Consider the following 69,418-nt stretch of genomic DNA (forward strand, 5'->3'; position numbering starts at 1 on the left):
CAGTGCCTTGGGAAGGGGTCCAAGCAGAGAGTGATGGCAAATTGCAGACTCTAGGGGGATGTAAATGGACTAGTCGGTGTGTGTGTGTGTGTGTGTGTGTGTGTGTGTGTGTGTGTGTGTGTGTGTGTGTGCGCGCTGGGGAGAGACAGTGGCAGTAATCAGTATGAGATGGGGTGGGGAAGGGATTGTTCTCAGACTGCCCTCCCGGGAAATCACATGCCAGCAGCTTCATCCACTACCAGCTGGCATGCAGGCATTGGACCACCAAGAAGCTTCCCATACAGCTTTCAGCTTGATAACTGAAAATTCCCAGCTACATTCTCTGACCAGTGTGCTGGTGCTAGGATAAGGAAGTTGGTCTGATGGGGTAACCATTCTCTCCCTCAAACACACACACACACTCCTTCTCATTAGATGCCATAACACTATCAGAATAAACTTACCCTCTACCTCCACAGACTCAACTATCTCCGGCCACCCTGCCTCCTGCTACTTTCTCTCCTTTATGCCAATCCCTTCAAAACTCCTTTTCTCCCCTTTCTAAAGTGCAGACTGTTATCAATAAAACCTGTGGACAGAAGAAGTCTTCTGAGACAGCAGAAAGGAGATAACTCAACTCTAATTCTTTCTTCAGCTTGAGATGGAAATTTTTAATAACTAAACAGCACCCCAAACAAGGACCCCCCAGTTATAGTGACCATACTCTGAGCGTTCTAGCTGCCACAAGACTCTATAGTCTAAAGAATGGAGACGGATGCAGTGGGTTACCTACCCTCTCTAAGCAAGGGCAGAAGCAGAGTTGTGTGGGCAATTTAGGGGGAGCAGGGGGCCAAGCAGTGAGGAGACCGGGAGGCAGGCTCCTTTCAGAACTGCCTGTGGGCACAGCCTGGAGAGGAGCTGGACTTGGAAAGGGGCAGGGAGGGGAAGGCAGAAGAGGACTGAAGAAGAGCGGGAAGGTATGACCCCTGCTGCGCCTTTCCTGCCCACTCTGTCCGCTCTGCCCTCTCCTTACGGGGTCCACAGCTCTAGGAACATAGGGTGGGGGGAAAGGAAGGTAAGCTATGGGTGGGAAGTATTTATTTTCCATCACACCCCAGTTGAGTGCTTCACCTTCTTTTGGCATTAGGTCTGAGTTGGTTTAAAGAGAGCATTCTAAGGATACAGGGAAGTACAAAGAAAAAAAAAAGAGCAGAGAGAAACTACAATAAAAGTGGGGAGAGAAAAGAGTATGGAGAAGGTGTGTGGTGGGGAAGAGGAATAAGAGATTTGGGCCAGGAGAGTCCTGGAAAGGACAGTGACTCCACCATTTGTCTTGCCTCCAAACTCAGATGGTGATCAGGAAGCAGCCTTGCCCAGGGGCTGAGCCACAGCCTCCATTCAGGGAACCCTGAGCAAATACTCCCTGATCCCCACATAAAAGGCCAATTAACTGCGACGTCTCTGTGAACAAATCCGCTAACAGGGTGACAAGCCCCTAGACACAGGCAGGTCTTGTGTTTGCTGAGAGGCTGACGGGGAGCAAATCAGGGGATTAGGATGGGGCAAAAGCCAAATGGCAGGGTGCAGTTTCCTGTCTGCCACAGCCGTCGCTGTCCTGCAGGACCCGGATTTCTGTCCTGATTCAGACTCTGGTGTGACCCAGGTCAGCAGGAATAGAGGGCCCCAGACTGAGAATCTGAAGCCTCCTAGCAGAGCAACTGAGGTTCGGTGACATCTTCTAGTTGGCAAATACAGGATTGGAATCTGCTTCTGGGCTGATCATTCCAAATCTATTGCTTCCTATCCCTCTTACCTGAATGCAGTACATCCTATCCCTAGAGCAAGGGGTAGAATCAAATACCATCTCTTAGTACACTGGTGCTTTCAAAAGAAGAGGGGTGCCACTAGCCTCCTTCCCACCTACCCCAACTCTCAACCCCAAGGTCTGCGGTGATGGAAGTCCTCTGAGGGGTGCCAGGCTCCCAGCCCAGCGCCTGCAGGGAAGGGCTGAAAGAGCTGCTGCTGGGGTGCTGCCTCCCTCCAGGGGGCTCCTCCGGTCTCCAGGCCCCCAGCACTTTGTGTTTTGGCACTGCGGGGTCTCCAGCAGAGCTGAGGCAAGGGGATAGGAAGACATCTAAAGCCCAGTTAGTTTGAGGTCTCAAAGGCTAGTGTATGGATTGAGAGAGGATAAGTCCCTCATCCCTTGAGAAAGTCCCCCATCACTTGAGGGCTGCCTGAGATACTCCAACCTTTGACTCCACTTAGTCTGGAGCCTACAGCTGTGAAGCATCCACTTCTCTGGGTCTAGACCTGTTCACCTGTCCACTCACCCATCAGCAGGGCCTTACACCAGATAGGAAGGCGGGCCTCTCTCTTCCCCTGACTCCCAAATGCTACCCCAGTTTAGGAAAGTGTGTGTGTGTGTGTGTGTGTCTGTGTGTGGTGTGTGGGGTGTGGGACTGGGAGATATTCAGGTAAAAAGATGTGTGTGTGTGTGTGTGTGTGTGTGTGTGTGGTGTGGGGTGTGGGACTGGGAGATATTCAGGTAAAAAGATGTGTGTGTGTGTGTGTGTGTGTGTGTGTGTGTGGTGTGTGGGGTGTGGGACTGGGAGATATTCAGGTAAAAAGATGTGTGTGTGTGTGTGTGTGTGTGTGTGGTGTGGGGTGTGGGACTGGGAGATATTCAGGTAAAAAGATGTGTGTGTGTGTGTGTGTGTGTGTGTGTGTGTGTGTGTGTGTGTGGTGTGGGGTGTGGGACTGGGAGATATTCAGGTAAAAAGAACTCCGGAAAAGTCAGGAGCAGGTTGAGACTGGGTCGTGTCCTCCCCTATCCACCCCCCATCCCCAGAACGTTATCAGGTTTGGGCAGATTGGCACAAGTTTTGCATCACCCCATCTCTTCTTTTGCACTTGCCTCGACAGAAGCAGTATTGCTCTTTGTGTTTGTCTCACACTCCCTGGCTCCCCTTCAGTCTCTTCAAAAAGGTGAAACAACTTAATTTTAAAAAATGACACAGCAAAGTAATGTAAAAGTCTGCAAATCGATGCGAGATGCCTCTGTGTCCCGGGGCTTTCCCTCTGCAGTTTAATGCCTGTTCTGGGTCTTCTGCAGGGACTACTAGATTAGGGGCAAGACGCCCCACTTCATCCCCTGTGGAACTGTTTTCCACCACCCCTAATTCATGCCCCAAACCACCCCAGTCTCCCTCACTTCCGCGGATAAATTCTGGGACCCGGGAGGAAATGGAGATTTTGCCTCAGTTTCCTTAAAAACCAGGAAAAGGGATTTCTGTTATTACGTCGGGCAGGACAGAGTCCGGCAGAGCCTCCTCTCTCATCTCGAGTTCTTTCAGAAAGGAGGGAAATTCTCCTGCGCTGTCCGGAACCCGACTCCGGGATCGGGGCGGGGCCTCCAACTCGCGACTCTCGTCTCTCGTCCCGCTAGTGGCCGTCGGGGCGGGGATGGGAGGGTGGAGGTTGGCGGATTAATCCCTTAATTACGCTGTGATCGGCCTGGCACCTGCTTTCCGTCAGTTAACTCCCACGGGACCGCCGCTCTGAGGGGTGGAGAGAAGGACGAGCGAAGGAGGAGGGCGCGCGGAGGCACGCGGCACCCAGGCGCCGGCCGGCGGGACAGCGGCACCGTGGCTGGAGCGGAGCGCAGAGGCGGCAGAGGGGCTTGCGGCTCCCGGCCCGCGGGTCTCAGACCCAGGGGCTGGGCCCCGAGCCCCCCGCCCCGGTCCCGGTCCCAGTCGAGTCGCGCCATGCTGCGCTACCTGCTCAAAACGCTGCTGCAGATGAACTTGTTCGCGGACTCTCTGGCCGAGGACATGTCCAACTCCAGCGACCTGCTCCTCGGCTTCAACTCCTCCGGGGCGGCGCTCAACCACAGCCTGCTGTCCCCTGGCGAGCCTCTTCTCAACGGTAAGCGCCTGTCCCGTGGGCAAAGTGGGAGGGCGACGTGGAGGGAGTGACCAGGAGCTCCTGTCCCACGTCGGGACCGAGGGACACCTCCCAGTGCCTTCCTAGGCGGTGGGGACAAAGGGGTAATCTGGCCTTTAAGCATCTGAGTGAGGGTACCGGCGGAGATTAGGGTTTGGTAGGAGATGGCTGCCGAGTCCATTACTCCCTCCCTCCCCAGCCGACCCCTGGCCGTCCCAGGCGAGGAGAGCCGTGGCTGGGGGTGGACAAGCTCGGGCTAGGAGAGACCAGGACCCACTGCGGGGAGGGCAGCGGAGGGGCGCGGTGGCCGAAGGTCCTGGGTCGAGCCGGGCCACTTAGCGAACCACTAATGTAGCAGGTATTTTTCCGGGAACCTAAGTTTGCCACGAACCCACTTAGGACGAGGGTGAGGAAGGTAAGTGTTGGATGTGTTTGCTACAGAGCTCCACAGAGGCGGCGACCATTTCAGGGAACTTAGCAGTTTGCCCCACAGAGGTGCACTCGCAGCTGGCCCACCCAGCAGAGCTGCGGCGGGCAGGCAGCGCGGGCGGCGAGGTCATCAACTCTAATTACGGTGATTAATAAATGACTGAAACCACTCGGGAGACCGGGAGGGGTCCGAGCTCGCCTCCTGCCGGCCGCGCCGGGAACTCCCGCGTTCCCTGGCATCTTGGCCCCGGTTCCCTCTGGTTCTTCCCTGGGCGGGATCAATTGGCCTCCGCCAACTCGAATCTAGGGCGAGCGCTGTGCCAGAGACGCCAAGGCAGCGAGAAAGGGGACCTGGGCAATCTGCGCGCGCGCGCGCGCGCGTACTCCAGGTGCTGGGGAGGAGCCCCAGAGCTCCATTTGCATGACCGTTAGCTATTCATTAGCTTCTGTCGAAGCGTCTCCTGAGACCCGGAATGACAGGGAGAAAATTCCAGGGAAAGAGATCCTGAAGCTGTGTTTATAGCAATTAGAGAAAAATGGGCTCATCAGCAAGGTGTGCTATGCAAGGAGGGGACGGGGAGGAAGATGGGGTATGAGCTGGGATTCTCCAATTTCCTGACCTCCCAGATTCCCAGGGGGTTAAGCACAGAGCCCTTCTCACAGACGCCTCAGACACCTCTGCTTACCTCGTGCTCTTACAGAGTGTCCTCATTCTATACTGGCTCAGTGAGGTTTGTAGGGAAGGAATTGATGGTAACATTTGTGGCAGAGGAAACACATTTAGAGAGGTTAGATAGTACCTTGATGGTCACAAAAGCAGCGCATATCTTGGCAATAGCAGACCCGTCTATTTTCATTACACCGAATGATTATGTGAAGAGCAAAGAGAAATATTGGGGCCTGGTAGAATCTGATTCAGGTAGAGAGACTGTAGGAGCCCAGATAAGGTCAGGTGGGCAGGGAGGAAGAACTCTTAAGTAATCTTGGAACAACCATATTTACTGAGCCTTCCCCCAAGTGCTTCGTATACATTATGGCCTTATGACAACTCTATACTCCCACATAAAGAAACAGAGACTCAGATAAGTTAAATAATTTGCTCAATGTCTTACAGTAGTTGGTGTCGAAGTGTGAGATTCCCACCTTATTTGCCCCAGTCAACCCCTGAGCTCTTAACTATTCCAATGCTGTTCACCATGGGGTTTACCTAGACTGGGCCTGGGATGGGATGGAGGGGAATTGGGTGAGAATTGGAAGTTTCTATCCAGAAGGGAAATCGAGAACATTACTCCCTTCCCTAAATGGGATGGAAACTGATCTTGTCCCTTATCCATTAAGTACTTTTCCTAGAACAGCACCATTGCGGGCATCCATCAGTTTCCGCTCCATGGGAACTTCTAAGAGTACGGGTAGGAAGTGAAATCCCACACCGAGGCTGGGAGCAGAGGTCCCAGCGGTTTCTGGAACAGGATGGGAGAAGCGGAGTGGGGATGGGGATGTGGAGAACAGAAGCGGGTTAGATCCTGATTAGTGAAGATTCCGTGAGGCGGCAGAGGCGCCTCCTAGCCACTAGGGGTCACAATATCACTTTCGATGAAGCTGTGATATCTGAGCGTGTCAGACTGCAGGCTCCAGGATCCCAAACTCCTGCAGAAGGCAAAGCGAGCAGAAGCCTGTAGCCCCAGTGAGGGGCAGGAGCAGAATAAGCGGTGAGCAGATTAGAGAGAACCAGGAAAGGAGAGGAATTCCTTTCTTAATGGTTCTTAACCTTTCTTGGCTACATCAACCTGGAGAAAAATATGCTGAAACCTGTGACCTTTCACTATCAGTTGCATTGGTTCAATTCTTGTGACTTCACAGGACGCCGAAACATGAGTCTGGGGTGTCAATAGAAGGGCTCTGTGCCTGTTCACGGGCTCTCAGTCCCGCCCACTACTCATGCCTTTCCTGTCCTACGGGACGCAGACCTGGCCACATTCTACATGTTGCTGCCTGGGACTGCGCTACGGCGAGGAATCCAGTGTTGGCCTTGGTGTCCTGCTTAGAGTTTTTAATTGAGCAAGAACATCTGCTAACGAATGCGGATGGGGGAAGAAACCAGTCAGCTAGAGGTGTGGGTGGCCTTTTAGTCCCCACTAGATCTGGCAGGAGAGGAGACGGGTGTCCTGATTCCTTGGTTTATCTGCCCACTTGTAGACAGACACCTCCTTTCCAGCCTAAGAACGCGGAGCGTCTTCCCAGAAGGGGAAACCGGACCCTACACACACAGAGAGAGGGTGGACAAGGGTGGCAGGCGCGGTCTTTTTCTCTCCAGAGCCTCCGTCTTTCCCCAAGTTCCCGGTCTGAATGCTCTGCGTCCCTCACATCCCCCAGGGTCAAGGGTCGGGCTAGAGGACGCGATGCCGCGCATCGTGGAGCAGCCGCCGGATCTGCTGGTGTCCCGAGGTGAACCGGCCACGCTGCCCTGCCGTGCGGAGGGCCGGCCCCGGCCCAACATCGAGTGGTACAAAAATGGGGCTCGCGTGGCCACCGCACGCGAGGACCCGCGCGCGCACCGCCTGCTGCTGCCCAGCGGTGCCCTCTTCTTTCCGCGTATCGTGCATGGGCGCCGCGCGCGGCCGGACGAAGGTGTCTACACGTGCGTAGCGCGGAACTACCTGGGGGTAGCGGCAAGCAGGAATGCCTCTCTGGAAGTGGCAGGTGAGAGAGCCCAGTCATCAGCTGGTGGACACAGGGCAATCCCATCCAGAACCAGCCTTGATCTCAGCCGATTCGTCGTCTTCCTTTGGGACCATGCATTTGGTCTCTAATGCCCACTCCCGGTCCTGATATTTTCACACCTGTGGCGGGGGAGGGGGGGTCATATTTATATACTATTCATACATCCTCATGCTTTCTCTCTTTCTCTCTCCAGTGCTCCGCGATGATTTCCGGCAGTCTCCTGGGAACGTGGTGGTGGCAGTGGGGGAACCAGCTGTAATGGAATGTGTGCCCCCCCGCGGCCACCCTGAGCCAGCGGTATCCTGGAAGAAGGGCGATGCCCCAGTCAGGGAGGAGGAGGGGAGGATCACGGTGAGGGCTGGGCCAGGCTGGGAATCCCACAGGGGCCAGGACCTGCAGTCATGAGGGGCGGGGCCATACCTAGGGGTCTGGAACGTGCCTCCAAGGATGAAGGCCTGAATCTAAGGGTCTTGGAAGGCCGAAAATAATGCTTGGGGTGATAAGATAGGAGATTTGAGATCAGGGCATTAGCTGACTAGAGGTCGAGAGGCAGCTGCTGACTGAGAGATAAATGAGGATGGGTAGGATGGACTTGGTATAAGACAGGTGGGAGCATGATGCCCTAGGGCCCGTGGGAGAACTGAGTCTTGCCTTGGGCAAAACACTTAACAATTCCTATCTAAAATGGGTCAAATTCACTGGTTTTCTTTATGGGTTTGTTATGAGGATCAAATAAATAAATATGCTTTGATGGCAATAAAGGACCAAAGTTACTGTTATTACTCTGCAGATCCGTGGAGGGAAGCTGATGATGTCACATACACACAAGAGCGATGCAGGGCTGTATGTGTGTGTGGCCTCCAACATGGCGGGAGAACGGGAGAGCGGGGCAGCCAAACTCCTGGTACTGGGTAGGCACACAGTTTTGCAGTTATGGGAGCATGGAGTCTGGGGGATATGCAGCTGTGCATACCCTTGACTGTTCACTCATTCCCACTCCACAGAGCGTCCCTCATTCCTGCGGAGACCAGTGAATCAGGTGGTCCTGGCTGATGCCCCTGCGGACTTCCCATGTGAGGTGCAGGGGGATCCCCCACCTCGTCTACACTGGCACAAGGAGGATGGAGAACTGCCCACAGGCAGGTGAGAATCCCCTTCCTCCTGCCTGTGAGGAGACCCAAGCAGCCCAAGAGTGTACCCTGCCCTAGAAAACTGGAAGGCAGATACCCCAGAGAAGTCTGTTCCCAGAGCCTGTGGCCCTGCCCTATTCAATCCCCCCCTCCATTCACAGAGCCTCTGTCCCTGTTGAGGCCAGCCTTGTCTATCTGCCCTGCCCTGGTGTCTGTTTTGGGGCAGACTGCGGGGCCTGTAGCTGTGGCCAACCCAGGCTGGGGGTGGGGAGTGGACAGGTATGAGATCCGGAGTGACCATAGCCTTCGGATTGGGCGTGTGAGTGCTGAAGATGAGGGGACATACACCTGTGTGGCGGAGAACAGCGTGGGCCGAGCGGAAGCATCTGGCTCCCTCAGTGTTCATGGTGAGGCTCCACCTGGGACTGCCTGCAGCAGGGATGAAATGAGGGAAGATAGAGGGTGGGCCAAAGTAGAAAATGAGAGAGAAAGAACAGTGGGAGATGTAGGGTCACCTGAGACTTGTAGGAAAGAGAGAAGGAGATAGCTAAGCAGGCTTCAGCAAGAGATGGGTGAATATCTGCTCCTACTTAAGCCAAGGTTGGGCTTCTCTCTCTTGTTCCTCAGTCTCCCTTCTTACCCCTGACTCCCTGTTGCATTATCTCCCCTCCCCTTGGCAGTCCCACCTCAGCTGGTGACCCAGCCCCAGGACCAGATGGCAGCTACTGGAGAGAGCGTGACTTTCCAATGCGAGACTAAAGGAAATCCCCCGCCTGCCATCTTCTGGCAGAAGGAGGGAAGTCAAGTAGGTGCCAGATCCAAGGGTCTTCCCACCAGCTTCTCCTCCGGGTCTTAGCCTCCCTCTTCTACATTCTGCAAACATCTCTCGGGGTTCTACTTTACTTTGGTCCTCTCAGGAACACTTGTAGGTTATTTAGAAGGATTAAATAAGATAATGAACATATACAACATTTTTAAAAATCCATGATAATATATTTACGTGGTATGGAACATTCCTGTATAGTAATTCCTTGGAATCTTTCTCTTTGGGTCAAGGCTGTTTTGAGGATACAACAAATCCAATTAGATCCCTCCTTATCCAGACCCTTGGGGCCTTGGGCTTAATACACTGCTCTGGAAAGCTAGTAGCACTTGACCAAAGCTGCTCAGGGTAGAACATGACTTGCTCTTCTATTTATAAGAGGCCTCCACCAGGGGGCACTCACAGTCATCCTCTTCAAGATTAGCAAACAAATCCCTGAATATACATACAACTGGAATGAACATTAAAGAAAGTTACAACATAATTAACATCCTGTAAGGGAAGGGTGGGAATCTTGCTACTAGGAAACAAGATCAGTATAATAAAATAAGTCTGATTAACCCTACCCCACTGAGAAAGCAGGCTACCTATTACCTCATTCCAAATCCATTGCCATGATTTTCCCGTCTTCTCTAGCCTCAGATTCTGCTGCATCTTCATTAGTTTCTGTAATGAATAAAAATTCTGATGGTAGCAGTAGTAGAGGATGGGAGTAGGTATCAGTCAGGGCGCAGCATGGTGCCATTTATCCTGGGACCCAAACCTACTTCATTGCCTTCTGTATATGTAGCTAATGTAAAATGTTAGAACTAGAAAGAAGGGGAAAGTGTCTAACATTCCTCACAAAACATATTAAAAGAGCTTCATATGATTACTTCATTTAATCTTCATAACTATCCTCTAAGGGTTACCATTTGGGGAAATTAGGGCTCAGGAAGTTTAAATAGCTTGCACAGATTTGGGAAGTACATCCCAAAATCACCTAATAAAATTGCTCATTTTTGTGAATAGGTTTAACTAGTTTGTCCAAGGGCACATAACTTGCTGGGGACAGAGTATGAATTAAAACCTTAAGAATGCTCTGGATTCTGGTGTTGATGGGAACGGGAAGTGCTCTCTGCCAGCTGCCTTCTCATTCCCTACCTCGGTTCCTTACTCTGTCCCCAGGTCCTGCTTTTCCCTAATCAGTCTCTTCAGCCCACAGGGCGCTTCTCAGTCTCTCCCAGAGGCCAGCTCAACATTACTGAAGTGCAGAGTGGGGATGCTGGCTACTATGTGTGCCAGGCTGTCAGCGTGGCTGGCAGCATCCTGGCCAAGGCTCTGTTGGAGGTAAAAGAAGGTATGTGCCTATGGAGATGAGACAGGACCCATGGCCTGGGAGGAGGTAATGGCTTAAAGAGATCTGTTTTTCTTGGATTCTCTACAATATGTCTGTAAGGGGAAGTGCATGTTCCTGAGATATGTCCTTGAAGTTTGGAAATTAGGCACAGACGCCACTAATAGATGGCTCATTCCAGGCAGAGACTACATCTGGTTATGGAAATCCCTCCAATCTCTGGGGGAGGGGGAAATGTGAAGGAGCAGAGAATGAGGACAAGGGGTTGGTTGCCTGAACCTAGGACCCTTCTCTGAGTTACCCAAGTTCTTCCTCTCTCAGCCTCGATGAATGGGCTGCCTCCCATCATCCTCCAGGGACCAGCAAATCAGACACTGACACTTGGCTCCTCTGTGTGGCTGCCATGCAGAGTGACTGGGAACCCTCAGCCTAGTGTTCAATGGAAGAAAGATGGGCAGTGGCTGCTGGGAGATGACCTTCAGTTCAACCTGATGGCTAATGGTACTCTGTACATTGCCAACGTACAGGTGAGTCTCACCCTGGGGCCCAAGTAACTGAGAAGGTCCAATTCCAGTAAGTACTTACTGGGGCTCTCACTCCATTCTACCTAGAGTAAGGTGGTCTGAGACAGCATCCTCCCCATCCTTCTGAAAACCCACCTCCACCCTCTCACTCTACTTTGTCTCACTCCCGGTTTGCTAGTCCTCTCCCCTCTCCTGTAGGAGATGGACATGGGTTTCTACAGCTGTGTGGCCAAGAGTTCCACAGGAGAGGCCACATGGAGTGCCTGGCTTAGGAGGCGGGGTGAGTTTTTCCATTGTTCCCTTCTTTGCTAGCATTTTTTCTCCAAGCATTCTTCAAAGGCAGTCAATATTGATCAAATCCCAGGACTGATTTTATCTTCCCAATGCCATGACCATGGTAGGGGGAGGAGGAGACAGAAGTGGTGCCTGGGAGGCAGATGTGAGTAGGGGTTAGTGTACCATGCCCCCTCACCATTGTCACAACTCATCTCTGAAGGAGGCAGGTTACTTCCTTCCCCATTCTTCTACTTAAAGATTATCTCCTCACCACAGAAGATTGGGGAGAATTGCCGGACCTGACTACAGAACCCAGTAACCTTCCGGGGCCTCCCTCTCAGCCAGTGGTCACGGAGATCACCAAGAATAGCATTACCCTGACCTGGAAGCCCAACCCACAGGCTGGGGCCATGGTTACCTCTTATGTGATAGAGGCTTTCAGGTACAGAGAAAGTTTTGAGTGCAAATATGGAGAGTTAAAAGGAGGTGACCTTATATCTTTTGGGTTTTTGCTATCATGGGGAGAGATTTGCCAGTTTCGTCTCCCAGGGTGAGGAGGCAGTAGGGGGCCATTGAGAAGGGATGAGATGGAGTAGGCAGAGTGGGGGTCTCTGGCTCGGATAACTCTATCACCTCCTTCTTGTTGCAGCCAAGCAGCTGGCAACACATGGCGGACAGTGGCAGATGGTGTGCAGCTGGAGACACACACCGTCAGCGGTCTGCAGCCCAATACCATCTATCTGTTCCTGGTGCGAGCTGTGGGAGCCTGGGGCCTCAGTGAGCCCAGCCCTGTCTCTGAGCCTGTCCGCACCCAGGGTAAGGTCAGCGTCCCTGGCTCATAGTTACGATGTATAATACTGCATAGCACCCCTCCCACAAAACCATGGCAGCTCTTTCCTGCTGTGCCAGTTCTATACTGGTGACTGACCTGAAACAGGAGGTCATGCTTCCCTCTCATTGAGGGAACAAGAGAAAAAGAAGGAGGAAGAGGAGGAAGAGGAGGAGGGAGGGGGAGGAAAAAAGGAAGGGGTGGGGGTAAGCAGGGGAAAGAATGTTTAGTTACCTTGGTAATTTCTCACTTCTGAGTCCCTTACCCACAATGTGTGTAGATTATCAGGACTAGAAGGCTCACCTTTGGAAACTTTCCCCTGACCAGCCCCTCTTGACCCTGGGATGTGCTCTGGAGTACTAAGTAGTACAGTTTGGGGGCAGGGCAGAGGCAGGACATAGTGCACTGTCAGTCCTGACTCCCTGTCCCTGCTGGTCCCTGTTGAATGGGCTTTTTGGTCAATAGATAGCAACCTATCCAGGCCAGTGGAGGACTCATGGAGAGGCCAGCCTGGGCTGACTGAAGTTATTGTGCGTATGCAGGAGCCCATAGTCCTTGGGCCCCGGACCCTGCAGGTGTCCTGGACTGTGAGTGTGGCATAGGGTTGAGGTGAAGGGCAGAAATACTGATGGGGGACATGGGGGCCTCCAAGAATGGGTACAGAAGAGTGGGGAGTGCATGGCTGGGGAAGGTGGGTGAATGGAGGAGGGGCGGGGCCTGGAGGACTTGTGTGGCCCAAGCCTCTCCTCCTGGTATGCTTACTCTTGTCTCATACAGGTAGATGGCCCAGTTCAGCTGGTGCAAGGTTTCCGGGTGTCTTGGAGGGTAGCAGGTCCTGGTGGCGGAAGCTGGACAGTGCTGGACCTAAAGTCCCCAAGCCAGCAAAGTACTGTGCTAAGAGGACTCCCTCCAGGGGCCCAAATTCAGATCAAGGTGCAAGCCCAAGGCCAGGAGGGGCTGGGTGTTGACAGTCTCCTGGTGACCAGGAGCACTCCTGAGGAGGGTAAGAGAGCAGGGTGTGAAGATGCTGGATGTAGAAGAGGGAAGTGGGAGTGAGGGAGGATGAAAGATTGCAAGGGGAGAGAAAGGCAAGTGGGTGAGAAGGGGGTGACTAAGTTCCCTAAGATGTTAGAGCTGGGATTGGGGAGGTTGGTGCCTGAGGGGCAGTTTGCAATGACTTTCCTTCTCACCTTGTTCCACCCTGGCCAGCCCCCAGTGGTCCCCCCCAGGGAGTGGCAGTAGCCTTGGGGGGTGAAGGCAACAGCAGTATCACTGTGTCCTGGGAACCTCCACTCCCTTCCCAGCAAAACGGAGTCATCAAGGAATACCAGGTACAGGGTGTGAGAAGGGTCTGGGTGGAGGAAGAGGAGGATTCAGGGCTAGGATTAGGAAAGAAACCTAAGAGTGGTTGGGGATGAGGTTCTGGGAGAGGAGAGAGGTTTCAGAGTGTTCTCTCTAAGCTGAATTACGCTTAGCTAAGCCCCCCCCCCCCCCCGTGCCATTCAGAGCGTCAAGTTTCCACATGAGGCCAGAATCCCAATTCTGACTCTAAACCTGGGTCTCGGACTCCCCAGATCTGGTGCCTGGGGAACGAGAGCCGCTTCCACCTCAATCGGTCTGCGTCAGGCTGGGCGCGATCTGCGGTGCTCCATGGCCTGCTGCCAGGTCTCTCCTACCGGATCCAGGTCGCAGCGGCCACCAGTGCCGGCGTGGGCGTGGCCAGTGCCCTGGTGTGGGTGCAGCTGCGTGAGTCCGGAGGAGAGGGTGGTGGGAGGTCGAGGCTGGGAAAGTACGGGGGTCTCGGAATGGCTCCTGGGTTTCCAGGCCCCTACTCGACTCTTGGCTCTGACCCCCACAGCGACCCCACCGGAACTGGAGCCCACGCTCGAGGTGGGCCAGGGGCTGGCGGAGCGGCTGGCAAGGGTGTTGCGAGAGCCGGCCTTTCTGGCGGGCGGTGGCGCGGCCTGCGGGGCACTACTCCTCGGGCTCGGCGGCGCCTTCTGCCGGCGCCGCAGGCAGCGCAAGGAGCTCAGCCATTACACAGGTGAGACCCGGCCGTGGGGCGGCGGACCGGGGGTCTGCGGGCCAATGGCGCCCTCGGACACGGGGAGACTGCACCGAGGGCCTGAGAGCGGACGGAGCCTGGAGCCAAGTTCCACAGAGGAAGGCGGGCGGGACCGAGAGAGGGAGTAGGAGGCGGGGGCTGGGGTGCGCCAGAGCTCAGCCCCTTGGAGAGGGGCAGGGCACGCACCGCACATCGAGAAGGCGGCGGGACTGAGCGGGAGGAGAGGGGCTCGGAGGGGCGGCACAGGAGTCTGGGCATGGGTAAGACGTGCCCTTAAGCTGCCTCGGGAAGAGAAAGCAGGCTCTGCAGTCAGGGTCAGTAAGGGGGGCCAAGTCCGGAGAAGAAACGCACTCGTGGAGGCGGGCCTGGTTGGAGGGGTGTGGCCAGGAGCCCAGGTATTAGCTGTGTGAGGCGAGGTTTGGGTTCAGTCTCCACTGAAAGGCGGAGACTGGGGTTCTGCTATACCCGGTAAGGGGCGCGTCTGGAGAGTTCTGAGAGCACCTATATCTGTGGTTCCCAACTTGGCTACACAGGGGAATCACTTGAGAACTATATTGATACCCGAGTTCATCTCGCTCTAATGAAACTGGTCCAGGGCCTGTCCAGGCGGTGGCGCAGTGGATAGAGCGTTGGACTGGGATGCGGAAGGACCGAGGTTGGAGACCCCGAGGTTGCCAGCTTGAGCGCGGGCTCATCTGGCTTGAGCAAAAAGCTCACCTGCGCTTGGACCCAAGGTCGCTGGCTCCAGCAAGGAGTTACTCGGTCTGCTGAAGGCCCCCAGTCAAGGCACATATGAGAAACTGGTCCAGGGTACTGCCTGAGTGGTGGAATTGGGACGGGGTTAGGGAGTGGATAAGAGTGTGGATATTTCTGATCCTTTTTCCATTTTCCCTCTCTTTCTCCCATGGGATCCTTTTCGGAAGCGTCCTTTGCTTACACATCTGCAGGTAAGCCACCACTGACTGCCCTGTGGTGTTTAGACCCCAATACCAGCTCTTCTCTCATCCAGTCTCCCCTCCTTTTCCCAGTGTCCTTCCCACACTCAGAGGGCCTCTCCGGAGCCAGTTCCAGGTAATTCTCTCAGTTTATCTCCTAAGGAATAGTCTCCTCCACCAACAGACCACGCCCCATCCTCTCCAGGCCTCCTTGTCTTCTCACTGGGACCTGCCCCCACCTGAGACAGCGCCACCACTGTCCTATATCCTCTGATTGCCCCTGCCTCTACTACTTTCCCTGGCCTCTGATTCAGGCTCTGTGCCCCAACGTTCACATGCTCTCTCTCAGGCCGCCAGTGGGCCTTGGCCCTGCTCCCTACCCTTGGCTAGCAGACTCCTGGCCCCACCCATCTCGAAGCCCCTCAGCCCAGGAACCCAGGGAAAGCTGCTGCCCCAGCAATCCTGACCCAGACGACAGATATTACAATGGTGAGGAGTTCTGATTCCGTCAAGGGCCCACCTGGCCACAGTACCTTTCTTCCTCTCAATCTGCCGGGGCACACTGAGGGGACCACTTGAGGTTGGTCAGTTCTCAGGAGGATGTGAGTTGGAGGAGTGTCCCTCATGCCTCACCTATACCCTGGTTGGGAAGGAAGGTTTGGAGTAGCGGAAGAATTGATTTGGTGGGATTTCCTTTTGCCCTCCATTCTCCTGTTGTCCTCTGTTTTCTGTGTCTGCCCCTGCCTCCTCCCCTGGGTCTCCCTTTTTCTCCTCAGAAGCTGGAATCTCCCTTTACCTGGCTCAGACGGCCCGAGGCACTACTGTCTCTCCCGAGGGTCCTGTCTATAACACCATTGACCCAGCTGGGGAGGAACTGCAGACTTTCCATGGGGGCTTCCCCTCAAACTCCTCAGGGGACCTGGGCACTTGGAGCCAGTATGCTCCCCCGGAATGGAGCCAGGGGGACAGTGGTATGACTCCAGTTTCTCATACCCCACTCTTCCCTTCTGGGACCTAGCCCAGCACTTCCTCTGACATGTCTCATCTCTGCCTCTCTCCTGCCCATATCTTGGTATGCCTCCCCTACGCTCCTCAGAACCCCAGGGAGGGAAAGTGAAGCTTCTGGGGAAACCTGTGCAGATGCCCTCCCTCAACTGGCCAGAAGCCCTGCCACCACCTCCTCCTTCCTGTGAACTGAGCTGCCTCGCGGGGCCTGAGGAGGAACTTGAGGACAGGTGAGGATGCATCTTGCTGCAGATACCCTACATGGGACTAGCCCAGGGCCACCTACAGAGGAGGGTGGAGCTGGATGAGGAAGGAAAGTGGCAACAGGAAGGCCAAGGGAAGGTATGGAAACTACTCAGTCGTCCCCACCCTCCTGCCTCTTTTCCCAGCTCAGAGCCAGGAGAGTGGTGCCCACCAGTGCCTGGGAGGAGCCACCTGGCAGAGCCCAGCTCCAGTGGAGGGTGCCTGGTCCCTGCATCCCAAGGGGAGACCACCTCTCCCACACCTTCCTGTGGACAGCAGTCCACAGCTACTCTCACCCCATCACCTCCTGACCCTCCCCAGCCCCTCACTGACATTCCCCATCTCCACCAGATGCCCAGGTAGGGAGGAGAATAGTACCTTGCACATTATCTATTCAGTGGATGGATGGATTTGGGGTACAGAGGTCTCATGGCTGTATGAGGGTAGAAGTCTGATTTGGGGAGAAACCTGGAGGCTAACAGGGTCTCTCACTCCCTTCAGACTGTTTCTCCGTTGGAGTGACTTTGTAAGCTCCTGGAGTGTTTCAAAGACATGGCTTTCCTCATGTTGCACTAGCTTGGGAGTTTGGTGAGGGCTGGCTGTGTCTTGTTCATCTGACACTAGACTAGGTATCTAACACAATGCCTGGCACATCGCAGGCACTAGGGTTTGTTGAGGGAACAGATGCTAAGACCGTATGTCATTGCAGGAGGGTGCCCCTTGAGCCAAGTTCCCCTCTCAGTGTGTCCCAGCCCACTCTGAATAACCGCGAAGGGAGGCCTGCTGGCCTGGGGGCTGGCCCCACAGCCTCCTACCACTTCAGGCCCAGCCCTGTCCCTAGCACAGCCAGCAGTGCCCCAGGTGAGTCTGTAGAACCCTCAACTAGTCCGCACTGCCACACACCCCTCACCGAGCTTGTTTGCCCTTCCCCCTCAAGCCCCTTTCCAGACCTTCTCTCTTATGTGCTCCTCTTCCCATCTCCTGATGCTACAGGGAGAACCCGGCTGGTGCCTGGGGAGATGACCCCTTCACTTCAAGGGCCCCGTGCCCAGATTCGGAAGAAACCCAAGGCTGTTCCCTACAGGCGGGAGCACAGTCCTGGGGGTGAGGGGCCATGGGTCTGGGGAATGGTGACAAGCAGTAGTGGAGATGGGCAGGAAACCGAGGGTGAACTCTGAAGGCTGAGGCGGGGAGCAGGCAAACCCAAATCTTGGGCTGTTCATTCTCAGCCTCCTGGTACCAGGGAATGAGAGTGGGAGAGACTGGCATCAGGGAAGCAGGAGACTCTGCTGAAACAGGTCTCTCCCCAGACTTGCCCCCACCACCCTTGCCACCACCAGAGGAAGAGGCAAGCTGGGCCTTAGGGCTGAGAGCAGCAGGCAGCATGTCCTCCTTGGAACGGGAGCACAGTAGGGAGAAAAGAATGGTGCAGGTGGGGCCCCTGGGCGCCCATCGGGGCCCCCTCCTGGATGGTAAGGAGGGCCAAGGTGGGCTGGAGGGCCACTCCTATATAAGAAGGTGGGCTTTAGGACTGGAGGCTGACAGTATAGTACAGATGATACCATCGATGGACTAATTTCAACCCAGCTCACCCCTCACTTTCAGTTGGGTTCATACATTTGATCAACATCAAAGACACTTGTCTCCCCAGCTGTCTTTGAGCAAAATCCCCTGAGGTTCCCAAGTTGTATCCTTTCTCAGGACTGAAACCCCAATGACAAGAATAGCAGCTGGGTGTTCTGTTCCTTCTTCCCCAAGAAGGGAGTTCCCTGCAGGCTTCTAAACACGTTATGTCAAGGCCATGTTTTGGGCACTGTGCTTCTCAGCCCTCAAGATGATCTGAACTCTTTGCCTGCCCTCAACTCTTCTTCCAGAGCTGGGATGGTGGTCGGGGTGGCACAGTGGGCCAGTAGTGTTGTTCTGTCCCCCTGCCTGGGCACAGCTACCCTTCTCTCTTGTGCTGCAGAAGAGGCCTGGCTCCCATACAGCCGACCAAGCTTCCTGTCCCAGGGCCAGGGCACCAGCACCTGTTCCACTGCTGGCAGCAACTCTTCCAGAGGCTCCAGCAGCTCTCGGGGCTCCCGGGGCCCTGGGCAGAGCCGGAGCCGGAGCCATAGCCAAAGGCCAGGACGGAAATGTCGAGAGGTGCGGGCCAGGGATCACCAAACTAAGATTGGAGGACTGGGACAGTGGGGGCTTCCTCGAAAAAGGAAGATAGAGTAGGGCTTGCAGGGGAGGTGTGAAGAGGAGGGGCCCCATGAGTGAGGGGCAGGAGGGTCCTGGACAACAGTGACAAAGGATGAGGGCACGATGACACATTGTAGAGGAGGCTGGGCTCCTGTAGAAGTGCATCAGGAGAGAGGCTGATGAGCACAGAACATTCCCTCCCGTGGCCTGCCTGCCCAGGGCCAGCCTGGCAAACCAGCCTCTCCAGCCCCTCTCTTTCTCTCTTTCTAGGAACCAAGATAACCTTTGATGAGAGTGTCAGGAGTTCTATGGGGAAAGGCTTGTCCCTGGGCCAGGAGCCTGGGTGGGAGCCGTCCCCTGGTAAATGAGGAGGTGCAACGAGGAGCAGGGGTCTCTTTCCTCCCAGATGGTGGGGCTCCCTGAGGAACTGGCTGAGAAACCAGAGAAACACCTCTACTATTTCCATATCTTCCTACCCAAGACCCATTTGTGGGGAAAAATAAAGGCAATAAAAGAGTCTGATCAGAGCCCTGGGCCATTTGTCTGGTGTTGTACAGGATGTGGAGAAGAAGGGGGCTACAGGCAGGTGTATATCAGTGCATTTCCTTTTGAACTTCTCTGTCAAAACTCTCGGTGAAGACTGGGCTAAGAGACCCAACTGTCCTGCCTCCCAAAGGAGCTGAAGTCACTGTTCCCTGTTAGAACCAGAGAGACTTTCCAAAAAGCCAACCATGAGTTCTCTGCCCTCAGAGAACTATGCCAGACCCTCCCTCTCTCTTGCAAGGAAATATGCCCTCATAATAATTTTTAAAACTCAAAGAAAGGAGAAGCTGATGGGCGAAATCCCTGGTCAAGAAGGAAAAACAGGTTTTCAAACCCCAGACCCCTCCTCACAGAGGGTGTGTGCAAACAGGCACCTCCTGGCCAGATTAGGCCCATATGTGATTGGTTTGGCTGACACAGAATTTAAAAACTTTTGGCCATGAATGCCATAGTCCCTGTCACCCCCTCACCCACAGCCAGTGCCACTCACTGGTTAGCTGAGATCTGTTTCCCTCTTGTTTGCTCCAACCCCAGCTCAATAACCTCCTTGGGCTCTCAGGGGATTACCAGTACCCTCCGTGCCCAGGCTCTGACCTCTCCTGCTGCTCTGACCTAAGTGTATACAAATCCTCCTCCTTTGGTTTAGCAAACAGGCTTGGAATATTTTTAAAAGGAACTTTTACCAGGAAGCTAAAAGAAAAGCAAAATCCAGAAACGAGAAAGCAATTAGAGGGGAGGGTATGTATCTGCAGCACAGTTCCTCCTCCTGGGTCACGCCCCTCCAGCCGGACGGGCCAGAGTAGGGTCGTCCAGGCAGCACCGGGCCCCCAGGCCCCATCTTACTCAGCCTTCAAACTAGAGTAGCCTCCAGTAGAGCCGCTGAGGTTTGGGGGTTATCACGCCCTTTCAGGGCCCTTTCCAATCAACCCTCTCTGAAGGTGTTTTCCTGTGACCCTGGTCATGTTCAGTACATTTCCTCAGCTTGAAGATTCTGCCCCTGACCTTTTCTGCCAAGTGAGAAAGATGCCATTACTGCTCTCAGTAGCTCTGGGGCATAGGCCCTGGAAGCCCTGCCCCCGTTTCTCAGTTCTGCTGTCTTGGTGGGAGGGTGTTCACTAGCCAACCATGGCAGGTGGTTCTACCTTTTGTGGAATGAGCTACTTTGTTTATTTTAAGAAACCATATGGTCTTTAGGGAGGAGGTTGGGGCTACTGAACGCAAAAGTTGTCTTCTCAGGAAAAGTTGCTAAGACCAGCAGACCCTGAAAATGCCTCAGCCCTCTCTTTCCTAAGGTTCTGCTAAACACTTGATGGAGGAACATAATTCTCCCCTTAGTTACCTTAGTTACAGAACAGAGATGAGTGACATTTCCAAGTGTCAGCGAATACTCGCTCCATTTCTAGTGCAGGTAATTGTCCTGTATCTCCAGGTGCCTCCCCAAAGTGATGTTCCAGGGAAAGATCTCAGAACGCAAGGCATTGCCGTTTTATAGCTTCACTTCCTGAGGCTCACAGTGACAGCAGTGTGAGGAGGGTGTTTCTGTCCCACATTTCACACCTCCCTCCCTTTCTCACCCTCCCTGGGTCCATCTGGAAAGTTTGCCTTGGTGCTGGGTTGGGCCTCGCATCCTCAGGGGCACTGCTCTTTCTCACATGGCTGGTGGGAGTTGAGCAGCCTCTACAGAACAGCAGTCCAGCGGGACTAAGGGGAAGCTCGAGGAGCCCCTTCCTCCACGGCCCACCCCTACAAGCTGCTGCTGTCCCCCAGAAAGACCCCTGGCTCCCCCATTTCTCGTGACCTTGTGAGTAGAAGATCAGGAGGTGGACTGCTCCTTAAGCCAGTTTGGTTGTGGGATTGGACAGAGCAGAGGAAAGCAAGGGCCTCAGGTGAGCTAACGCTCTGCCCCTGAAACTCCAGGTCGGCTTTGCTCTGATTTTGTGTTGTTCGTTTGTTCTCACTGTCCCAGAGTGAGAGCTCTCCTAGAGGCCCGTCGGGTAAGGTGTTCCCAGGTGCACAGATGCATAGTCCAGGGCCCATCCCTCCCTTAGGGCCAGTGGCTGGCAGGAGAGGGAGTTCCAAGTCTCTTCTTGGGGGTCTCAGGGACATGCCTCAGGAGAAATCTGTAGGAAAATCGGAGGAGAGTGGAGTTACCCCCCTGCTCCTTGTCTCTCCTGCCAGCTCCCAGGCTTCTTCACGGCTCCTCCCCAGAACCACACCAGCCAGGCAGACATACACTTACTGCCAGCCTGGGTGCAGGACAGCTGAGATGATTCCTTGGGGGGGTGTCTAAGAGTTGGGGGGCCAGGGGGGGAATCCCCTTCCTAGCTGCTGGATGTGGTGGTTCTCTGTGTCCTCTAGCCAGTCTGACCTCCACTCCCACAGAGGCAGGGAGAGGGTGGTGGTCAGGCAGAGGTCATCCCGGGGAGAGGGAGGTGATGAGGCACCTGTGTGTGGGAAGGTGGTAGAGATGTCTGTGGAGGATTAGCCTTCACCCTGGGAATCAGTTTAGGGCAGAAAGCTTGGGGCCAACTTAAGGCATACTTCCAACGCTAAACATAATCTAACCCCTGCTTAGCCAATCAGTCTTGGTGGCCCCAACCCCTGGTACAGCAAGGCAGCCTGTTAGTTTCTTCAGAGAGAATATCTCAAATTGGCCTTTTGCTCATACATTGCTTTCACTCTCCCACTCCCTGGCATCCTCTTTTTCCTTCATTATGGGCACTTCTGCCTTGGATAATTCTTTCTCTCTCATTCACCACAGCCTGATTGTTTTTGTTGGGGGCACAGGGTAGAGATAGGAATCATATGACAGGTATAGGGGACCTGATAGAGCAGATGAAAGAGGGAACACCAAAGGGGCATGGGGAGCACTGACTGCCTCTGTTGACATGGAGATTATAGCCCACTCTGTTGGACATGTGAAGGGTGAGCCAGTTGCTGCCCCCACAGCCACAGTCAAGGTAAAAAGAAGGGCTTGGAAGAAGCACCGTAGACATAAGAGAGAAAACAGAACTTCCTACAGTGGGGAGAAATCAGAAGCACTGGACTATAGTCAGTGAAAAGGATAGGAGCCACCTTTGTGGAAATTATGTCTGGGGGAGAGGGGTGTGGGGTGGGGGGATGGACCATGCAATTGGCTGCCTCCAGGCTTCAGACTTGGACAGTCAGTCCTTGTTCTCATGGGTGACCTTGGCAAGTTAATAGACCTGTTTGACTTATAATTTCCTCATCTGGAAAATAATTAAGAATATTCCTCATAAAGGTGTTGTTATTCAATGTATGTAAAGTGCTTATCATAGAGTCCTGGGTGTAGTAATCATTTCATAAAAACTAGCCATTTTAAGGACAATAACAAAAGCCATGATTAGGAAGCTTTGCCGCTTGTTTGGGGAGAAGGGGGTCTTATAGGAGCTGTGTCCACTCCAAGGGGTGGGAGTGATCTAACGTACCTGTGAAGACGCAATCTACCTCCCTGGGCTCCAGACCAAAGCCAAGGGTGTCCACAGCCACTGCCAGGACTCGTGCAAAGTGGGCATCGGCAAGGAAGGAGCCATCAGAGGAGCTGACGAGGCTGGCTCTGGCACTGGGAGCGTTGTCCTCAGAGGCTGAGCCCCAGCCATTGGCCAAGGAGCCTTCACTGGGGGTGGGGGTGAGGCAGGGCCGAGGTGGGCACAACAAACCCCTCATCTCGGATCCTATCCCTCCTCCAGCTCTGCCCATGTCTGCTAGCTCTGAAGCTGTCGGAACACTGATGTACCCATAGGTGCTGGGGGGTGAAGGAGCCCTTGGCATAGGAGAGACACTGTTCCTAGGAAGAGGCAAAATGGGAGACAGTATAACAGCTGAGGTGGGGTAGGGTAGATACAGTCCATTTGAGGAAGGGTGGAACAAGGTAGGAACGAGGATACTCTAATTCTTTGGTTTTTACTCAGGCTACTCACCTGGGGGTCTCCTCACCCTCACTGAGCTCCAGGCACAGGGCCACCTCCTCGGGAGTCAGCACACTGTCCTGATCCTCTCCTAGGGATGACAGTGAAGAGCTGGACAGGCGACTGGAGGTTGGGCTGGGACCAGAGAGGGAAGAGGCCTGGTGGCTGGAGTGGCTGGGGGTACTGGGTGAGATGAAGGTGGGAACAGGCGCCGTTGACAGTGGGAGGGAGGAGGGTGTTTGGGGCTCCACCAAGTGCCTGATTAGGGCAGAGATGGCAGGATGGTTAGTGCAGTTCTTCAAGTCCCTGTTCACTCCCCCCCAGCCCTGTCCAAGCTCAACTAACACCCCTCACCTCCCCCAACCCCCCACCCTGCTTTTTGATCCATGCCCTCTTACTGGGTCTCTTGATTCTGAGTCAGAGGTCCATGAGAAGAGAGGGTTGCTGGCGGGAGAGGGGAAGTCAGCTCACTGGAGGAGCTGAGGAGCTGCGGTCCCAGGGCTCGCCAGGCAACCAGAGTTCGGGGCACAGCTCCTGCGGAACAGTAGACTGGGTATGAGAATGGCAGAGTGCTGATTGGCCCCAGACCCCAGCCCCCTGCCCACCCCTCCTGTCAACTTCCTGTCCCTACACCTCTCCCATTCAGTCTCCTTGAGGACAGGTGAAATTTACGGTAGGGTCTGATAGGGCTCTGCACCCCACCTCACTGCCTCACTTCCTCTTACCTGGGCTTTGGGAAAGGTTCTTGGGGCCTTTATTCCCCAACTCCCAGGCCCAGAGCTCCACAGGGTGGCTGGCCGGGAGCAGTGGGGAGCTGTTGGCCTGGTGCAGCTCTGCAAAGAAGGAGTCAGCAGTTGAGGCACAAGCCAGGGTGGGTCTTTCAGATCCCACTCACGGGCTATATCTTCCACCTGTCATTTAGTTATGCTTTAGGGTCCCTGAATGCAGAGAAAAGAGAGAAGAACCTCCCTCCATCTTCTCCTTCCCCTTTCCTGCTTCATCTAGGCAGCTGTGAGGGTGGAAGGAGCACTAGGTTTGTAATCCAAAAATGGGCCCTCATAGCCAGCTGAACCATGCAGTAGCTGTGTGACCTCAGGTAAATCCATTCACTTTCAGAACCTCAGTTTCATTTGTAAACACCCACTTCAGATGATGTTTTTCCCAATTATAGGTAATAGAAATAGATCTGAAAGTTCCTGGCACCCAATAACTTTCTTTTTTTTTTTTTTTTACTGTATATGTTCCAGTCTTCCTGACCTCTGTATACTCGCATGGCTATTCTCAGTAATTTTGGCTCTGTGAAAATACATACTCCTTTTCTTGGAGAGAATCTATTAATTTCCATTTTTTCTCACATTGTGAAAATCTCACATGGTTCTGGCTAGACCTGCCCTGAGAAACCTGAGTGCCTCTTGCCTGGGGAGGTTGGACTGTCAAGTTGTGCCAAATGAGTAAGACAAAAACAAGTAACCCTAACCAGGCCAGATGTGGCAGGAAAAGGAACTTTAAAGTGGGCAGATGTATTAGTCTCACCCAAAGAAGCAATGACCTGCCCATAGATAGTCAATATTTGTTGAATAAGTGAGTGAATGATGGATGATATTAGAGATGTAGGTGTAAACATATACATACATGACTCACATAGGTGAATCACATACAAGATGGCAGCTTTCACACTTAGAGACAAAATGAGTGAATCGGACAGTAGAGAAGCTGAGGTAATGGAAAGAACAGACCCAGCCATGTACAGTGCTTCCTGATCAGGCCAAAACCCAAATGGATCTAAGTTTAAGCAAGAGAGGAACTAGATAATAGAAAAAGAAAATAATAGATTTTCCCAAGACTTCTCCAGAAACTAGAACACCAAGCAAAGGAGGAAAGAAACAGCTTTCAGATTAGTGTTGCATGATCAGAAGCTCAGACCAAAGACCAGGCAGGACCTTTGAGGCGGAGCTGTCTAGTCAGTCTGATCTCAAAGACCTGGGAGGGGGGCTACCATGAGCAGTTCAGAGCAGCAGAGACTAAGACCCCAGCTGGGCCCTGGGAATCCATGCACAGTGGCCAGATCTTCTGAGCCACTGGGATGAAAACCCATCCAATGGCTGAACTTCCTCCATCAAAGTTTGCTTTTGTATTTTGGTTGCTTTGGTTTTTGTATATTTCCTTTAGTTGTCATATGACCTAGGGAGGCCAACTTCAGGTGCCCCAACTCTGCTATCATCAGCTTTATCCTATCTAGTGCTTGGCTTAACTTAGCTCAGAAACAGCGACACATGTTGGTTGGCTATATGAAAAGGGAAGGGAAAAGGCCAGTCCTGGAAAAGGCCACATTTCTCCCAGTCCTTTTCATTCCCTCTAAAGCAGGGGTCTCAAACTCAACTCAGCATGTGGGCCGCAGAGCAAGATCACAGCCGTTCGGCGGGCCGCACTAGGTCTACAAAAGGCAACTGTTACGCAACACTTTTCTCACTGCAGTTGAAAACAAAAAAAATCAGTACAACAAGCACAATCGTACATGCAGTTTACTCAGTGTCACAAAACGACCAGAAACTGTAGTTCGCATCACAACTGCTGTTAACTAAGCTAATATCTAGCTAGGATGCTAGAGAAATGAAAAATACAAGTAGGCCCCTAGGCTTACTTAATTTTATCCAAAATATTTTGAACTTCGTGGATTAGTCTGCGGGCTGCACAAAATTGTTCGGCGGGCCGTGAGTTTGAGACCCCTGCTCTAAAGGATTCTGATAACAAAAACCTCCTCCCACCTTGCTTGGAGTTACTTGGATTTTAGTTTCAATGTTATGTGAATAAACTATACAATAAAAATGTTATCAAGGTTAGGCCAAATCTCATTGGCCATACCTGAACTGCAATAAATATTTGTTTGAATTAATGAGGACATATAGTGTATGTATCTGGCAAAGAACACTTGAGTTAGAACCTGATATCATGGGTGAGACATGAGAGGGCAGTTGTGATAATATCAATCATGGAGGAAAACCCCAACTAAGGTCAAATAATAAGAAAAAAGAATAAGTATGTTAAGGAAAATAAGGGCAGTGAGAGAGCCTGCCAGTTTTAGAAAATGAAGAATCATCGGTCTTGGACTAGGTGACAGCAGAAGAGCAAACACCATAGCTTGGGAAAAGATTGGAGGTTGATCTTGCAGGAGCTGCTCAGGTTCTGGGAGCCAGAGGTGGGCCAAGTTTCCACCAGTCCACAAGAGTCACTGCGGTCAACCCATCCTGGGGCAGTGGTGTGGTGGGGCTTTGGTGAAGAGAGACCCAGGTGAAGTGAGGACCTAAACCCCCAAAGGAGGTCAGGAAACCTCATCTCAGAATTGGACCGTTTCTTGAGAATCAACTACAGAAAACTACTCACCCTCTCCCAGTAGTATTAAGGGTCTAAAAGGGGCTAGACCCTAAATTCAAGGCCATGTGCTTCTCCATAGGAAAGCTGGTTTTAAAATGAGATTTATGCAATTCTATTTAACTCTTATTTTTTTTATTTTTTTTTTAAGACTTTATTTATTCATTTTAGAGAGAAGAGAAGGAGGAGAAAGAGAGAGAGAGAAGAGGGGAGGAGCAGGAAGCATCAACTCCCATATATGCCTTGACCAGGTAAATCCCAGGGTTTTGAACCGGTGACCTCAGCATTCCAGGTCGACGCTTTATCCACTGCGCCACCACAGGTCAGGCTTAACTCTTATTTTATTACCACTGAGAATTCCTAATGCAATAACTTTGAGGCAAAACTGGAAAAAATGCTAGCTTTGCTAATAGTTCAAGTCATAAAATTTTGGATATTGGACAAGCTCTTAATTACTCTGAATCCATATTTGTCTTAATAAACATTTGATTATAAATTTAAAATAAATGGCTGTTGAACATTTGTAAATCTTACTCATGGAGACAGTATATAGAGTGCAGGCCAATGTTCAGAAATGGGAGAAAAGAGTCAGCAAGAGGATAGGATTCCCAAGTATGCTTCCCAAGAGATTCAAAGTAGCCCTTTGGGGCAGACCACTCTGACTTCAGATTTGGGTTTTGCATCTTGCTGACATGGGACTTTGAACAAGTTACCCAATTCTAATTCTCTTTTCCTATCTGTGAACTTAGAGAAATAACACCAAGTCAACATGCTATGAAGATTAAATAAAATAAATATAAGTAAAAGACCTAACATAAGGGTTGCTAAAGATACACAGACTATAATTATTTCTCTCTGGAAAGTCAACACAGATTACTAGAAGTCAGGAGAAATTTGGCAGAAAGAAAACCATCCTCTGGGAAGCAAGCTGGGAACATGCCGGGCAGACTTGCTTGCAGAGCACAAGAAGAGTTGTTCACGAGAGCCAAAGGCTTCCTGCCAGCTCTGGTCACATCTTGCCAGGTTCTAGAATGACTAGTGTGCTGGTCAGGCACTTTCGTTAGACTGTGAGCCCTTAGAGGGCAGGGACCATATCTGGTATCTCTTGGGTCCCAGTGTCTGGCATTCAATGGTGCTTATTAAAATGTTGAATACAGTTGCAGAAGCAGGGCTCACTATGGGTGTGGCCAAACTGAAACAAGCACAATGTAAAGAAAAGCTGAGGCCAGCATACTCCTAGATGAGTGCTTTGGTGATGGGAATTCATGAAGACAGGAAAATCAAAGCTGTTTGTGGGGTGCTACCAATACCCAACTTCAAGGCCCCAGGCCACATTCCCACCACAATCCCACTCCTGGTTCCTCCTCCCAGCTCTTCCAGGATGGTCTGTCCTCCTCATCCTTACCCTGCTTCTTTTTGGCCTTCCAAACCTCTGCGGGAGCCACAGAAAAGCGTGGGGAAGAGAGCCCCTTGCGGCTGCAGAGGCTGTCTGAACTGGGCCAAGGGCTGGAGCCCTGGGCCAGCTGGGCTGGGAGACGCCTCAGAAGTGGGGCTTGGGGGCTTGGCCGGGCTTGTGGGCTGGAAGGCAGCTCAGCAATGAGGGAGCCATAGAAAGTGCTGGTGTCAGGAAGCAGGGGCACACCAGTGCTGCGCGGATCCCAGGAGATCACTGCAATATAAATAGACAGGAGGAATTATGGTGAACTCAGCCTGCCCCACATCTCCCTCTTCTAACCACAGAATCTCTGTTTCACTGCTAGTCCCTGGCCCCCACTGGGCATGCTTACAGGAGCGTCGACGGTCTAGTGGGTCCCGGCGGTCCACTCCCAGCCGGCTGCTAAGGCTGCTGCTGCTGCTCAGGTCCCGAGAGCCAGAGGTGGATCGCCAAGTGTCTGCCAGCCATGGGGAGTCACTGTGATCCATCCTGCAGCACAGGGGCGTGGGGGAGGGACAGGAGAAACGGAGAAATGAGAACCAGAGGGTGGCTAAAGGGGATGAGGCGATGGTGGTATAGGCTTTGTTCTGCTTACTTTTCAGCCCTTCAGACTCCTTTAAATCTCTGACCTGATGCCTCAAACTCAGTGCCCTTTCTTATCCTGAGATCAGAGGAAGTCCAGGTTGCTCAGAGCTAGGAGGTATTAAAGAGAAACAGCTGTGTGCTAACATGAAAAGCACATGTATCTGCAGCCAGACAAACCCAGTTTGAAAAGTCCCGTCTGCCACAGCCCAGCTGTACTTGCCCTGGGAGCAAGTCTGCCAGCCGCTCTAAGCCCCAGTTTCTCCATCTGTCAAAGTAACAACAGGCCTCCCATGCAAGGCTGACGCTGTGAGATGTTGTGAGGAAGTGTGAGAACAGATACTGGCAGAGCGGGAGCTTGCGATGTGAATGTTGGCCTCTCTACCTAGTCTGGTTCCGTGTGAACGGGGGCTGGCTGCCTGAGTGATCATTCAACAACAGGGATCAGACCAAAGCATTTCTCTGCTTGAAACCTTCAGTGGCTCCCCATTTACCAAGAGAGAGCCCAGATGACTAGCATGGCTAACAAAGCCCTTGCTGTTCTGGCTTCCAGCTCCCTAATCTTAGCCTTTGTTCTGACCACCTCACACGCTATGCCCTAGCCAGACCAAATGGCTTTCCTTGTTGTGAACACAGAAGCTATTTCTGGCTGTCCTCTCTGGCCTTCTCCTTCTTACTGTCAGGGTAAATGTGAAATCTTCCTTCCACATTTCCCCACCCTAGTCTCCTCCATGTGTCTTAGACATGTTTCCCGACATCCAATTCTGGATGGCATTCATATACTAGCATGAATGCCTCTGTCTAGACTGAGCTCCTGGCAGATGGAGACTGTTCTAAAAGAATGAATGATCTCCCTCAGGGACAGGAGTAAAATGTCAAGAGGGGCAGAGATAGTTCAGGGTAGAGCGGAGAAAGGCCAGTGAGCATAAAACAACACAGGAACACGGCAGCAGCTTGGAATCTTGCTCTGGCCAGATGTGTCTGGCACACAGTAGGTGCTGGATAAACTTCTGTTGAAAGATGCAGACCTGGGGTATGAAACCTCCCAGAGGAAATCTAATGAGATAAAGAGCGGGAGCACGTCGGCCGATGAAATGGTTATTTAGTGTAAAGCCTAGCCAACAGGTTTAAAAAAGGCTGCTTTCTCTCTTAGCATCTTGTCTCATAACCACAGACTTGCTCTGGCAGCCAAACACTTGGAGCAGAGGTACAGCAACTGACCTGTTATTGAGCACAGTAAGACTATGGTGTAGGTGTAGGGACTGAGTGCCCTCTACTGGAACTGTGAGTGGATTATTGTGAAGGAAGATAGCTCAATAGGTTTAGTGATTTACCAAACGCAAAGTCACTGATAGGTGAACACTGAGTGTACAGAGAAAATTAGAAATTAGGCTGGTTCTCCCATGCTAGTTATTGTCCACTCAGGAGAATGAGTCAACAAGAAAGTATAGTCAGTATTATTAGTGACAGGTTGGTGATAAGAGCACTGGATGGGGAGCTTCAGAAGGCTAGCTGTGTTGCCTTGGGCAAAGTAATTTAAGTTTATGATTCTCAGTTTACTCTCCTGTCAAGTAGTGTGATAGTAGCATTATTGAAAGAGAAAATAATTCTCACTTGGAGTTGAGGAGAGATTCAGGTACTAGGATTCTGAATATCCTGGAGTAGGGGAGTCTCCACCTAGTTCTCTGTCCCAGCTCCACTAACCCTTAGTCCCACTGCCCCTCCACCACCCCAGTCTACTCCCCTTTCATCTCTGACCTGTGTTTCAGGATGGCATCCTCACTGGTATATCTGTATAGACCTGAGAGAGGGCAGAAAGAAGGCTAAATCTAGAGTCCCTAGCATCAGGCTAGAGATCTACTCCCCCCCACCACAACCCCCACCCCCGATAGTGTTTTGACTGAACCCAGGGGGTCCTGACCACCTGGAGTCCACTTCACTCTCTCACCTGGGCCCAGGTGCACCCCAGCTCGGCGCCGGCGGTGGACACACACAGTGATACCCAGCAGCAGCAGCCAGAGCACAACAGCCCCGGTAACAATGACCTCTGGACGCCTCAAGGTGGCTTTCAGCTGTTCCAGGGTCCATGGACCATCGTCACTGGGTTCTCGGGTGGCTTGCTCCATGGCCTTCTCTGTATGATTCAGAATTCAAGGGGTTAGGGACAGGTGAGGCAATGAGGGTCAGACAAAGAAGGCAGAGCAGCTGAAAGTGTGGGGTGGGAACAGGGAGAGAGGAAGGTGGGAATTGGGGCTGAGGAGTATGGGTGGGACCAGTGGATAGTACGCTCACCTAAAATGAGGCAGACAGGGCTACTGGGCGCCCCAGCCCCAGCCCCAGTGACTGCAGCCACTTGCACACAGTAGGAACCTGGTGTTTGAGTGGCAATCTCCAGCTGGGTCTGTGCGCCTGCCACTGTCCAGTTGGTTGAGGGCAAAGAGGTGTTGCCCAGGCTCCACACCTAAGGACAAACGGGTGAGCAGCCATCCCAGCTACTAAACCCTTCATCTGCAGATTAGCCTCTGGGCCTGTGGTCATCCTGCCCTGCTGTTTACCAGGGGATATCCCCTGCCCCATGCACTCACATGTCTATTCCTGTCCTGGGTCCTACATTTCTGACCTTAGCCTCACTTCCATGTCTGTCACTTGGGGAGAAGAACCCAGGTGGACTGTGAGATGAAATGAGATCAGGTAGGTGACTGCTCAGCAGGGTCTGGCAGACTCTTGCTCAACAACAGTAAGTGTCCCTTGCCTCTCTGCACAGGTGTATTTCTCAGTGCCCAGAGCAAGGGTCCAGGGAAGAGGGAGGCCTTGTCACCACAGGAAGTGATGTGTCAGCTTGTGGGGGTACCTGGTAGCCTCGGATGATGCCATTGTGGTTTTCAGCAGGTGGTGGGGCCCAGTTCACAAGGATACTGCCGTTGCCAGGTTTTAGGGTCACCTCCTGAGGAGGGGCACTGGGTACTGTGGGGAGGGAGAGAGACTATAAGGAATGCTGAGGAAGAGGACATAGGGAAAAGAGCTGTGATGGGGACACAGGGTCAGAGACCATAACTGATGAGAACAAGAGCACTGCTTGTATGACCAGGGCAAAGGGGAGTCCAGGAGGAGGACCTGCTATCCCCCTAGACTGGAGTGGGACAGTCCTTCAGGGCCCCCAGACAAGAAGGGATTCGTGGGACTATTGCTGGGCTCTGGGGGCTTCTGTCCCTGACCTTGTTCGGGCAGCCTTAGGAGCCGCACATTGCTGTCAGGGCCTCGAGCCCGGCCGGAAGATGGTCTCACTTTGAACTCGTAGTCTTGGCCCCATTGGAGGCCCCCAAGCTCTGCACTCTGCCAGCCAGCCAGCAAGGCCTCTGCCCATGGAACTCCCTGGCCTCCTGGCACTGTCTGGGTCCTGAACAGTGCTGTGTAGGACTGAGCAGGGGCAGCAGGGCCGCTTACCTGGTAAAGAGTCCAGAAAAAGGTGAAGGAGTCAGGGGCCCATGACCAGTCCTTTCTCAAACCCTGGACTGGTTCCCATCCCGGGCCCTGGGCCTCACCTTCCAGCTGAGCCACACAGCAGGCCCAGACTTGGTGCTCTTTGAGGGATCAGGGTTCAGGAGGGTCACATTTTCTAACTGAATGCGCATAGCCAGAAGTCCCAGAGGCTCCTTGTAGTCCTGATGCTCTGTGGGGGACAGGGCTGGGGAGGGGTCTACAGCCCAGAGTGAAGGAATTGAGAAGTTGAGTATCCCTTAGCCACCAGGAACCCCAAACTCCCAGGTTTCTCTGAACTAGAGCACTCCTATTTCCACTTTAGGGTGGGGAAACCTCCCCTCAAATGGGGTCCCCACCACTCTGACTCTCATGCCAGGTTGAACTTCACATACCTTAACCTCAGCCCAAACTAGACCACACTAGCTTAACTGGAGCCTCCCCACGCTGGCCCTGACTTTAGTAACCCCGCCTTACCCCGAACAGACACCCTGGCTGCCCGGCTCTCCCGTCGTCCTGCATTGTTGGTGGCCATGCACATATAGATTCCTGCATCGCTCTTCTCTGCTTTTACCATCAGCAAGGAACCCCTGGACACCTGTCAGGGCCAGGTGCATTGTCAAGTCTCCCATATGAAGAGGGGCTCTTACTGGGGATGGAAGCTTAAGGCCTCAACTGTGTTCCTTTCCTCTAATTCTGCAGAGGGCTCAAAGCCAGAAGGTCGGCCAGTCCGCCAGTGTATGTCCAGTAGTGCCCAGGACAGGATGAAGTATGGGGAAGGGAGCTACACTCACCACTAGCCGCCCTGGTTGGAGGGCCAGGGGTTTTCCATCCTTCCACCATGAGACTGTGGGCTCTGGGTAGCCCCAGGGTGGCTCACACTCCAGGGTCACCTGCTCACCAACCATGGCCACTGTGTCCTGAGGCTGGATCTGGAAATCCTCCTGAAGGACTTTGGGGAGGATGGAGGCTCTTTAGGGAGCACTGCTCGGTCTGCCCCTCCCTGACGGTCCCCCTTTGGTGTCTCCTACCACACCTGCCCCATTCTGCTTTTTCATTGGCTGGTATCCACTCTTAAGAGCCCCACCTCCCAGGTATTCCATCTATGCTCACCTCCAACCCAGCTCTCTTGTCCCATTTCTCAGCCTGAGCCTCCCTTCCCAGATATCCCTTCAAACCTTCCCCACTGCAGGCATATTGCCCCAGATGTGCCCCACACCGGGCCTCCCTTTCCAGGTCTCACCAGCCAGAGAGAGCCGAGCTCCGTGGCTCACAGCTGTACCCAGCGGGTTGCTGGCCTCACATGTATAGATGCCCAGGTCTGGGGGTAGGGCCTGGTTGTCATGGGCATGTGTCCGGGCAGGAGGCCGCAGCACCAGCAGGGTTCCATCAGGTAGAAGGTGGTATACGTCTGGGGGCACCATGCTCAGGGGCTGCCCATTCAGCAGCCAGCGGATGGTGGGAGGTGGCTGGCCTGACGCTCGGCAGCTTATCTTGGTGGGGCCAGGGCCCTGGAGCAGCTGGTCCTGTGGGTGCGCTAGGATCTGGGGTGGGGAGTCCTGAGCCATGCCTTCTGGAAGGGAAAGGAATGTGCAGCTAGGTCTGACTGCCAACGAGCCCCCATCTCTCTGCATACCTCATCTGCCTTCTCTCATCTGAGGGCCAATTCCCAAATAACAAGCTGGCTGACAGGGGAGAGGGCCTTTCAAACTCTCAATCTGTCTGTCTCTCTGTCTTGCACACACACCTTATAATCATCATCATCTCTGATGTCCCTACTGCAAAAAAGAGGCAAAAGAATAAGGGGGCCTCTTCTTCCCTGGACAGGCCTTGGGTCGGGAAGGAAGGGCTAGGAGAGGCAAGGCCACACTCACCCATGCCGAGCAGGAGCAGGAGAGGCAGGGGCCACTGAACCCCAAGGAGGCGCATTCCTCTAGAGCCCATGGCTGCTCTCAGGTTTCTTTCCTCGTCCCAAACACTTTGTCCTACTGCTCTGAGCTCACAGCGAGGGAAGGAGGGGCAAGCGGGCTGGTGGTGGTTGTTTGTGGCTGAGATTGCCCCAGAGGAAGCAGCTTTGAGGAAACCACTGCTTCCTGCCTGGCCTTCAGTGCCTTGAAGAACTGGGAGGAGCCCAGAAGAGAGAAACTCTCTGAACTTGATCCTATAACCCCTGACTCCAACCCCAGCTCTAAGGTTTACCTTGTGATCGATTTAGTCTGGGATTTCTTAAAGGTAATCCTCACACTAGCCATAACTTACCACAGCCTTGATCCTTTAACCCTAAGCCTCTATTTAAACCTTGAATCCCCATCCTATCTATTTGCTTCCAAGTAACCCTCACAAGAGTGGGACAGAAACCCAAAGGTGGGATCTCCGGGCACAGCATGAAGGAACCGAGGATAGAGGACAATGGGCTGTGGCTGAGAAAACTGAGTGGAGCAGAGTGGTCATTCCTGTGTTCATTCCGCAGGGATAGATGGGGCACAGGTGTGTGTGTAGGCCAGATGACAGGAAGGATTCGGAGGCTCTGGGATGAGCTGGAGATGCCCATCATGTGGTCCTATTCAGGGACAGGTGCAATGAGCTTCTGGGATAGCTTGGGCATGGTCCTTAACCCAGCAAGTCACTTTCCTTACCTGTAAGTGGGAATAATAATAGTAGTGCCTACCTTGATGGCTGGAGTAAGAATGGAGTGAGATAAAATATAAACCACTTAGTACAGTAACCTAATGCATTATAAATGATCGGTAAGTTTAACCAATATTGTTATTTTTATGAAATATAAAAATATTCATCACTGAAACTATTCAAGCATACTCAGCAGGGATATCTTTCAGGCCCTGAAATGATCTTTAATAGTCTTTCCAGCCCTAAAACCCTGTGTCTGCTGCAGACAGGCCTGTAGCTTCAGAACCTGCAACGTCAGTACGCATATCGCTGCCCCCCAAACCCTTCCCTAGAGAGAGGCTCACTCCCCTCTCAAAGCCCACCTCCTGTTTACAGGTCTCTTCCTTCCAAATCTGGAATCTCAGCCATTTCCTGGAGCTGTTCCGGAAAGCCAAGGCTGGCTCTGGGGGCTCAGCGGAAGACCGGAAGACCGTCCAGCCTTTGTTTCTAATTGTTTCTGGCCAGATTCTCTGTGGGCCCCTAACCCAGCTGACTCCCTCCCTCCCTCCCCCTTCCCAGCCTGGCTTCAGTACCAGCCACAGCCACAGTCTTAACAACCTACCAAGAGACAGGAAGGCCTTCTTCACAACCCTTCTGTTCCCCTTCAAACATAGACCAAGATTGATTAAAACAAAAGGAACCACTAAAACCTGAACACTTTCAAGGGGTCACACAATGAAAGTAATGAAGTGACAGAGCTGGAAGGATAGAAATTGGGATCGTAGAATAGCTTTGTAGTTCAGATGTGGAGGAGCTAAGGGCAGTGACAAAGTCCATGGCTGATGGCAGAACGGAGTAGAGTTTACAGGGTCAAGGATCTGTGGAGCCAGAGGGATGAAAGGTGTATTCATATGGACACTGAAGTCAGCCAAGGGTATGACAAGAAAGAATTTGATGAAACATGACTTTATGCACACACTGCCAACCTGAGATTTCCCAGATACAGAACCCGTAAGCCTGTCTGACCCCTTGACTGCTTGCTCCCCAAGAACATTGCTGTTAGCAGCCTTTCGTTAGTCTCTTCTGCTTACACATTTGAACTTGGGAAGATTAACCAAGTTCTCTGCTAATGATTTAATGCCAACTTTATTTTACTCAAATGTGTATAATCCAGAAAGATGGTATAAATTTCCCTCAGGAGAAAATATGGCGAGTCCCAAAGGAATTCAGATTCATGATTAGCCCTGTTCTTCAGCTGAGTGAGGATGGAGGCTATAGAGTGAGGAGCAGTGCCAGTGCTGTACTGCAGGGACAGAGCCGCAGAGGCTATGGCAGCCCAAGGCATGCCCTCTGCCCCACAGTCATGTGCCCCATCCCATCCCATCCCATTCCACCTCATCCCATCCCATTCCCAGACTCTGGGGAATCAGGTGATAAGAATTGAGGGGGATAGATGGGACCAATTACTCTGACCTATTCCTGCAGATCATTAGGGCTCCTTCCCCTTACTTGTTTCAATCATTGAGGACACTCAGGGATCCATGGAGAGATGCCTAAGAAACCTTCCCAACATTAAGGGGAGTCTGGATGGCTCCCAGAGACCACAGTGCTCATTTCTAGCACCCCGGCCTATCAGCATCCTGATTGTTTCATTTCCACTCACTAAGGAAGTGCTGATTGCATGAGTCAAAGGGATAATTAGTCGGTGGAAGTTGTCTTTCATTTTAAGGCAGCCCTGCTCCTTGCCCTGGTGATGTGCAGACCCACTGACAAGTTTAGAAAATACTACCTTAATTTACCCTCTGGTTTTAAAGTTTTGTGTTTTGTCAGTAATTCATAGTTGTTTGTAAGAGGGAAGAGAGAGGACAGGGATTGAGAACCCTTCTAACAGAACCTCCAGCAGAAAGTTTTCCACCTCTGGTTCCTGGCTTTTCTGGCTTCTTATTTTGTGTTCTTTGAAGATGCAGACAGGAGTGTCTACTTGCCATGTTGGTGGGGTAAAAGGGAGGAATTCAGGTGGGAGTGAAGTCAGTTACACTAGGTTAAGATGTTTGCTCTACTGGAAAAGCAATCTTGAATAAGTTACATAACCTCTCTGAACCCCACTTTCTTCATCTGTGAAGTGTCTATATGAGGTTTTTGGGTAGTAATACGGAAGTGCTTTGAAAATACTATGTGTTAATTATCCCTCAGGTGTTCTGGAAACATCACGCCTCCACCCTGATCAACACAGCCAGAGCCAGCACAAGACACCTCTTCATTAATTCTCAGATTATTTAAAACATTTTTCAATTATAGTTCACATTCAATATTATTAGATTCAGGTGTACAAAATATATATATATATCACTTGTGAAGTGATTCCCCCTTTTTATTAAATTTTATTGGAGTGACACTGGTTGACATAACTGTACAAGTTTCAGCTGCCCAATTCTATAACATATAATCTGTACACCATATTGTGTGTTCATGTCCCCCCAAGGCAAGTTTTTATACATCACACTTTATCCCCCCTATACCCTCCTCTACCTTCTCTCAGCCCCCAGCAATCACCATGATGTTTTCTGTCCTTTTTTTTGCTTTTTTTTTTAGTCCAACCCCGCCACTCAACTCTTCCCCATCTGATGACTGTCAGTATGTTCTCTATGTATGAATCTGTTTTTGTTTTGCTTGTTAGTTAATTTTGTTCATTAGATTCCAGATATGAGTGAAATCAAATAGTGCTTGTTTTTTTCTGATTGGCTTATTTCACTTAGCATAATGATCTCCAGGACCATATATGCTTTCACAATAGGTAAGATTTTCTCCTTTTTATGGCTGAGTAATATTCCATTGTGTAAATGTACCACTCATCTACTGATGGATACTTGGGCTGTTTCCAGATCTTGGCTATTGTACATAATGTAGCAATGAACATAAGGGTGCATATGTTCTTTCAAATTAGTGTGTTGGGTTTCTTCGGATAAATTCCCAGAATTAGAATTTCTGGGTCATAAGGCAGTTTCATTTTTAATTTTTTGAGATAGCCCCACACTGCTTTCCATAGTGGTTGTACAAATCTGTATTTCCACCAATAGTGCATGAGGGTTTTCTTCTCTCCATACCCTCACTAGCACTTGCTGTTTGTTCATTTATTGATGATAACTATTCTGACAGGTGTGAAGTAATATCTCATTGTGGCTTTAATTTGCATTTCTCTGATGATTAGTGACATTGAGCATCTTTACATATGTCTGCTGTCCATCTGTATGTCCTCTTTGGAGAAGTGTTTATTCAAGTCCTTTGACCATTTTTAAATTGATTTTTTTGTGTTGTTAGGGTTGAGTTTTATACATTCTTTATAATTTTTGTATATTAATCCCTTATCAGATGTATTAGTAAATATGTTCTCCCATTTGGTGGGTTGCCTTTTCATTTTGATGATGGTTTTCTATACAAAAACATTTTAGTTTGATGTAGTTCCATTTGTTTGTTTATTTTTTTTTGTTTTTTTGCCCAAGGAAATATATCTGAAAAAATATTGCTATGAGAAATGTCTCAGATTTTATTGCCTATGTTTTCTTCTATGACTTTTATACTTTTGTGTCTAATATTTAAGTCTTTAATCCATTTTGACTTTATTTTTGTGTATGGTGTAAGAAGGTGGTCTAGGTTCACTTTTTTTGCTCAAAATTTTGTTCAAAATTCTGTCTAATTTTCCTAACACCATTGATTGAATAGACTGTCTTTACCCCACTGTATGTTCTTGCCTTCTTTGTCAAATACTAATTGACTATATAGGATGGGTTGATTGCTAGGCTCTCTGTTCTGTTCCATTGATCCATATGTCTATTTTTATGCCAGTTGTTTTGGATACTATGGCCTTGTAGTATAATTTGATATCAAGTAGCATGATTCCTCCAACTTTGTTTTTCTTTCTCAAGATTGCCTAGCTATTAAAAATCTTTTATGGTTCTATATAAATTTCTTGAAATTTGTTCTAGTTCTCTGAAATACACCACTGGTATCTTGGTAGGAATTGCATTGAATTTATAGATTATTTTGGTTAATATGGACATTTTAATGATGTTAAGTCTTCCTAGCCATGAACATGGCATATGCTTCCAATTGTTTGTATCATCAACAACTTCTTTCTTCAGTGTCTTATAATTTTCTGAGTACAGGTCTTTTACATCCTTGGTTAAACTTATTCCTAGTTGTTTTATTCTTTTTGAAGCAATTATGAATAGTATTATTTTCTTGGTTTCCCTTTCTGCTAGATCATTATTAGTGTATAAAAATGAAACTGATTTCTGGATATTTATTATATTTTGTATCCTGCTACTTTACTGAACTCATTTATCAGTTCTAGCAGTTTTTTTGTGTGTGGAATCTTTAGGGTTCTCTATATACATTGTCATGTTATCTGCAAATAATGACATTTTTACTTCTTCCTTTCCAATTTGGATACCTTTTATTTTTTTTGTCTGATTTCTATGGCTAGCACTTCTAGCACTGTATTGAATAAAAGTGGTGATAGCAGATACCCCTCTCGTGTTCCTGATCTTACAGGAAATGCTTGTCATATTTTCCCATTGAGTATGATCTTGGCTGTGGGTTTGTCATATATGGCCTTTATAATGTTGAGGTATGTTTCCTCAATTCATACTTTGCTGAGAATTTTCAACAAATAGGTGCTGTATTTTATCAAATGTTTTTTTTGCATCTATTGATACAATCATGTGATTTTTATCCTTCACTTTGTTTATGTGATGTATTACATTTATTGATTTACAGATGTCTTACCAACCTTGCATCCCAGGAATAAATCCCACTTGATCATGGTGTAATATTTTTTAAATGTATTGCTGAATCCAGTTTGCTAAGATTTTGTTGAAGATTTTAGCATCTAAGTTCATCAGAGAGATAAGCCTATAATTTTCTTTCTTAATAGTGTCTTTATTGGGTTTTGAAATTAGAATAATGATGGCCTTACACAGATCAATGGAACAGAACAGAGAACCCAGAAATAACCCCACATGTTTATAGTCAGTTAATATTTGAAAAAGAAGGAAAGAGTATACAATGGAGTAAAGACAGTCTCTTTAATAAATTGTATTGGGAAAATTGGACAAGTACATGAAAAAAATGAAACTAGACTACCAACTTACACCATTCACAAAAACAAACTTGAAATGGATAAAAGACTTAAGTGAAGTCGCAGAACCATAGAAACCTCAGAAGAAAACATAGACAGTAGAGTCTCAGACATCCCTCATAGCAATATTTTTGCTAATATATCCCCATGGGCAAGTGAAATAAAGGACAAAATGAACAAGTGGGACTATACCAAACTGAAAAGCATTTGCACAGCAAAATACACCATTAACAAAATAAAAAGACAGCCCACTCAATGGGAGAACATATTTGCTGATACATCTGATAAGGGGTTAATCACCAAAATTTATAAAGAACTTCTAAAATCAACACCAGGAAGGTAAATAATCCAATTAAAAAACAGACAAAGAACTTGAATAGTCACTTCTCCAAAGAAGACATACAGATGGCCAATAGGCATATAAAAAATGTTCAACATCACTAATCATCAGAGAAATGCAAATTAAAACCACAATGAGATATCACCTCACACCAGTCAGAACAAATAAAAAAACAAGTGCTGGTGAGGGTATGAAAAAAAGGGAACCCTTGTGCACTGCTGGTGAGAACGTAGACTCATGCAGCCACTGTGAAAAACTCTATGGCGTTTTCTCAAAAAATTAAAAATAGAACTGCCTTTGACCTAGCTATCCCACTTTTAGGAATATATCCTAAGAATCTCAAAACACTAATCCCAAATAAGATATGCACCCCTGTGTTCATTGCAGCAGCATTGTTTACAATAGCCAAGATCTGGAAACAGCCCAAGTGTCCATCAATGGACAAGTGGATAAAAAAGTTGTGGTACATATACACAATGGAATAATATGTAGCTGTGGAAAAGAATTGAGTGGGACACTTGAAACCACGTGAACACAATAAATTAAACATTAAAAAAAAAGAATAATGTTGGCCTTGTTAAATGAGGTTGGGAGTCATCCCTTCTTTTGAATTTTTTGGAATAGTTAAGAAGGATAGGTATTAATTCTTCTTTGAATGTCTGGTAAAATTCACTTGTGAAGCCATCTGGTCTAGGACTTTTGTTTGTTGGGACTTTTGATTACTAGTTCAATTTCACTGGCTGTAATCTCCTTATTCATATTCTGATTCTTCCTGATTCAGTTTTGGAAGATTGTATGTTTCCAAAAACGTATCCATTTGACCTAGATTGTCCAATTTGTGGGCATATAGTTGTTCATAATATCTTCTTACAATGCTTTGTATTTCCTTGGGTGTCTGTTGTTACTTTTCCTCTTTCATCTCTGATTTTATTTATTTGCATTCTCTCTCTTTTCTTCTTGATGAGTATGGTTAAAGGTTTATCAATCTTGTTTATCTTTTCAAAAACCCAGATCTTGATTTTATTGAGTTTTTTGCATTTTTTTAGTCTTTATTTCATTTATCTCTGCTCTGATCTTTACTATTTACTTCCTTCTACTTATTTTGGGCTTTGTTTATTGTTCTTTTTCAAGATCTTCTAAGTGGAAGGTTAGATTGTTCATTTGAGATTTTTCTTGTTTTCTTTTCTTTTATATATAAATTTTTATTAATTTTAATGGGGTGACATTAATAAATCAGGGTACATATATTCAAAGAAAACATGTCCAGGTTATCTTGTCATTCAATTATGTTGCATACCCATCACCTAAAGTCAGATTGTCCTCTGTCACCATCTATCTGGTTTTCTTTGTGCTCCTCCCCCATCCCCTCTCCCTTCTCCCCCCCCCCCCCATAACCACCACACTCTTATCCATGTCTCTTAGTCTCATTTTTATGTTCCACCAATGTATGGAATCATGCAGTTCTTGTTTTTTTCTGATTTACTTATTTCACTCTGTATAATGTTATCAAGATCCCACCATATTGTTGTAAATGATCTGATGTCATCATTTCTTATGGCTGAGTAGTATACAATAGTGTATATGTGACACATCTTCTTTATCCAGTCTTCTATTATTTTTTTTACAGTGATTAAAGCCTTTAATCAAACTCTTGGCCAATACAGCAAGAATCCATAAAAGAGTAGTGTCCTTAACATGTTCACCAAGTCCAAGTTGGCACCAACACCCTTCCAAATCCCTGCAAATGCAACCCAACCCCAGTTCAGTCTGTTATGAGCTGTCACAAGGAGCAGCAGTCCAGGAAAAGTCCACAACCAGGAAAAGTCCGCATGGCACTGGAATTGTTGCCACAATTCTATACTTTGCAGCTCATGTCCAAGTCCCAACGACTGTTGCTTCTAGCTGGTAATGATTCAGGTAGACTGGAAAAGCCATCTGCAGGCAGCATGTGTGGAGATGGAGCTTCTGTTCTCCTCTGCCTGGAGAGATGAGACCAGGTTGCTTTTCCCTGGAGCTCTGTGACTGTGGCGTGGTAAAGAGAATCTTGGGATACACTAAGCTGGGTGGCAAAGGTAAATTCATAATAGAAGTTGGCAAAAGGGGGAAAGAGAGCTCTAAATTAGAAGTAGGTCCCAGCCTGAAATATGAGTGGAGCATTGAGGTAGGAGGAATAAAGGAAATGCTATATATTAAACAAAGCAGCAGAAAATAGGACTATCAACACCCACAACAGAGATCTTAGAGGGAAGAATAAAAAACCTGACTATTCAGGCAAGACATAGTTAAGTGGCCCTTGTGCAAATGAGATCAGTTTACCTGTTTCTTGGAAGAAATAGCCTAGGCTCGCCCACAGTGTCATAGATGGGTCCGACAGCCCTGGGCACCTTCAGCCTTCAGTGGCAAACCCCAGCATTCTGAGCAAGGTTAGGTCATAGGTGGCTGGAGCAGGGCTGGAAGAGACTGAACCCTCCCTTAGAGGAGCAAGGGGGAAGCCTACCTTCCAGTGTTCCTTTTTCCTCACAGCAAAGGCATGTAAGCCTGGCAGGCTTTAGCTCAATGATCTTCCTTTCCACTATTGAAGCAGGACCCAGATGGATTCCTATGAGACCCCTTTGGGACGTTGGAGCCTTTTAGGATACCAGCGTATCCTAAAAGCTGGTAGTTCACCTGATCACTATTGGGCTTTTTCTGCCTCTTGGTACCTTAAAAGCCATGCTCAGAAGATTTCGCTGAGGGGTTTGAGGATCCCCATCCGCCTATATAAACCTTTTCCGTATATCTGGAGCTATTTGGAAAAAGACAAAACAATGTTATTAGCTGGATCAAATAAAAGAAGGTAGAAGTTTGCAGGAGAAAATATTTGGCATCTCCTGTTCATCAGCATTCAAAAGAAATTAAAAAAATTTTAAGTAAAAAGTATGATATGGTAGACCCGTAGGAGTTCCAGGATATGACTCCCCCCTTTTAAATTTTTTTAAATTGACCTTAAAATATTTGCTGGATACACTTTAATAATACCTTGACTTTAAAGATTGTAAGAAATACTCATAATTTGAAAGGTTTGACAAAATACAGTAAATGCTTTTGCTACATATGCAGGAGCATTGTCAGTTTAACCAGTTTAGGAAATCCAATAATAGAAAAATGCATACAGACAATGAGCTATAACATGCTTAGCAGCCTCTCCTGTTCTGACAGAGGTTACTATAAATCCAGAATAGGTATCCACTGTAACGTGGACATAGGACTGTTTGCCAAATGAAGGTATATGAGTAACCTCCATTTGCCAAAGTTGTCCTGGTAGGAGTCCTTGAGGGTTAACTCCAAATGAAGGGACAGATTGTAGTATAGAACCCTTTGCATAGGATTTACCAATCTACTGTGCTGCTTCCCGAGAAAGTTGAAACTGTTTACACAGGGCTGCAGCGTTCTGGTGATGAATAGTATGAGACTGAATTGCTTGATCTGTCATGGTTGCTCCAAATAATTTTCTTTTGGGTAGCTTGATCAACAAGGGCATTCCCTTGTGCTAAAGCTCCAGGGAGCATGGAGTGAGCTCGAGTATGTCCTATAAAACATGGAGCTCTATGTTGACATACAAGTCTTTGAAGAAGGAGGAACTGCTGAAATAGTTCATCAGCAGTTGTCCCTAAGACAGCAGTTTTTATAGTGGAAACAACCATAAGTAAATATTTGCTGTCTGTATATAGATTAAAGGAGGAATATGGCAAATGCTGAAAAGCCATGATAATGGCATATAATTCTAGTCTTTGAGCTGATTTTAAGTTGACTGTTTCAGTATAAAGTCCATTGATTTGTAAAAGTGATTTGCCATTTAGTGGAAGTTTCCCAGAGCCATTGTTGTTGATCCTTTAAAAAAAGGAGCCACAATAATTTTGAGGCTCAAAACCTATAAACTGTAAGGGTTGCCTATTCCCCTTGATAATCCAGGAGGTGACAAGATCAAAATATGGAAGTGTATTCCATGGGCTATTAGATGGTTTAGTGTGCCCAAGCTGTAGCTGCTCTTGTACCAATTGAGCAGCTACCCTAAGTTTCTCCTGAGAAAGGGGCCATTGGTCTACCCATACAGGATTATCTGATTGCCAAGTAATTGGGTCTGCACAATGCATTATTGGGGTAGCAGGAGCTACCAAGGCCCCTATGCTAAATTTTGATATTCTACTCAGCCATGGTGGGGATTCCAAATCTTTTTAATCCACTCGTCCACTGATGGGCACATGGGGCTGTTTCCAGGTCTTTGCTATTGTGAACAATGCTGCCATAAACATGGGGGTGCATTTCTTCCTTTCAAACAGTGCTATGGTGTTCTTGGGGTATATTCCTAACAGTGGTATAGAATATACTTCTGGTATTGGGTGCCACTTCTATGGGGGTGAGAATTCCTCGCTGTTCTTTCCCTAGTCCCTTAGTGGGCAAAAATCCCCAATCAAGCATCTGAGTACTGACTAAACCATTAGGACTAACAAGCAACGCTGCCGTATTTTTCAAAACTTCTCTACTCCACAAATTAACTGGCAATCCAGGGAGCACATAAAGCTTAAATAATCCAGAATGACCTTCTTAATCTTCCCAATGTAAAAAACTAGAACTTTGTTGAGGGGATTTACTCTGCCCTATACCTTGTAATTCTGTGGCTTCTGCATGAGTGGGCCAGGAAGGAGGCCAATGTAGCTTAGCAATAACAGATACATCAGCTCCAGTATCTAAAAGTCCTTTAAATTTATGCCCATGTATTGTTAGTTCCATTTCAGGGCGTTCCTGACCTATTTTTTAAAATCCAATTGGCAAAATCAGAGGAGCCAAATTACCAATTTTCTTGGGGCCCCTTTTGCAGGATGTGGCCTGAGAAGCAAAATTGGCATCCTTATACTATTCTTCTAACTGCTTGAATTAGCCATGAGACAAATTCTTTTTTATTTTATTTTAATGGAGTGACATTTATAAATCAGGGTGCATATGTTCAGAGAAAATATCTCTAGGTTATTTTGACATTTGATTATGCTGCATTCCCATCACCCAAAGTCCAATTGTCTTCTGCCACCTTCTAACTGGTTTTCTTTGTGCCCCTCCCTTCCCCCAACCCCCTCCTTCTCCCCCCCACCCTGTAACCCCCACACTCTTGTCCATGTCTCTGAGTCTCATTTTTATGTCCCACCTATGTATGGAATCATATAGTTCTTAGTTCTGATTTACTTATTTCGCTCAGTATAATGTTATCAAGGTCCATCCATGTTGTTGTAAATCATCCGATGTCATCATTTCTTATGGCTGCGTAGTATTCCATAGTATATATGTACCAAATCTTTTTAATCCACTCGTCCACTGATGGGCACATGGGGCTGTTTCCAGGTCTTTGCTATTGTGAACAATGCTGCCATAAACATGAGGGTGCATTTCTTCCCTTCAAACAGTGCTATGGTGTTCTTGGGGTATATTCCTAACAGTGGTATAGCTGGGTCAAAAGGCAGTTCGATTTTTAACTTTTTGAGGAATCTCCATACTGTTTTCCACAGTGGCTGCACCAGTCTGCATTCCCACGAGCAGTGCAGGAGGGTTCCCTTTTCTCCACATCCTCGCCAGCACTTATTCTGTGTTGTTTTGTTGATGAGCGCCATTCTGACTGGTGTGAGGTGATATCTCATTGTGGTTTTAATTTGCATTTCTCTAATGATTAGTGATGTTGAGCATTTATTCATATGCCTATTGGCCCTCTGTATGTCCTCTTTGGAGAAGTGTCTATTCATTTCTTTTGCCCATTTTTTGATTGGATTTTTGTCTTCCTGGAATTGAGTTTTACAAGTTCTTTATATAAATTTTGGTTATTAAACCCTTATCAGACGCATTGTCAAATATATTCTCCCATTGTGTAGTTTGTCTTTTTATTCTGTTCTTATTGTCTTTAGCTGTGCAGAAACTTTTTAGTTTGATAAAGTCCCATTTGTTTATCCTGTCTTTTATTTCACTTGTCTGTGGAGACACATCGGCAAATATATTGCTGTGAGAGATGTCAGAGAGCTTACTGCCTATGTTTTCTTCTAAGATGCTTATGGTTTTACGACTTACATTTAAGTCTTTTATCCATTTTGAGTTTATTTTTGTGAATGTTGTAAGTTGGTGGTCTAGTTTCTTTTTTTTGCAGGTAGCTGTCCAATTTTTCCAACACCATTTGTTGAAGAGGCTGTCTTTACTCCAATGTATGCTCTTACCTCCTTTGTCAAATATCAGTTGTCCATAAAGGTGTGGGTTTATTTCTGGGTTCTCAGTTCTGTTCCATTGATCTATATGCCTATTCTTATGCCAGTACCAGGCTGTTTTGAGTACAATGGCCTTATAATATAACTTGATATCCGGAAGTGTGATACTTTCCACTTTATTCTTCCTTTTCAAGATTGCTGAGGCTATTCGTGTTCTCTTTTGGTTCCATATAAATATTGGAATATGTGTTCTATATCTTTGAAGTAAGTCATTGGTATTTTAATCGGTATTGCATTGAATTTATAAATTGCTTTGGGTAATATAGACATTTTAATGATGTTTATTCTTCCTAACCATGAGCACTGTATATGCTTCCACTTGTTTGTATCTTCCCTGATTTCTTTTATCAATGTTTTATAATTTTCCAAGTACAAGTCTTTAATCTCCCTGGTTAAATTTATTCCTAGTTACTTTATTTTTTGGGTTGCAATGGTAAAGGGGATTGACTCCTTAATTTCTCTTTCTGACAGTTCATTGTTAGTGTATAAAAATGCCTCTGATTTCTGAGTATTAATTTTATATCCTGCCACCTTGCTGAATTCATTTATCAGGTCTAGTAGTTTTTTTACTGTGAATTTAGGGTTTTCTATATACAATATATCATCTGCAAATAATGATAGTTTTACTTCTTCTTTTCCAATTTGGATGCCTTTTATTTCTTTTTCTTGTTTGATTGCTGTGGCTAGGACTTCCAAAACTATGTTGAATAAGAGTGGTGAAAGGGGGCACCCCTGCCTTGTTCCTGATCTTAAGGGGATTGCTTTTAATTTTTGCCCATTGAGTATGATGTTGGCTGTGGGTTTGTCATAGATGGCCTTTATCATGTTGAGGTATGTTCCCTGTATTCCCACTTTGCTGAGAATTTTGATCACGAATGGGTGCTGGATTTTATCAAATGCTTTTTCTGCATCTATTGAAATTATATGTGGTCTTTCTCCTTCCTTTTGTTTATGTGATGAATCACATTGATTGATTTGTGAATATTGTACCAGCCTTGCCTCCCAAGAATAAATCCCACTTGATCATGGTGTATGATTTTTTTTATATATTGCTGGATCAGGTTTGCTAATATTTTGTTGAGGATTTTAGCATCTAAATTCATCGGGGATATTGGCCTATAATTTTCTCTCTTTGTATTGTCTTTGACTGGTTTTGGAATCAGAATTATGCTTGTCTCATAAAAGGAGCTTGGAAGTCTTCCTTCTTGAATTTTTTTTTTTTTTTTTTGTATTTTTCCGAAGCTGGAAACGGGGAGAGACAGTCAGACAGACTCCCGCATTCGCCCAACCGGGATCCACCCGGCACGCCCTCCAGGGGGCGACGCTCTGCCCACCAGGGGGCAATGCTCTGCCCCTCTGGGGTGTCGCTCTGTTGCGACCAGAGCCACTCTAGCGCCTGGGGCAGAGGCCAAGGAGCCATCCCCAGCGCCCGGGCCATCTTTGCTCCAATGGAGCCTCGGCTGCGGGAGGGGAAGAGAGAGACAGAGAGGAAGGAGAGGGGGAGGGGTGGAGAAGCAGATGGGAGCTTCTCCTGTGTGCCCTGGCCGGGAATCAAACCCGGGACCCCTGCACGCCAGGCCGACGCTTTACCACTGAGCCAACCGGCCAGGGCTCTTCTTGAATTTTTTGAAATAGCTTGAGAAGGATAGGAATTAGTCAGCTTTGAATATTTGGTAGAATTCACTTGTGAAGCCATCAGGCCCAGGACTTTTCTTTTTTGGGAGTTTTTTGATAACTGTTTCAATATCATTTGTTGTAATTGGTCTGTTTAGGTTTTCTGATTCTTCCAGATTAACTTTTGGAAGATTATATGTTTCAAGGAATTTGTCCATTTCATCTAGGTTGTCTAGTTTTTTGGCGTACAGTTCTTCATAGTCTTTTCTTACAATATTTTCTATTTCTGTTGTGTCAGTTGTTATTTTTCCACTCTCGTTTCTAATTTTATTTATTTGAGTCCTCTCTCCTTTTTTCTTGGTGAGTCTGGTTAAAGGATCATCAATCTTGTTTTCCTTTTCAAAGAACCAGTTCCTGGTTTCATTGATCCTCTGTATTGTTTCTTTAGCCTCTATGTCATTTATTTCTGCTCTGATCTTTATTATTTCCTTCCTTCTACTAGCTCTGGGCTTTACTTGCTGTTCTTTTTCTTTTAGATGTAGGGTCAAGTTGTTTATTTGAGCTTTTTCTAGCTTCTTGAGGTATGCCTGTAATGCTATGAACTTCCCTCTCAGGACTGCTTTTTGCTGTGTCCCATAAATTTTTATTTGATGTATATGCTCATTATCATTCGTTTCTAGAAATTTTTAAATTTCTTCTTTGATCTCATTGTTTACCCATTCATTATTTAATAACATGCTATTTAGTTTCCAAGTGTTTGAGTATTTTTCAGTTTTTCTATTGTGGTTGATTTCTAGTTTTATGCCATTGTGATCAGAGAAAGTGCTTGATATGATTTCAATCTTCTTAAATTTGTTGAGATCACTTTTGTGCCCTAACATGTGGTCTATTCTAGAGAATGTACCATGAGCACTTGAAAGGAATGTATATTCTGCTATTTTAGGGTGAAATGTTCTGAAGATATCTATTAAATCGAGTTGATCTAGTATGTCCTTTAAGTCTGCTGTTTCTTTGTTAATTTTCTTTCTTGAGGATCTATCTAGTGAAGTTAGTGGGGTATTGAAAGCCCCTACTATTATAGTATTGCTGTTGATCTCGCCCTTTAAATCCATCAAAGTTTGCTTTATATATTTAGGGGCTCCTATATTAGGTGCATAGATATTTATAACAGTTATATCTTCCTGTTGGATTGCTCTCTTTATCATTATGTAGTGACCTTCTTTATCTCTAACTACAGTCTTTGTTTTAAAGTCCATTTTGTCTGATATAAGTATGGCTACCCCAGCTTATTTTTCATTTCCATTTGCGTGAAATATTTTTTTTCCATCCTTTTATCTTCAGTCTATGTGCATCTTTTATTTTAAGGTGTGTCTCTTGTAGACAGGATATGTATGGGTCCTGTTTTCTTATCCATGCAGCTACCCTATGTCTTTTGATCGGATCATTTAATCCATTTACATTTAAGGTTATTATTGATCTGTAATTGTTTATTGCCATTTTATTCTTTAAAACTGTATTCCTCTTTTGCTATATTCTTTTTCTCCTTTGATCTGTTTACAACAGGCCCCTTAGCATTTCTTGCAGCCTTGGTTTGGTTGCAGTGAATTCCTTGATTTTTTTTTTCTGGAAAGCTTTTTATTTCTCCTTTAATTTTAAATGATAGCCTTGCTGGATAAAGTAGTCTTGGTTGTAGGCTCTTGTTCTGCATTACTTTGAATATTTCTTGCCATTCCCTTCTGGCCTCAAGTGTTTCTGTTGAGAAGTTGGAAGTCATCCTTATGGGGGCTCCTTTGTAGGTGATAGTCTTTTTTTTCTCTAGCAGCTTTTAATATTTTCTTTTTATCACTTAGCTTTGGTATTTTAATTATGATGTGTCTTGGTGTTGATTTCTTTGGGTTTCTCTTTAATGGAGTTCTCTGTGCTTCCTGAATATGTGAGATGTTTTCTTGCCTTAATTGAGGGAAGTTTTCAGCTATGATATGCTTGAGCAAAGTCTCTATCCCTTGTTCTTTCTCTTCTTCTTCAGGAACCCCTATGATGCAGATGTTATTTCTCTTCATGTTGTCACAGAGCTCTCTTAGGGTTTCCTCAGACTTTTTGAGTCTCTTTTCTTTTTTCTGCTCTACTTCCGTGCCTTCATTTATCATGTCCTCTACCTCACTGATTTAATTCTCAGCTTCATCCATCCTGCTTTTAATTCCTTCCATTGTGTTCTTCATTTCTAATATTGTATTTGTCATTTCTGACTGATTCTTTTTTATTATTTCAATGTCCTTTTTTTTATTTGCTATCTCTTTATTTAGGTGTTTGTAATGACCATCTATTGTTGTTCTAATATCTTTGAGCATCCTAACAATCGTTATTTTAAACTTTGCATCTGGTAATTTGGTTTTATCTGATTCATTCAGGTCCTTTTCTAGGGATTTCTCTTGATTCATTTGTGTTGCATTTCTCTGCCTTCTCATCTTCTCTGTGTAAAAGAAGGTCTTGGCCACTGGAGTCCACTGGGTGTGGCCTCTGTTCCCTAGGTATGGTCTATCTGCAGGCCCACCACCTCCTCTGCTGTTGCTGCCTAGGGTGTTTGGGTATGGGCGTTGCTGTTGCCTGCCCACTGGGGCTGTTGCTGTGATTTCCACCTCTCCTTCATGGGAGTGGCTGTGTTCACATGCTTGGGTGTACAGCCTTGGTGGCCTTTGCCTTTGCCCCACCCCCATGGGTGGCGTTATGCTCCGCCCTGAGGGCAGTGGCGAGCACCTTTGCTCAGCTGTGGGTCTCCGCCTGTTTCCGGGCTTCCGCCTCACCCTTGCAGGAGGAGCCCACTTGTGGGACAGCTGCAAGCCTTGGCTCCACAGGCCAGGTGGGACTGCGTGCCCACACTCAGTAGCGGGACTCTGCCTGTTCTGGGTTTTTGGCTCCACCCCTGTGGGAGGAGCCAGCTCCCAAGTCAGGCCACAAGCCTTGGTTCTGTGGGCGCGGCAAGGCTGTGCTCCTGTGCCCTTGCTCAAGGGCTAGTCTCCACCGCTTTTGGGGTTCCCACCCTTCTCCCGAAGGCTGGATTACAGGCTTCCCGCAACTGGGTTTCACCACTTTTGCATGCCCCCTCTTCCCCAGTCGGGCAGGACTGAGCTCACACCTGGGCCCAGTGGTGGCCACCCGGCTTCCGCCCTTGCAGACAGAACTGCGCTTCTGCGTCCCGCCACCGCCCGCCCTTGGGAGAGCCCTCAGCCATGTGGGGTGCGGGTGCTGCAGCTCAGACCCTAACATTCACTACTGTAGCCCCAAAGGCTCCCTCTTTCTAAGCAACTCTACTCTGAGTGCTGCGGGAGAGCTTGTTTGGCTGATGTCCTGCTTCCCTTTGCTGGTATTGCTGTTTCCAGGGGAAATATTCACTTCAGATTTGGGGAGTGACTTGTCCCAGGGGTTAGGGTGGCTGTCTCTCAAAATGTTTCTCCCTGTGCCTCCTAGATTACACTCTCTTCCTGCTACTCCGGTCCTCTCCTCTCTCCCCGTCCCCCGGAGAACCAGGTGGGTGGTTGTGAGAGAGGTGTTCTACGTGGTCCCTTTAAGAAGAATCCTGGGTCTGAGAAATCAGTCTCTTTCTCACAAACAGTATCCTGTCTTGTTTCCAGCTAAATATACGCCTCTTCTAGGCTCTGGGGCTGCAGGCTGGGGCTTTGTTCCTGGGACTCAGGACCCTCCCCTCTCTGCTAAACTCACTTCCCGCCACGTGAGTCTCTCCCGGCTGCCGATCGCTCTGGGGAGCTGGGCAGCCCTCTCTGCATTTCCGCTTTTCCTACCAGTCTCGGTGTGGCTTCTTCAGTGTTCCTTGGTTGAAGAGTCCTCTTAGTTTAGTCCAAGGTTGGTTTTTCCAGATGATAGTTCTTAAAATCAGTTTGTAATCCACTTTGGTTCTGGGAGGTAGATGTTGGTATGTCTGCCTACTCCAGCGCCATCTTGTCTTCTCTTCTTGTTTTCTTGATGTAGGCCAGTAATGCTATAAATTTCCCTCTTAGGACTGCTTTCCCTATGTCCCATAGATTTTGGGTTTTGTGTTCTCATTTTTATTTGTTTCAAGGTATCTTTTGATTCATTCTTTGATCTCATTGTTAATCCATTCATTGTTTAGGAACATGTTATTTAGTCTCCATGTCGTGTCTCTGTGTGTTTTTTTTCTCCCTGTGAGTAATTTTTAGTTTCATACCATTATGGTTAGAGAAGATATGTGATAAGATTTTAATCTAAAATTTACTGAGACCTGTTTTGTGTCCTAATATGTGGTCTATTCTAGAAAATGTTCCATGAAGATGTCAATTAAATGTAGTATCTAATGTGTCATTTAAGCTTGCCATTTCTTTATCGGTTTTCTGTCTGAAAGATCTATCCATTAATGTCAATGGGGTGTTAAAATCTGCTACTATAACTGTATTGCTGTTGCTCTCTCACTATGTCCATCAAGATTTGCTGTACATATTTAGGTGCTGCTGCTTTTTTTTTTTTTTTTTTTTTTTACAAAGGTTATATCCTGTTCTTGCATTGTTCCCTTTATCATTATGTAATGTCCTTCTCTATCTCTTTCTATAGCCTTTGTTTTAAGTCTATTTTTTCAGTTATAAGTATTGCTATGTCAGTTCTTTAAGCATTTCCATTTGCATGAATTATCTTTTTCCATCCTTTTACTTTTAGTCTGTGTGTATTTTTCATTCTGAGGTAAGTCTCTTGCGTATATATGGGTCTTGTTTTCTTATCCAATCAACTCCCCCATGTCTTTTGATTAGGGCATTTAAGTCTTTTACATTTAAAGTGATTATTGCTAGGTATGTATTTATTGCCATTTTATTCTTTTAATTATGTTTCTCTGCCTCCTCCTCCTCCCTCCCTCCTTCTTCTCCTCCTCCTTTTCCTTAAAGCAGGCCCTTTAATATTTCTCATAACACTGGTTTGGTGGTAACAAACTGCTTTAGCTTTTTCTTGTCTTAGAAGCTCTTTATTTCTCCTTCAATTTTAAATGATAGCCTGTTGGGTAAATTAATCTTGGTTGTAGGTCCTTGCTTTTCATTACTTTGAATATTTCATGTCAATCCCTTCTGGCCTGAAATGTTTCTCTTGAGAAGTAAGCTGACTCCCTTTTGGGAGCCCACTTGTAAGTAACTAACTGCTTTTTTTCTTGCTGCTTTTAAGATTCTCTCTTTTTTCTTTATCCTTTGCCGTTTTAATTATAATGCGGGCATCTTTGGATCCATCTTGTTTGGGACTCTCTGTGCTTCCTGGACTTGTGTGTCATTTTCTTTCACCAGGTAAGGGAAATTTTTGGTTATTATTTCTTCAAATAAATTCTTGATTCTTTGCTCTCTCTCTTCTTATTCTGGTACCCCTATAATATAGATGTTGTTATGTTCTGTGTCCCAAACATCCCTTAAATTATCCTTATTTATTTTAATTCTTTTTCCTTTTTGCTACTCTAATTAGGCGTTCTTTTCTACCTTGTCTTCCAAATAGCTGAATTAGTCCTCTGCTTCATCCACCCTATTATTTATTCCTTCCAGTGTATTTTTTTTTTTTTGTATTTTTCTGAAGCTGGAAATGCGGAGAGACAGTCAGACAGACTCCCGCATGTGCCCGACCGGGATCCACCCGGCACGCCCACCAGAGGGCGACGCTCTGCCCACCAGGGGGCAATGCTCTGCCCCTCTGGGGCATCGCTCTGTTGCAACCAGAGCCACTCTAGCGCCTGGGGCAGAGGCCAAGGAGCCATCCCCAGCGCCCGGGCCATCTTTGCTCCAATGGAGCCTCGCTGCGGAAGGGGAAGAGAGAGACAGAGAGGAAGGAGAGGGGGAAGGGTGGAGAAGCAGATGGGCGCTTCTCCTGTGTGCCCTGGCCGGGAATCGAACCCGGGACTTCCGCACGCCAGGCTGACGCTCTACCACTGAGCCAACCGGCCAGGGCCTCCAGTGTATTCTTGCTGTTGGATATTGTATTCTTCATCCACCCTATTATTTATTCTTTCCAGTGTATTCTTGCTGTTGGATATTGTATTCTTCATCCACCCTATTATTTATTCTTTCCAGTGTATTCTTGCTGTTGGATATTGTATTCTTCATTTCTGACTAGTTCCTTTTCATGGTTTCCATATCCTTTCTTATGATTCTTATCTCACTGAAGTTCTCACTTTGTTCCTTCATCATACACATAACCATTACTTCGAACTCTATGATAAATTACTTATCTCCGTTTCACTTACCTCTTTGTTTGGAGATTTCTCCTGTTTTATCATTTAGAGCCATTTTCTATTCCTCCCTATTTGGGATTGCCTCTTTGTATTTGCTTCTTTTTTTTTTTTTTTTTTTTTTTTTTTTTTTTGGTATTTTTCTGAAGCTGGAAATGGGGTGAGACAGTCAGACAGACTCCTGCATGCGCCCGACCGGGATCCACCCAGCACGCCCACCAGGGGCGACGCTCCGCCCACCAGGAGGCGATGCTCTGCCCCTCCGGGACGTCGCTCTGTCGCGACCAGAGCCACTCTCGCGCCTGGGGCAGAGGCCAAGGAGCCATCCCCAGCGCCCGGGCCATCCTTGCTCCAATGGAGCCTTGGCTGCGGGAGGGGAAGAGAGAGACAGAGAGGAAGGAGGGGGTGGGGATGGAGAAGCAAATGGGCGCTTCCCCTATGTGCCCTGGCCGGGAATCAAACCCGGGTCCTCCGCTGAGCCAACCGGCCAGGGCCGTGTTTGTTTCTTTATATTAGATTGATCAGCTATGACTCCCAGTCTTTGTTGGTGGTCTTACGTAGTAACTGTTCTATTGGGTCCAGTAGTGCAGACTTTTTGATCACCTGAGCTGTGTGCTCCAGGAATGTCCTTTATGTGGGTTATGTGGGCTTTCCGATTGTAATTAAGTCTTCTGTGTTTATTTATTTATTTATTTTTAAATTATTTTTTTCAGGGACAGAGAGAGAGTCAGAGAGAGGGATAGATAGAGACAGACAGACAGGAATGAAGAGAGATGAGAAGCATCAATCATTAGTTTTTCATTGCAACACCTTAGTTGTTCATTGATTGCTTTCTCATATGTGCCTTGACCATGGGCCTTCAGCAGACCGAGTAACCCCTTGCTCGAGCCAGAGACCTTGGGTCCAAGCTGGTGAGCCTTTTGCTCAAACCAGATGAGTCCACGCTCAAGCTGGTGACTTCTGGGTCTCGAACCTGGGTCCTCCGCATCCCAGTTTGATGCTCTATCCACTGCGCCACCGCCTGGTCAGGCTGTAATTGAGTCTTGATTGCTCTTATCTCATGAGTGGGATCAACCCCCAGCTGGCTGACTATGAAGCTCCACCTCGACCACAGCATACAAGCTGCTGTGCGGGTGCTCACCACATGATGCATAATTTACCTCAGTGGGGTTTGTTGCCTGACAAACTTTCCCTTTGGATATGCTGCTTGTAAAGCTAATTGAATCCTGTTCTGATGTTGTCTGAATTTAGCCACTGGGCGTGTTGTTTCTTGGTCTCTTGGTGCAGGCTTATGTAAGACATTGCCTATCACTAGCCCTTGGCCACCTGTTTGGAGCTACAAGCCATCCACAGTTTGTGGCTTCCTCTGATGGACTTATGTGCAGCCTGGAAGGACCAAACTGCACACCAATGCCAGCTTTTATCATCACCTGGCTCGGGCAGGTCAACAAAAGTCAACAGACACCCCTAGATTTGACTCCAGCTACCTCCTCCTACTGGCTGCCTGTTAGGCTCAGTCACTGAAAGAGACTTTGGTAGAGTTAGGAGGATGAGGCCAGTGGGTCTCCCCTGAAGGGGAGGTGCCAGTAAGGCTTCAGGGGAGGTGGTGGGTATGGCTTTCACCCCAGAGCACAAGTCTTAGAGTGTCCTGGATTTTGCCCTGACCTCAGTAAGGCAAAGCCACTAAAAGTCAGGCACATGGGACTTCTGGAGCCTGGAGGGTGCGTCTGTCAGCAACCAGGAATGTGGTTCTACCGAAACTCCCATGAGGGAAAAGCATCAGTCAGATTCACTGGGAGATTGAGGGAAATAGCTCCTAGGTCAGAGCCAGAAAACTGAGTCACTGTCATCCTCTTAGTCTGTCCAGACCTCAACTCCCTGACCAGGGCCACTGACTCCTCAGAGCAGGGCCTAATCTCTGCATGGTGCAGCAAGAGGGAATTCGGGAGTTCCAAGTGTGGGGCAGCTGCTTTCCCCAGGCTGATGCCTCGAGGAGGGGAGTACTTCACCCATGAAAAATGATGACTGCAGTATTGGAGAATGACTCAGCAAAGGGATCCTGGTGGCTGTTCCTCTCACTGTGTCTCTCCCCAGAGCAGACTCTATACAACTCTAGTCAGCTCAGCCCTCCCTTTGCAGGAGCTCAGAGTAAGTGCCTCTGAATGAGATTTTGTGTGTTGGCCCTTTAAGAAGGTGCCTCTGAAGACCTCTCTCTCTTTCTGGCAGACAGAAACCCTAGAGCTTTTCACAGCCAAATGCTATGTGGGTGCCTCTTCTTGGCTCTGGTTCTTTGAGCTGGGGATCTGAGTTTGGGGTTAAGGCTCCATGGACCCTTCTCAGGGAAAATACCCCTCACAACTGAAATATCCCTCTGAACCTCAGCCACTGCTGGTGGGAGCAGAACCGACCCTTTTTGCATATCCACCCTTCCAACCAGTCTTGATGTGGCTTCTTCTGCGAATCCTTGGTTATAAGACTTCTTTTCATTTAGTCATGAGTTGGTTATTCAGGATGACTGTTCTTAAATTTAGTTGTAACTCCAGTTTGGTCCTGGGAGAAGATGAGTATAACAACCACCTACTCCACTGCCATCTTGGATTTCTTTTGAGATTTACTTTTAAAATAATCTTTTCAGATAACTAACTTCTGGGTTAGTTGACCCTCTGTATTATATTTTTCTTTCTCTATTGCACTAATTTTTGCTGTCTCTCTTTTATTTCATATATTCTACTTTCTTTGGCTTTGTTTGGTTGTTTGTTTTCTAATGCTTTAGGTTGGATACTTTCCTCTTTAATCTGCAGTCTTTCTGTTTTATAAATCTAAGCATTTAAGGCTATACACTTTCCTCTTAGTGACATTTTTGCTGCATCCTTTAAGTTTTGATATACAGTATTTTATTCTGATTTAGATTTTTTTAAACTTTATTTTTAAAGAAAAGAGCTAGCTTTATACAAAATTGAGAGGAGAGATACAGAGATCGTTCATACAACCTCTTGCCCCTCTTCATGCACAATCTCCCCCATTATTAATGTCCCCCCAGATGGTACATTTGTTACATTGAACTTACATTGACACACTATAATCACCCCACATTCACAGTTTGCTGTAGGGTTCACTCTTGGTGTTGTACATTCTATGGGTTTGGACAAATGTATAATGAAATGAGTCCATCATTATAGTATCAGAGAATATTTTCAATGTCCTAAAAATCGCTGTGCTCCATCTGTTCATCCCCTCTCTCCCCCAGACCCTTGGAAACCACTCATCTTTTTACTATCTTCATAGCTTTGTCTTTTCTAGAATTTCAGATAGTTAAAATCATATAGTTTGTACCCTCTTTCACTTAATACTATACATTTGAGTTTCCTCTAATGCCTTTTCATGGCTTATTAGTTCATTTCTTTTCAGTGTTAAATAATATTCTGTTTTCTGAAAGTACACCAGTTTATTTATCTGTTCACTTACTGAAGAGCATCTTGGTTGCTTCCAAGTTTTGGCAGTTATGAATAAAGCTGCTATAAACATCTGTGTGCATGGTTTTGTGTGGATATAAGTTTCCAGTTCTTTTGGGTAAATACCAAAGTGTGTGATTGCTGAACTGTATGATAAGAGTAATTTTATTTTTGTAAGAAACTGCCAAACTATCTTCTAAAGTGGCCATACCATTTTGCATTTGTACCAGCAACAAATGAGAGTCCCTGTTCCACATCTTCACCAGCATTTGGTGTTGTCTGTGTTACAGATTTTGGCCATTCTAATAGGTGTTTAGTGGTATGGTATTGTTGTTTTAATTTGCATTTCACTGATCATACATGATGTGGAGCACGTTCTTATTTGGCATCTGTATTTCTTCTTTGGTGAGATGCCTGCTCATGCCTTTTACTCCGTTTTTTAAACCAGGTTGTTTATTTTCTTATTATTGAGTTTTAAGAGTTGATTGTGTATTTTGGCTAATAGGGATTTACCAGACATGCTTTGTAAGTATTTCTTCCCCCAATCTGTGGTCTGTCTTTTCATTCTCTTGATATCTTTCAGAGTTCTGAAATTTTTAATTTTAATGAAGCCCAGCTTATAATTGTTTCTTTGATGGTGTTGTGTCTTCAAAGTCTTTACCAAATCTTAGGTCATCTAAGTTTTCTCTTGTTATTTTCAAGGAGTTTTATAGTTTTGTGTATGTTGTAAAATTTCTATTTTAGTTTCTTTTTTGACACATGAGTTATTGAGAAGTGTGTTCTTTTTTTTCTTTTTTTATTAAGTGAGATGCAGGGAGGCAGAGAGACAGACTCCCGCATGCCAAGCCCCCTACCAGGCAATGCTCTGCCCAGCTGGGGCTGCTGCTCCATTGCTAATTTAGCACCTGAGGGGAGGCTCTGGAGCCATTCTCAGCATCCAGGGCCAACTTTCTCAAACCATTCAAGTCATGATTGCAGGAGGAGAGAAGAGAGAGAAAAAGAGAGAAGAGAGAGGGGGTGGGATGGAGAAGCAAATGGTTGCTTCTTCTGTGTATCCTGACTGGGAATTGAACCCAGGACTTCTACATGACAGGCCAACACTCTACCACTGAGCCAACTGGCCAGGGCCATGTGTTCTTTTTTTAATTTTTTTTTTTTACTTTTATTAATTTTTAGAGAGGAGAGAGAGAGAGAGAGAGAAGGGGGAGGGAGGAGCAGGAAGCATCAACTCCCATATGTGCCTTGACCAGACAAGCCCAGGGTTTTGAACCGGCGACCTCAGCATTTCCAGGTCGACGCTTTATCCACTGCGCCACCACAGGTCAGGCCTGTGTTCTTAAATATACAAATGAATGGAATGTTATATAATATTTTACTGTTAACTTTTATAATTTAATTTATGGTCAGGGAATGTAGTCAGTATGATACCAGTTCTTCAAAATTTATTAAGCTTTATTTTATCCCTAGCATATGGTCAATTTTTGGAAAATATTTATACTTTATGTGTCTTTAGAAGAATAAGTCTTCTTTAAATGAATAGATACTTAAATAGTTTTTAAAAACCAAGCTTGTATATTAAACTATTAAAGTCTTATAATTTTTTACTATCTTTTTTTTAAGACTTTATTTATTTATTCATTTTAGAGAGGAGAGAGAGAGAGAAGGGAGGAGCAGGAAGCATCAACTCCCATATGTGCCTTGACCAGGCAAGCCCAGGGTTTTGAACCAGTGACCTCAGCGTTCCAGGTCGATGCTTTATCCACTGCGCCACCACAGGTCAGGCAATTTTTTACTATCTTGTTAAGGCTGTTTGACCAATTAATATTTGTTGAGATCTTCCACTGAAAAAGTAGATTTTAAAATTTCTTCCTATACCGCTATTGATTTTACTTTCTTATTTTGAGGTTAGAGTATTAGATACACAGTTTTAATATTTTTTGGTGAACTAAATCTTTCAATATCATGTAGTTACCTCTGTAGCAGACCCTGTTGAGGCTCTGTTTTTAGCCCCTCAGAATTTACTTCTACTTTGAAGGCTGATTTCTGGGAGTAACTGCAACTCTCCTTGGGAAACCACATGCAGAGCAAGCTATACTGGGAGTTAATGCCCCAGAAGTAGCCCTAAACCAGTGATGGATGGGGATTTGGTGAATAAATACTCCCTTTCCCTGTTTCCAAGTTGGGATTATTCCAAAAATCTGTTTCATAGTCTCCCAGGGTTCTACATAGAATAGAGTACCAGTCTTCCCAGTACTAATGGGATTGATAACAGCAACAAAAACAACAATAAACAGCCTTTGTTGGCTTTAATCTCTCTCCTGATCTGCTTCCTTAGTTCCTTACTGGTGTTTCCTAAAATAAATTATTTGCACTCAAACTCAAGGCACCTTATTTATTCCTAATAATTATCTACTTACCTGAGGTTTTATTTAGGGCAAAGGACATGCTAGGAATAATTATACTAGGATAAGAGGAGTAAGTCAGGACTGTCTGAAGCAGAAAGGATGTATGGTCACCTTTCTAATCCGGCTTTTTTTTTCTTAAAGTTTATTTGTCTTGTGTCAAGAGTTACCCAGCTTCTGGTACATATTTTTTCACTACCTTCCTTTCAACATTTCCAAATCTTTATTTTGGGTGTATTTCATTTAAATAGCATATAGCTGGATTTAAAAAAAAATTATTTATTGACTTTAGTGAGAGAGGAATAGAGAAATAAAGAGAGACAGGAACATCAAGCTGCTCCTGTATGTGCCCTGTCTGGGGATCAAATCAGCAACCTCTGTACTGTAGGGTGATGCCCTAACCAACCAAGCTATCCAGCCAGGACTGTAGCTGGATTTTTGAAAATACAATTCAACAGATTGTACTTTAACTGATAAATATAGGCCATTTACAATTTATTTATTTTTATTATTATTTTATTATTATTATTTTTTTTCCTGAAGCTAGAAACGGGGAGAGACAGTCAGACAGACTCCCGCATGCGCCCGACCGGGATCCACCCAGCACGCCCACCAGGGGCGACGCTCTGCCCACCAGGGGGCGATGCTTTGCCCCTCCGGGGCGTCGCTCTGCCGCGACCAGAGCCACTCTAGCGCCTGGGGCAGAGGCCAAGGAGCCATCCCCAGCGCCCGGGCCATCTTTGCTCCAATGGAGCCTCGCTGCGGAAGGGGAAGAGAGAGACAGAGAGGAAGGAGAGGGGGAGGGGTGGAGAAGCAGATGGGTGCTTCTCCTGTGTGCCCTGGCTGGGAATCGAACCCTGGACCCCTGCACGCCAGGCTGACGCTCTACCGCTGAGCCAACCGGCCAGGGCCCATTTACAATTTATTTATAATCTATAACTTAGCCTTGTCTCTACCATCTTAGTTTTGACATTCCATTGTCCCACTTATCTATTTTTTTTCTCTTTCCTTGGCTTTAAAAAAAATTGACTGAGTTTGTGTCTATATTTTTATCCTGTTTTGCCCTTTATTGGTTTGGAACTCATAGCAATTCTCTCATTCTATTCTTTAGTGGTTACCCTGATAATGTTCCCTGAATTCTTAATAAAATCCAAAGTTACTATCTTTTTATTTTCAGAAAAGTTTTACTAATGTGTTAATATTTCAGCAAAGTTAATGCAATGAGTTTAAAAGGAAGACAAACACATTATTCTAGTGTATGAAGTAATGAACCTGTTTCATACAATTAAAACATTATACAGACTGCCTGACCTGTGGTGGTGCAGTGGATAAAGCGTATATCTGGAATGCTGAGGTCGCCAGTTTGAAATCCCAGGCTTGCCTGCTTAAGGCACATATGAGAAGCAACTATGAGTTGATGCTTCCTACTTTTCCCCCACACCTTTCTCTCTCTCTAAAATAAATTAATAAAATATTTTAAAAAGAAAATCAATTACAGTAAAAATAAAATAAAATATTACACAGACCTATAGAACTCATTGAGTAACTAACAGACCCATAAAAGAAATTAAATCTGAAAGATTAAATACAGATTTAGCACCTACAATATCTCTGAAAATAAAACTGTTACTGTTTTATTCTATCCTAATATATTTAATTCTCTCCTAGATATGGTGTTTTCAAACCCCAAAGATGAATGAAAGACATAGAAAGTCCAACACTAAAATCATATAAACAAAAGAAGAACTAGAAATATTAACTCAGATTTGAGAGTTTTAGCTGGAAATCACTTGGCTTACTGTACTTGAACCAATCAATCATAAGATTTTTGTGCAATGAATATTGTGGAAGAGGAAAGTCTATGAATCATAAGGTTTGCCAGCAGGGATGGTTAAAACTCAGCAATATATAGTATTATTCCCATCAATTTTTTCTCATGTTATATTTATTACAAAACTAAAATTAAACTATTTATTACACTTGCTTGTTACACTTTCAGGGACACAGCATGGGCATTTATTTGTTTGATGGTTTAGCATCCACTTTATTATACTTACTTATTTTTGTAAGGAACAAGCAACACATACCACATCTTCCCAATGTTCAAGGTAATGCAATAATAACAAAATTCTCCAAGAAAAATAACTGGAAATTGTATTAAATACTGCTTTATTGGACATAATTGCTACACTAAAACAAATAAAACACTATTTTTTCAATTAACTTCAGTTTCAGAAATTTAACAGCAGAAATAATCTTTAAGATTTGAGTCATGGCCAAACTGACAGTTCTTTGAAATTTGAAAGATGCATTAGCAAAACCACAGACACAGCCTACCTTACACTAAAACCCTGAAGAAAAGCCTTTTATTAATTTGGGGGAATAAGACTGAACACTAGCTAAGATATGACTGTGATATCTATAGCCACCTTGGAAGCTGGGCCAAAGAATGAAGAGAACCATTGATACTGGTAGCAGATAAGAAATAAACTTTGGGCCCTGGCCTGTTGGCTCAGCGGTAGAGTGTGGACCATTGTGTGGAAGTCCTGGGTTCAATTCCCGGTCAGGGCACACAGGAGAAATGACCATCTGCTTTTCCACCCTTTCCCCTCTCCTTCTCTGTCTCTCTCTTCTCCCACAGCCAAGGCTCCATTGGAACAAAATTGGCCAGAGAGCTGAGGACGGCTCCATGGCCTCCGCCTCAGGAGCTAGAATGGCTCTAGCAGAAATGGAGCGATGCCCCAAATGGGCAGAGCATTACCTCCTAGTGGGCATGCTGGGTGGATCCCGGTCGGGCACATACAGGAGTCTGTCTGACTGCCTCCTGCTTCTAACTTCAGAAAGATACAAAATAATAATAATAATAATAATAATAATAATAATAAAATAAAATAAAATAAATAAACTTTGCATTAGGCTAACTGCATTTTTCATTGATGGCTTTGAATTTAAAAAGTGAAATGCTTCAGGCCCTGGCCAGTTGGCTCAGCGGTAGAGCATAGACCTGTAGTGTGGAAGTCCTGGGTTCAATTCCCGGCCAGGGTACACAGGAGAAGCACCCATCTGCTTCTCCACCCTTCCCCCTCTCCTTCCTTTCTGTCTCTCTCTTCTCCTCCTGTAGCCAAGGCTCTATTGCAGCAAAAGTTGGCCCTGGCGCTGAGGATGACTCCATGGCCTCTGCCTCAGGCGCTAGAATGGCTCCTGCAGAAAAGGAGCAACGCCCCAGATGGGCAGAGCATCGCCCCCTGGTGGGCAGGCCGGGTGGATCCTGGAGGGGCGCATGCAGCATGCTGTCTGACTGCTTCCCTGCTTTTAACTTCGGACAAGAAAAAAAGGGAAATGCTTCATTGTGTTTTCTCAGAAACTAATGAAAAGATTACCAAGTCTCACACTTGGAGAGAAAAAGTGGATGCTGAGCCACTAGGGGCTACTCCAGGAGTGGATTTTTTTTTTTTAATTTAGTTAGAGGAGGCATCGATGGCAGAGACAGACTCCCGCATGAGCCTCAACTGGGATCTACCCAGCGAGCCCACTAGGGGGCGATGCTCTGCTCATCTGGGGCCCTTGCTCGTTGCAACTAGAGCCATTTTTTAGCTTCTGAGACAGAGGCTATGGAGGCATCCTCAGTGCCTGGGGCCAACTCGCTCCAAGAGAGCCAGGGCTGCAAGAAGGGAGGAGAAGAGAGAGATAGAGAGAAGTGAGAGGGGGAGTGGAGGGGTAGAGAAGCAGATGGGTGCTTGTGGGCAGATAAAATATATTATGCTCACTTTGTTAAAGATGGTGTTGCCCATGTGGAAGCCCGTCACCCAGGTGATGGCATTGGTTACCCTTCTTGCTTGGGATGGGCATGATTAAATTAATGTGTGTTGGGGGTGGCTGTGGGCAGGCAGGATCCTTGTAGCCTGGGGCTTGGTTTTGGGACTAAGCCTTTCCCACCCTTTTTGATGTGGGGTGGTGCACTCATGAGGAATCCCATTATGCCTCAGATAAGTGACTTTGTATCAGAGACTTCCTTGTTTGTATATTGGATTAAAGGTTTTGGTTTCTACACTATAAAGTGGGGCAGACCGGGAGCTTGCTCTCTCTGGGTTCCTGAGATTAGTATTAGAGAGGAGAGCAGAGAAGGCCACGTGGAGGAGGCCAGGAGAAGCAGCCAAGATGGCAGAGTGTTGAAGGAGAACAGTTTGTGCAGAGTTTGTGCAGAGAGGAGATGGGGAACAGAGGTGAATGAGACTGGTGAGGTTAGAAACCTTTGATTCTAGGAAACTCGGATAAGTCAGTAGCTTTGTGAGCACTGAATGAGTGGGTTTTGGAGCCCAGTGTGTGTTTTTACTTGCCCACTGGTGCAAGCTAGGATAAAGATGATGGCCCACCAGTTCTTGGCTCTGTTGTTTCATTACCATCTGTCCGAATCTAATGCAAACCTGCATGGGCCAGGTGGCTGTGATGGTGGCCCTGGCTACTGGCTTTACAGTGCTTCTCCTATGTGCCCTGGTCAGGAATTGAACCTGGGACATCCACACTCCAGGCCCATGCTCTACTACTGAGCCAACCAGCCAGGGCCCAGGTGTGGAATTTTAGAAAGTTACTCCTTTGAGTAAATGACACTGTGGCTCTAGCAGCAGATACAAAGGAATGAGGTTCTGAAGAGGAGGTAGGGAACATTCTGTGATTGGCCAGTGTGTAGATGAGGGTCAGAGCTGGAGCTGGGATCTTTAATTCTATGGTTTATCTTCTACTGCTCATCCCTCTGTCTTCATAAATGGTAATTTCAATGATTTGAAGTTCAATGGGATCTGTCACAAGGAGGCCTTGGGGAGCATGTATCTTCTCATTCTGCTCTTGAATGTATCTGGAGATCTTCAGAACCTTCTCGTAATGAGTTTTCATGCAGAAGAAGATAGTGTATGCTGTTAGACAAGCCAAACAGCCTTCAAGATATGATTAACCCCATGCTTCCCCACTTTTGCATAAAATTTAGAGTTTGAACTGTTCTTACAAACTGTTGCCTATCAATTCTGTTCTCCAGCTACGCAGGGAACTTGGTCTGGATCTGGCAGCACGTGCCACAGCTACAGTTCTACTGAATGAATACCTTCTGAACACCAGTGCAGGCTGCAACTTGTCGGACAGGACAGAACTGGCCGTCTGCCCTCTGGCTGCTCTTGCAAAGCCTTTGAAGTTACTATCTTGACCACCTTTCCCTCCCCAAAGATTCGGGGACCTTGAAGTAGTTTCATTCTGATACCCTCCTTTCAATTTACATGCTATTATTTCCCTGTATTTTATTTGTCAGGACTTGGGAACCACAGATTAGATAATATTATCATTTTTGACGGCACTGTTCAGATTCATCTTTCTCTTTGTATTCATCTCTTTGCTCACCATTCTTCCTTGTACCTTAAACCTGTCTTTTGGAACAATTTTCCTTCCTAAAATGTTACTTTTAGGAGTTCTTTCAGTGTTGACAGTAAACTGTAGTTTTCATTCATCAGATAATATGCTTGTTTTGCCTTCATATATGGAAGTTTGCTTTGCCAGGTACAGTATTCTAGATGAACAGTTATCTTGCCCATCATTTAAAAAGTATTATTTCACTTTCTAATGTTTTTCATTATTATTGTTGTCTAATTGTATCTGACCCACCTTTCTTTCTCTGTTTTTAAGATCTTTTTTTTAGTATAGTCTAGTTTTGCTACATTTACATAGGTATGCAAATCTTTTTATTTATCTTGTGTGTAATCATTCCCATATCTGTGTATTTGTTTGTCCTGAGTTCTACAAAAATTTTACTCATTACTCTTCAAATATTGCCTCTCCTTCATTTGTCTATTCTCCCATTTGAGCTCTTGATAAAATATGTGTTAGACCTTTTCATTGCACATATCATATCCTTTCATCTTTTTCATCTCCTTGTTTGCACCTTATTTTAAATATTTTTCAAATACATCTTCCAGTTAGCACTCTTCATCTGTATTTAATGTGTTTAACTCTTATTTACATTTTATTGCAATAAATTATATTTTTATTTAAAAATATTATTTATCGATTTTTTTTTTTTTTGAGAGAGAGACAGGAACATGGATCTGTTCCTGTATGTGCCCTGACTGAGGATCAAACGGCAACCTCCATGCATCAAGATGATGCTCCAGCTAACTGAGCATCCAGCCAGGGCTATATTTTTATTTATAAAATTTCTATTTTGTTCTTTTTCAAATTTGATCACTTTTGCTAGTCTCTGGCTGCTTTTTGCAATTTTGTCTTTTACTTATCTAACATAATTATTTTATATTTTATATCTGATAGTTTTGATATCTGAAGGCCTTGGGGGGATTCTAAATCTGTTGCTTCTTTTTTTTCACAGAGACAGAGAGTCAGAGAGAGGGTCAGACAGACAGGAACGGAGAGATGAGAAGCATCAATCATTAGTTTTTCGTTGTGACACCTTAGTTGTTCATTAATTGCTCTCTTACACGTGCCCTGACCACGGGCCTTCAGCAGACCGAGTAACCCCTTGCTCGAGCCAGAGACCTTGGGTCCAAGCTGGTGAGCTTTTGCTCAAACCAGATGAGCCCGCACTCAAGCTGGCGACCTCAGGGTCTCAGACCTGGGTCCTTGGCATCCCAGCCCGATGCTCTATCCACTGAGCCACCGCCTGGTCAGGCTAAATCTGTTGCTTCTTAATCTGCTCTCAATCATGGTGATTTGTTTCCTTCTGTGTATGATAACCTTTCATTGTCAATTCATCTTTAGTTGTCTTAATCTATGAACATTTTAAGAGATGCTTTTCTCCAGAGAGAATCTGTATTTTTATTTTATAAGCCTGGGGTACTTCCAACTGGGGGCCCCTTCTAGAATATCAACTTAATACAGGAGTCTCAGGCTCAGCGCCCCCACCTTGTCACTGGTCCAAGTCTAGTTTCCATTACAGGGCTATATCAACATTTGTCCTTGCGTAATCCACATTTTATGAGGGCTAAGTAATCTGACTCAGTTTATACTTCCAAGCTTTTATACATACTGCTCCTTGTGCGTGGAATGTGTTCTTTCATCCCTTTTTTTTTTTTAATTTCTTTACTTAAGTAATCTTTCTAAAACTAAGTGTAGGCTTATTCTCCTCCACCATACCCTAATCTGAGTTAGATAACACTCCTATATGCTCTCAGAGAACCCTGTATCTACCTTTGTCATTGCATTTTCCATACTGTATTGTAATAATCTGCTTACCCATCTGTCTTCCTCCATCAGGCTTATTCTGAGTAGGAGTCATGACATAGTTATGCTGTTTCCCAGTGTCTATCACAGGGCCTGGCCCATGGTAGATTAACAAATATTTTCAAATATATGAAAGAATGCCTAAATGAATGAATGGGTGAAGGAGTGATGATTTTGGAATGAACAATTTTGGGTTTGCAAAGAAGGTAAAGGTTGGTGAAAGAAAAAGAAAAGAGAAAAGGGAAATGGTTGCTGTTTTAAAGTTTGTTTTGTTTTGTTCTCCTTGCTTAAGCAGAAGAAAGTTGTCATTTCATTTCATCAAAAGTTTATTGAGCATCTAGTATGTGCTAGGCACTCTGCTAGATGCTAGTAATACAAACATGAAAAACCAAACAAAATAAAATAGAAACAAAACCCACTTCCTCACTCCCTCCCCCTGCCCCCCACTCCTATCCCAGGCAGATTTGGCTTGAGCCAGGGGAAGCTGGGCCTGGGCCCTCAGGGAGTACAGCAGGCTTTCATCTTATGTCATCCTAATTCTCAATCCTATCTCTCAATGCTGCCCACCATTTACCCCTTCTTCAAATTCTGCATCTCACATCTGCCTGAGCAACTTACCCTGCATGTATTACGTCTGGATGAGGCACCTGGGAAGGTTAGGGAAGCAGTTTGCATAACGAAGGGGAGCTACAAAAAGCACACCTGCTCAGAGAAACCAGGAGAAGTGCACAAGCACAGGCTTCTGGGCCAGGCTTGCTGACAGGTAAAGGTGGAGGGGCCAACTAGAGATATTTTTGCCTTTTGGGCTGGGACAAAACTTGCTCCATTGTGAAGGGTGCGGACAGGGCCTTGGGGATTGCTCTGTTCTATGGTGGAGAGTCAGAGCTGGAGCTTAGGAGGTTGAGAAGAGGCCATGGAGGCAAGGACTCCTAGAGGCAACAGGGAACAGAGGTCAGAAGACACAGAAGGTCTCCTCTTTCAGCTTTTTAATTGCCTTCCCTCCTTATACAGTAGATCATTGTCTCTCCCACATACTGTTCCATAAGTGGGGCATGGGCACGGATGGGCATGGCCTGGCTACACAGTGGCCCAATCTCTCTGTATTCTGATGTTTGTGTGATTAGAGAGTCGGCCCTTCTCCTGTCTCTTGTGATCTGAGTATCTGAGAGCAGTGCAGGTAGGAAGCAGGAGTCCAAGGTCTGGATCATGTCTCCCTGACATTGCTGGGGAGCAGTGAGCCTCCTCCTCCCCACCGTTTCTCTGAAAAGTCAAATCTTATTCTCTCACAGTTGAAGGGAGCCCAATAGCCTTTCCCAGGGGTAATGATTGTTTGAAAGGCTTGTTTGGTAAGAAAGCCAGGGAGAAGACAAAGGCCAGGGAGAAGGTATAGGTGTGAGAATTAAAAACAGTTCTTCACTGATCTAGATTTCTGGGCCAGGGTAACGAGTTAGAATTCCTCTCTCTAGGAATAGAGACAGAAAGAATGCTTAGCTTGCCATTGAGGGAGGCTTTGGGAGAAGGCCAAGACCAAGCATTCAGGCTTGAATCCTTTTTTCTTGCTAGGGCCAGGTCTGGGGGCAAAGGAACGTACTTGAGCTCTTCCCTTGCCAACCAGGAACCAGGTGCCCAGAGAGGGGTGCTCCAAGGCACTGCCTCCACAATGATTTCCGGATGCTCAGAACAGCACCCTGTACACACAGTAACCAGCATCTGACCTCCTCTTAGTAGACAGTTGTGCGTTCTGGGCAAAAGCCCTCTCTAATCGGGCTTGTTGAAAAAGTGCCCGAGGAACCAGGCGTTTCTTCAGAGGAAGAGGGGTGGGTGGGAAGCACAAGAGCTTCCTAGGAAGGGAACAGGATATCACAAGAGTTAGGTTACTCATGTTAGTTTCCACTGGACCCCTGGGGTACTGGGCCGGAAATATAATAATCTATATGGTCCTAAGGGGGTACAACCCCTATCCACCGAGAACACTACCAGTGAACCGGAAACAAATGCGACCAGGTTTCATACCCAAATCCCTCTCCGGCATCCCGCTGTGTCCCCCATCTGCGCATGCTCACTCACGTAGTTGGGCAAGACCCTTGCGCCCCTGCGCGGACCGCCCCTGGCCATGCTTTCTGGCCTCTCCGGACTCCGGGTCTCCCGTGCAGCGCGCGGGCGTCCACGGGACAGGGCGGTCCCGGGGCGGCTCTCAGGCGCTGATGCCCACCGGGCCGGCCTCCTCCTGCTCGCGCATCAGGCGCGCGGCCGCAGTCCGAAGTGTGCGCGAGCGACCGGGCGAGCCGGGGGCCCGGGACGGCGACGTGTGCGTCCGGCCGGGGGCGGGGGAGCGCGCGGGCGAGCGCGGGTACCGGCGGGCAGAGCGCACGGGCATCCCAGGCGAGCGGC

The 69,418-nt window shown here is 47.1% G+C and overlaps 3 protein-coding genes across 6 annotated transcripts in view; 1 reads left to right on the plus strand and 2 right to left on the minus strand.

Annotated features, from left to right (window-relative positions):
• The first annotated feature begins 3,542 nt into the window (after positions 1-3,542).
• ROBO3 (roundabout guidance receptor 3) lies at positions 3,543-18,951 on the plus strand. Its single transcript, XM_066365121.1, has 28 exons — positions 3,543-3,903; positions 6,724-7,050; positions 7,265-7,422; positions 7,862-7,982; positions 8,076-8,214; positions 8,481-8,608; positions 8,882-9,006; positions 10,192-10,363; positions 10,682-10,887; positions 11,083-11,164; positions 11,437-11,602; positions 11,810-11,976; positions 12,455-12,576; positions 12,767-12,992; positions 13,199-13,320; positions 13,564-13,735; positions 13,848-14,033; positions 14,978-15,001; positions 15,083-15,125; positions 15,339-15,478; positions 15,766-15,960; positions 16,086-16,224; positions 16,384-16,596; positions 16,947-17,098; positions 17,231-17,341; positions 17,548-17,709; positions 18,204-18,382; positions 18,695-18,951. Exons 1-28 carry the CDS (start codon positions 3,744-3,746, stop codon positions 18,704-18,706), a joined length of 4,149 nt encoding a protein of 1,382 aa, XP_066221218.1. The 5' UTR covers positions 3,543-3,743; the 3' UTR covers positions 18,707-18,951.
• A 737-nt stretch (positions 18,952-19,688) lies between these two features.
• On the minus strand, positions 19,689-33,782 carry ROBO4 (roundabout guidance receptor 4). Of its 2 annotated transcripts, XM_066365122.1 has the most exons (18): positions 33,634-33,782; positions 33,003-33,332; positions 32,554-32,711; positions 32,237-32,357; positions 31,825-31,979; positions 31,498-31,726; positions 31,134-31,246; positions 30,575-30,743; positions 30,231-30,416; positions 30,041-30,083; positions 28,053-28,189; positions 27,671-27,934; positions 23,622-23,729; positions 23,295-23,430; positions 22,909-23,154; positions 22,417-22,775; positions 21,207-21,411; positions 19,689-21,087 (listed from the first exon to the last, which is right to left on the minus strand). In XM_066365122.1, the coding sequence occupies exons 1-17, from the start codon at positions 33,701-33,703 to the stop codon at positions 21,254-21,256; spliced, it is 2,982 nt and encodes a 993-aa protein (XP_066221219.1). In that variant the 5' UTR covers positions 33,704-33,782; the 3' UTR covers positions 19,689-21,087; positions 21,207-21,253. The 2 variants fall into 2 exon arrangements, with proteins under 2 accessions (XP_066221219.1, XP_066221220.1); XM_066365123.1 differs by lacking the exon at positions 21,207-21,411.
• A 34,366-nt stretch (positions 33,783-68,148) lies between these two features.
• The window catches only part of HEPACAM (hepatic and glial cell adhesion molecule), a 15,370-nt gene continuing 14,100 nt past the window's right edge, over positions 68,149-69,418 (minus strand). For all 3 annotated transcript variants that reach the window (XM_066365127.1, XM_066365126.1, XM_066365125.1), the window contains exon 7: positions 68,149-69,418. This exon is cut by the window's right edge and continues 94 nt beyond it. In XM_066365127.1, coding sequence (XP_066221224.1) covers positions 69,222-69,418 — 197 coding nt within the window. In that variant the 3' untranslated portion in view covers positions 68,149-69,221.

This window comes from Saccopteryx leptura, chromosome 2, assembly GCF_036850995.1.
Source record: "Saccopteryx leptura isolate mSacLep1 chromosome 2, mSacLep1_pri_phased_curated, whole genome shotgun sequence".
Lineage (NCBI taxonomy): Eukaryota > Metazoa > Chordata > Mammalia > Chiroptera > Emballonuridae > Saccopteryx > Saccopteryx leptura.

Bases quoted from the DNA above. Each gene is read 5' to 3' on its own strand.
- ROBO4 (XM_066365122.1), bottom strand. From the start codon at position 33,703: ATGGGCTCTAGAGGAATGCGCCTCCTTGGGGTTCAGTGGCCCCTGCCT. The intron at 23,730-27,670 runs GTAAGGATGAGG...CCTTCTTTGCAG, and splicing joins GAAGGCCAAAAAGAAGCAGG to AGCTGCACCAGGCCAACAGC. The intron at 22,776-22,908 runs GTGAGTAGCCTG...GCCTCTTCCTAG, and splicing joins GAGGGTGAGGAGACCCCCAG to GAACAGTGTCTCTCCTATGC.
- ROBO3 (XM_066365121.1), top strand. From the start codon at position 3,744: ATGCTGCGCTACCTGCTCAAAACGCTGCTGCAGATGAACTTGTTCGCG. The intron at 10,364-10,681 runs GTATGTGCCTAT...TTCCTCTCTCAG, and splicing joins TCTGTTGGAGGTAAAAGAAG to CCTCGATGAATGGGCTGCCT. The intron at 13,321-13,563 runs GTACAGGGTGTG...CGGACTCCCCAG, and splicing joins GAGTCATCAAGGAATACCAG to ATCTGGTGCCTGGGGAACGA.